Source organism: Amblyomma americanum, chromosome 3, assembly GCF_052857255.1.
Source record: "Amblyomma americanum isolate KBUSLIRL-KWMA chromosome 3, ASM5285725v1, whole genome shotgun sequence".
Lineage (NCBI taxonomy): Eukaryota > Metazoa > Arthropoda > Arachnida > Ixodida > Ixodidae > Amblyomma > Amblyomma americanum.
In genome coordinates this window covers 193364175-193435574 of record NC_135499.1, presented here as the reverse complement: position 1 = coordinate 193435574, position 71400 = coordinate 193364175, and the positions used below count along the sequence as shown (strand labels likewise).

Genomic DNA, 71400 nt, shown 5'->3' with positions numbered 1-71400 from the left:
GATAACGATGTTGTGATAACAGGTTGTTAGGGTTCGGGAGTTTTGCAGCATCAAGCAATTCCTTAGAGAAAAGCATTTTTACCGTTTAGCCGAGCCTGGCGAGAGGAGACGAGCCGATGAAACGGTCGGCACGGGGGGCGCCTATTTATACCCACTCTGCGCTATCACGTGCTTTCGCGGAAAGCGTCGCGCCATGTGGGCGTGTTGGAGAGATGGGAACTCTCCTCCTCCTCCGTGAAAGTGATAAGAGCGACAGCGCGCTAATGAAACACGTCACACATACAGAATGGGTGGAAATTTTTCATTTATTTATTGCATTTTATGCGATTGTAATGAGCAGCCTTACCTATTCTATGTAATAATTCATCATTATCTTCAATGTCGGTGTCTGCGATCTTGCGGCGTTTTGGATGACGCCTTCTTGTGTCAATTGCTTTGGATATTACTGTGTGCGTTAATACCCATTTCTCCACTGGTGGCCTGTGTATTGTTTGGTTAGAAGCTGTCGCTGCTGCGTTTGGATCAGGGGCCATCGGTGGCTCGATTTCTACTAAATTTAAACCTTCCTTATTAAAATCGGCCAAAAACACCGAATGTGGCGTTTCTCTTATATTCTCCGCTTTCAACATCGCTTCTTGTCGTATTACAGCATCTGCGCTGGATAACGATTTCGAATTCATAAAGGACATGCACGTATAAACAAAATCGTAAACATGCTCGTTCGGAGTGCTGTCAAAGTCAATGGGCATGTAGTCGTTACTCACACTTATACAACGGGCAGGATCTTCTCTGTCCCATTCGGGTGGGACCCAAGCACCCGAATCATCGTTTTGGGCGGTCAGAGGTACTTTATAATCGTCCGAACTACCGTCCGAATATTTCATCAGTTGGGGATCCACATTACCAGCCTTTCCGTACATTTGAACGCTCGTCGTTATAAATCCGCGAGGATTTGGGATTTCGTAATCGAGGCACCCTAACAATCGAGCGTCGTTTCCTTCCGATTTCCGATACCCACCGGCAACCGCAAATACGTACGTGGCAATTCCCGTAACGATGTCTTTTATGTCGTACGCAGTCAAACTGCGGAGTTTGTACGCGTCATATAAACTAGGACAGGGTCTCTTCAGTTTAAAAACTGAATACTTTTCGTCCTTCATTTTGCTGGTTTCTGTGAAAATGATCCGGCGATCTTCTATGTTATTAGTATTTGCCATAATCTTTGAATATAAACTGTAACCGGTACGTATGAGTTCGGAATCATGATGAGTACCGACAATATACCGCCATGTTAAATATATTAAAAATCGTGTGGTAACGTATGGAAATTTCATGATTACTTTGTTTGGTATAATATTTATCGACAAATTATTCATTTCAATGCATAACTGGTCAAATCCCTTCAAGCTCCACCCAACCAAACCTTCTACAATCGGATTACCGTGATACATACCACGTATGTTTTCGCGTGTTTTAAATTTCAATTCGGCATCGCCTCCATGCCTGCAACCAGCATATTCGCATATCGTATTGCTCACCTTTTGTCCTTCTAATAAAGATTGATAAAATTCCTCAACAACCGGCAATGCCACGTGCTCCAACCATTCGGTAGTAACGCCTATATGTCCACTTAGAATTGGGTGAGAATGTGGCAAATATGAACATCCAATAATTAACATCTCTTCTTTAACTATTTTGAGCAGTTAAAAAGTTTCCGAAAATAGTTTTTTCGGAAACCACGCTTTGTTTTTCTTGATTATTGGATTGGAGAATATCCCATATGCCTTTAGGAGCAATAGTTTTATCAACATATGACGTTGGTGGCGATGTACACACGTCTGCTTTGGTTGGATCGATGCCATGGCCAAATGGTTTATATAAATGTGCCAATGGTGTCATATACGACCCCGGTCAACCAATGTGCTCTTTTAACGTGTACGATGCCATTATTATCAAGGCCTACCAATACATTTCGATAAAGCGTCTCATCTGACGTCAATGCCCGAAAACCAATTTTCGATATGCTTAATGCATTGGGCGTGAACCACATTAAAGGATCCATTTCCTCTGCGATTCCTATATTATCTATAATACCCGTAAGTGCTTGTTTCGTGCCTGTGGACATAATCACACATCGAGGCTTACATGTGTATGTATAGTGTTCATTTACGTTTTCATCTGTAAAAAACGGAGATTTTTTGCGTTTGCATTAGTTTTGCAAATTCCGGAGTATCTATAGACATTCTAGCAATATTTGGATGTGAGTTGCATGATATTTTCTTTAGTACTTCCAACGCATATGCCGCAAACAAATCTTCGGGATCTGTAAAAGCATTCGCTGCAAACTTGCTACCTTGGGTACTCTTTATTGCGCTCAGTGCAAGCGTGGTTAAGTTAACGCCAAACGCCAATGTACATGTGTTCCACGAGGGGTTGCTGGTTGACATAATTTCACCCGCCTTGGTATGATCCACCCGCACTGATTGTGGTGACGGTACTGGTTCGATTAATTCAGAATTTCCTCTGTTAGTGTATATTGAATTGAACGCGATGTATTCCGCTGTATTTGTGGCATGTGCATCAACCAATTGTTTCAGAGCGGGACCATGTTCAATGCTGATTAAAAACCACACGATATCAAGTAATGCTCGCGACCACTTAGTGTCCACGTTTCGTAAAATTTTATATATTAAGACCATTTCACTCGGATGCCCCTCTAATAAATTTGGAATTTGATTGCTCGTGGTTTATTGTAAAGGTATATCAGATACAGATCCTAAATTTGTAGGTGCTTGGTCTGCTGCTTTAAATGCTCTTGAGGCATTATCGCCACCCGCGCCTTTCTTTGTAGCACCCCCAACTCCTGCTGCTCCTTGATGACAGAAATACATCGCCAATAACCGCTCCGAAAATGTAGCAACACCCGGAATATTTGAATCATCTTTTCTAGCCTGATCGATGGTTTTTAAATCGGCGAAGCCAACTATACCCACGGGTGTAATACCATTGTTCCATAATTGTAGATTGAATGCTATTGTATATTTTTCTTTTAATAGTTCGGTATACAATTGTTGACCTGTTGTTACACCGGTAATTTTTGTGTGATCTACCAGTAACGATTTCGGGTGATTCCATGTGAGAGTTGGGGTTGAGTATAATGTTTTAAAAGCTTCTTGTATCGCCGCCTGTATATTGGCGTGATTTCTAGTGATATATTGTGATTTGGTATTAATTATATCATTTATGTCATTCGGTGCCTGTGCAAATGTACTGAAATGACGCGTTAAGGATGTCAATTCGGCATTCAATTTCACGGCCGTCATTACACGCATATACATTTGATTTACTGTCGCTCTATAAGACTCGTTAGCGGGTACGTCACCAAAATTGAACAGGCGTATACAAATGGCTCTATGCAAGGTTTCATAATATTTCTAATTTGAAGATATCTGTTCGACCGCAAAGCTTTAAATAACCAAATATTTGCTGCGTATTTAATTGCCACCGTTGTGTATAATGGGTGTAGTTTATCACTCGCCTGCCCCAACACAATTAGCATCAGAGTATCATGCATGTCAACCAAATTATATAATCCTTCGTTAGTGATTGCATGTGCATCAATATTGAGATGCGTGCGATGCTTTTGAGGGAGCACGGTTAGGTTAGGCGCCGGCGGGTCGTTTCCCGCTTCCGCCGTGAGCAGCCGTCGCAAATTAAATATCATAACCGCAGTGCGGGGAGTCGCGAGGGGCCAGGACAAGGTCGGCGCGTCGCGCCCGTCGGAGGTTGACCGGGGCTTTGGGGCTAACGGATTGTGATTCCTTGAACGGAGTGGTTGCACGGCGCAGCAGGCGGCGTCGAGGTCTCCTAAGTACGGTTGCAAGGTCCAGGTTATTTATTTTTATTTTTTTTTGCCATAAAAAACGGATGGGTGCTCAAGGGCGCTCGCGTTTAAAGTTGGCGGCTTGAAAGTAAACAAAGCCGACGCACGACGATTAAACGGCTTCCGCGCGTTTCCGGAGGAACGGGGTCCACTGGATCGGGCTCTCTCGACTACTTGCATGTGCCTTCAGATGTGTACTGTGAATGGATTAAATTAGCCGAGAGCTCGAAAAGAACAGCTCCGCCCAACTGCCGAAGCTATTGAATGACGTCACAACGCGCACCTCGCCGCTGAGCCGATATCAGTCTGGCCGGGCCGGCGGCGGCTGGCGCACTCGGCGCGAAATAGAGATGCTCCAAGTCTCCGCCAGTGTGGTCAGAGTGCGCCGAAGCCGCCGAACGCGTCAGCGGTCAAGAGCACTTGGAGTATAGTGGGTCTCGCTTTCGCCGACGTGACGTCGTCGTGCAGCGCGCGCGCGCGCGTTACGCCGTATAGTATAAACGCGCCTTAACAGAGTCTCCGCTTAACCGCTAACCAACGTATTCGGTGGATCTGGGAGCCACTGAAACCCACCGCCCACTCACTGAATAAAAAAAAAAAACCTAGCTGTGCCGAGGCTGGGAATCGAACCAGGGCCTTTAGCGTTTAGGCGGATACGTTATATGCCACTCCGCCGCGACGGCTTTTTTTTTATTGCCTATGACATAGAAACAAAACAATTTTCACATGTTCGCCGATGATTGTGTAATTTACCGCAAGCTTAATAACGCTACTGACCAAACATCTCTTCAACACGACCTTCACCGCATTCAGGAATGGTGTGCCAATTGGTTAATGGAACTTAACCCTCAAAAATGTAAAATCTTGTCCTTCACGCATCACCGCAACCCCTTCATTTCCCAACGTCATGGCTAACGTCCCTGTACACCCGGTTCTATCATACAAGTACGTAGGCATTACCTTGTGTAGCGACTTTTTGTCCTGGAGCACACACGTTACGGACATCATTTCATCCGCTAATAAAACATTTGGATTTTTAAGATGTCATATCGGCCAAGCCCCTAAACATGTGAATTTATTAGCGTTCAAATCCCTTGTCAGACCAAAATTAGAATATGCCTCGCCCATTTGGAACCCGCATCAAGCTTACCTTATACACTCGAATCAGTCCAAAACGAGCACCCAGGTTCATTCATTCATCATATTCTTACGACATCAGTGTGTCAGCGTTGAAAGCTGAATCCGACCTAATGCCCTTACCATCTCGTCGCCGCATTGCCAGCCTTTGCTCGTGATCATAAAATTTTTCCATAGTTCACTCGGCCGCGCACCAGGCCTATGGGCTCCGTGCGCTGGTATGGTGGCGCCAGCAGCGACCACATCGCCAGCGCCGCCTCGTGGCACTCGCCGCGTTAACTGGACGCTCAGAAACGGCCGGTCTCTCTAAAGGAGAGCGCGCCCGCCCCTCTCGAGACTGGCCGTGGTGGCCCTGCGCGTTCCTCCATGCCCGATGCGTTCGCGCCAGCCCGGCCGCATAGCAGACGAGCACTGACCACAATGCCATTCTAAGTCAACGCCTTATTCTCTGCGGATTTCAACGCATTGAAAGCTTTGACGCCACCACTGCTGCATTTCGTTTCAATTGCTTTCAGGTTGGGCAGATCACTCATTCCAAGCAACCATGATTGTGTTGCAGTCCCGACGGCACTGCAATATCTGGCAGCGCAGTTGAGCTTATTGAGATTATTTAAGTACCTTTACAGTTTGAGAAACAAGGCTCTGACCCAAATAATGAAATCAGCTATGTAATTTACATCCACTGTGACATCGACTATGTGAATGGTCGGCTAGAAATGCGAAAAACGCAAACTTACTACACATATATATCAGATGATAGGGCTCTACATCCTGCAGGATCGACACTTCTTTACTTTGTGTATTCCTCTCAGAGAAGCATAGCTCTAAGCATACAAAAAGACGATGGGTTTCTTCCTAAGTATCTTCCACAGGACTTTCATTTCAGGAATTTCATGAAAACACCAATTACATGAATTATCTTGGTCGTATTGCTCTTTTGGTAAATACTTAACTATAGAAAGGCCGCCGCGGTGGCTCAGCGGTTATGGTGCTCAGCTGCTGACCTAAATGACTCGGGTTCGATCCTGGTTGCGGCGGTCGCATTTCGATGAAGGCATAATTCTAGAGGCCCGCGTACTGCGCGATGTCAGTGCAGGTTAAAGAACTCCAAGTAATTGCAATTATCTGGAACCTCCTACTATGGCGCCCCTTATAGTCTTCGTTGCATTGGGACGATAAACCTAATTAAAATCAAAAGATTAATTCCCGAAATTAAGGGTTTAGTGATGTTGTGAAATCCAACAAATATATATATATATATATATATATATATATATGTATATATATATATATATATATATATATATTGTAAGCACTGTGAGTGACCTTCATCTTCATCTCAGCGTAATCATCATCGGTCATCGGGTCGTGCGAAGAAGACGAAGTGTTGCTAAGCTGTGACTAGTCGGTAGCTGCTGCTTCGGCCTACCTGAAGTAAAAAGGTGAATTTGCTGGTGCGTTCTTCTGCCTCACAAGTGGTGGAGGTGACTCCTGATCCCAGCGTCCTCAACGCGGCACCCCCTGGAGCTCCGTTCCGGTCGTGTTCTTGGCGGCACATCAACCGCCATGGCGCAGTCACATCCCCCTGCTCTCACCGTTCCGGCGCCTGTAGCTACCGATGGGCATCCCACGGCTGCCCATGCCACCTCTGCACCACTGACGTCCCAAGGTGCACTTGCTCAGCACCATTTGACCCACCCAACTTGGTCAGTTACCTCACGTCAGCGCGACCCTCCGGTTTTCGCCGGTCTCCGCGGTGACGACGTCGAAGACTGGCTACAGCAGTACGATCGGGTGAGCGCTTTTAACGGTTGGGACGCTTCTATGAAGCTACTCAACGTCTCATTCTACCTGAGTGACGTGGCTAAGACGTGGTTCCTCAACCATGAGGACGCCATTCCTGACTGGCCTCAATTCACGACACAGATCCGCCAGATATTTGGAACTGTTGGTGCTGGTCCGACCTCTTTTCAAAAGAAGCTAGAGACCCGTGTGCAGCTTCCAGGAGAGACATACACATCATACATTGAGGACGTACTCGCCCTTTGCCGGCGAGTTAACAATGGCATGGTCGAGGCTGAACGTGTCGGACATATTTTAAAAGGAATTGGCTCTTTTGCCTACGCAGCTCTAGCTGCCCAAAATCCCGTCACGGTGGCAGACATTCGTGCCACTTGCCAGCGACTTGACTATCTACAGTCGCGCCGCCTCAACAACACCTGGGATCCGAGCCAAATTCCCGAAACTGATCTGCGCACCATCATACGATCTATAATACGGGAAGAGCTCCACAATGATATTTCGTCGGTTCCTGCCTTCTCACGCCCACCTGCTCAATCTACTGGGTTGCGTGGCATTATCAAGGAGGAGCTTACTTCACTCAATCGTCCCATGGCTACAGAACCACCAGCCCCTCCCTACGTTCCGACGTATGCTGAAGTCACTGCGGCTCCTCCTCCTTGCCCTCCTGTCCATCACGCGCCCGTCCCACCCAGCCTCGCCGCCCTGTCCCCGCGACCACCGGTGTATGGTAATTGGCGGCCTCTCCCACCTCGTCCAGTATGTTTCTACTGCGGAATCCGCGGCCATGTAACACGCGTTTGTCGCCGACGACTGCGAGATGAGCGTGCGAGCTATGGGTACGTTCGACGTGACGACGCCTACCAGCTTCCTCCTCGCCAGTACTACACCGATAATGACCTCCGTCCCTCTTCCTCCCCGTCGACTTCTCCTGACCGGTCTAGGACAGCACGGCCATCGCGTCGTCGCTCCCCGTCACCCTTTCGCCGGACTTCGTCGCCCCTTCGCCCTCCATCTTCAGCTTCTGCCCGCCAAACGGAACACTAACCTGTGCAGTTTCCGGAGGTAAAACTGCACCGCCTGTCGTCGCTCCAATTCCTCCTCTGCTCCCATCAAACATGTTGACTGTATTCCTTGAGGGACATGAACTGGAAGCTTTAATTGATACCGGCGCCGCTATTTCTATTATGAAACTTGACTTGTGTTTAAAACTGCGAAAAGTGCGCACACCTTATACCGGTCCTCCTTTACGTGCTGCAAATGGACAGAATATTAACCCTTGTGGAGCGTGTACAGCCCGAGTCACCATTGATGGCATCTTGCACTTCATTGAGTTTGCTGTCCTATCCTCCTGTGTCCATCAACTCATCTTCGGCTGGGATTTCCTCCAAAACGCCTCAGCAGTCATTACGTGTTCCCCTCCCACTATTGAAGTCACTGAATGCAACATTCTTGCCGATAGAGAACCACTTTCTTCCCGTGTAGTTATGCTTGCCGATCACGTCCTCTATCCGGGCAACGAAGATATTCTATCTGTGACTTCTGACGCCGTCACCGATGGCGACGTCCTGATTACACCCAGCCCTCGTCTCCTGTCAAGAGGTATTATCATCATCGTGTCCCTTCTTCGCTTCTCCAGCGGTTCTTCTCTTCTCGCCGCATTCAACACCACATCAGAGCCCATTCTTCTGCGACGCGACTCTACTGTTGCATCAATTGCTTCCGCCCAGCCTGTCACACTTCTTCCCATTTCCACCTCCGATCGCTCTGATTCATCCCCTGCCTCGCTCAGTGCAGCACTTCGCCACACGATCAGCACCGACCTGACAACAGACCAGACAGACGCATTGCTCGCTGTATTGAACAAGCACGCAGACTCGTTCGACGTCAATTCCGGCACACTGGGTCAAACCGCTGCAGCAACGCATCGCATACTCACCGACGGATCAAGCATAGTTAGACGCCGGCCTTATCGTGTTTCTCCAACCGAGCGCAAAGTTATTCAGGAAAATGTTGCTGACATGCTTGCACGCAACATCATACGCCCATCGTCTAGTTCCTGGTCATCGCCTGTTGTGCTAGTGCAAAAAAAAGACGGTTCGGTTCGTTTTTGTGTAGATTACCGTGCTCTAAACAGAATAACTCGTAAGGATGTGTATCCCCTCCCTCGAATTGACGACGCCCTCGATTGTTTGCAAGGTGCCCAATTTTTCTCCAGCCTTGACTTAAGATCAGGCTACTGGCAGATCCCCATGAATGAAGATGATAAAGAGAAGACCGCCTTTGCAACACCGGACGGTTTATACGAATTCAATGTAATGCCTTTTGGACTCTGCAACGCTCCTGCTACATTCGAGCGTATGATTGACACAGTTCTCCGCGGCCTCAAATGGAAAACATGTCTCTGTTACTTAGATGACATCGTCATTTTTTCTTCGTCATTTCCTGATCACCTTACTCGTCTCGATGAAGTTTTGACAGCACTTTCCAGCGCTGGCCTACAGCTAAACACGAAGAAATGCCGTTTTGCATCAAAATCCATTAAAGTTCTTGGCCATCTCGTAAGCAGCGAAGGAATTAAGCCTGACCCTGAAAAAATCGCTGCTGCGCTGCACTTTCCCCGTCCAACTCGGGTCAAAGATCTCCGCAGTTTCCTCGGCTTGGCATCATACTTCCGCAGATTCATCCGCAATTTCGCCTCTATTGCCTCACCTTTACATGCGCTTCTTCACAACGACACGCCTTTCATCTGGTCTCCTGCTTGCGAAGAAGCATTTGAAACTCTGAAGCGTGCTCTGACTTCGGGTCCCGTCCTCTGCCATTTTGATGATAAAGCACCGACAATTTTGCACACCGACGCCAGTAGCCATGGCATTGGCGCTGTCCTTCTGCAACGCCAAAACACCTCTACAGAAAATGTTGTTGCCTATGCGAGCCGAACTCTGACTTCTGCGGAACAAAACTACACTATTACCGAACAAGAATGTCTCGCCGTCGTCTGGGCTGTTCAGAAGTTTCGTCCTTACCTGTACGGCCGTCACTTCACAGTCGTCACTGACCACCACGCCCTATGCTGGTTATCCACTTTGAAAAATCTGTCCGGTCGTCTCGGGCGGTGGATCCTCCGCCTTCAAGAGTACGACTTTACTGTCACTTACAAATCGGGCAAGAAGCACAAGGACGCCGACGCTCTCTCTCGTTGCCCTATTGCTTTGCCGTCGCAACCCATGTCCTCGCATTCCTCTCCTGTCCCAACGGAGTCAAGCCATTTAAACCCTACAGTTATGCAGTCTTTGAGCGCCGCCTCTATTGCTCCCATGCCAGATATACACTGCAATCTTGCTCACCACCAGAGTGCTGACCCTTACTGTCAAAAGCTGATTGATAGTCTCAGCGGTGTTCTTAGACCTCCAAATGCCCGTCTCCGTCGTCGGCTCAAAAATTTCAAGTTACAGGATGGCACATTATTTTGGCACAACTACAGCCCACTGGGCCACACATGGGTTCCCGTAATTCCTTCTTCCCTGCGTCCTCAAGTTCTACAAGCCTTCCACGACGACCCCACCGCAGGTCACCTTGGGTACCACAAAACCTATGACCGCATCAAACGTCGTTTCTTCTGGCCTGGCCTTTCAACCTCAGTATTAAAATACGTAGCGTCTTGCATCCCTTGTCAACGACGCAAGCGGTCTACGTCGCCTCCTGCCGGTCTCTTGCAACCTCTCCCATGTCCTTCCACACCTTTCGAAGTCGTCGGAATCGACTTGTATGGACCCCTGCCCTTGACTCCAGCTGGCAACCGCTGGGTCGTTACTGCCGTTGACCACCTCACCCGATACGCTGAAACCGCAGCACTTCCTTCCGGCTCCGCTTCCGAAATCGCCAACTTCTTCCTCCACACCATACTTCTTCGCCACGGCGCCCCTCGCCTCCTCCTTAGCGATCGTGGCAAGTCGTTCCTCTCCACCGTCCTCGCCGCAGTGCTTCATGCTTCAGGCACGGTGCATAAAACTACATCTCCTTACCACCCTCGGACCAATGGCCTCACAGAACGCTTTCATCGCACCCTTTCTGATATGCTATCCACCTACATTCACCCTCAGCACAACAACTGGGACTCTTTACTCCCCTTTGTAACCTTCGCCTACAACACTGCCGTTCAACGAACCACCACCTACTCTCCGTTTTTTCTTGTTTATGCCCGCCATCCTACCTTCTCCCTCGAAGCATCTTTCTTCACAGCTTCTACTCCTTCTGCCGCGCCTTCCCACGAACAGTTCGTGTCTCGTATCGCCCACTGCCGTGATCGTGCCCGCCTTCAAACTGAAGCCACTCAAGCTTCCAGGAAAAGCACGTATGATGCGACTCATCGCTCAGTGTCTTTCCGCCCTGGAGACGAAGTGCTACTCTGGACACCTACTCGCATCCCCGGCCTGTGTGAAAAGTTTCTGAGCCGTTTTATTGGCCCGTACACGGTTCTGGAACAAACTTCCCCTGTAAACTATCTCATCACACCTGCATCGCCTGTTCGCGATCGTCGGTGTCGCGGCACCGAGATTGTGCACGTGTCGCGCTTGAAACCCTTTAACCGCCGACCTTAAGATTTAATTTGCGACCAGGATGGTCGCTTTCGTTCGGGAGGGGGAATGTTGTAAGCACTGTGAGTGACCTTCATCTTCATCTCAGCGTAATCATCATCGGTCATCGGGTCGTGCGAAGAAGACGAAGTGTTGCTAAGCTGTGACTAGTCGGTAGCTGCTGCTTCGGCCTACCTGAAGTAAAAAGGTGAATTTGCTGGTGCGTTCTTCTGCCTCACAATATATATATATATAGAGAGAGAGAGAGAGAGAGAGAGAGAGAGAAATTTGAACCACTCTATATTTTTCTTTTTATTCGTCGAGAACAGGATTTGAGATCTCATAAATGCAGCAAATAAAGATACAAAATTTTAAACCACTGAAGGAAATAAAATTATGCAAATAAATACAAAAAAGCTTAGGTGAAACAATGTGAAAAACGACATAAGCACTCTCAGAAGTACGACGTCGCTGCCACTGCATACACACACGCACGAAAAAAAAAACTAGAAACAAAATTGGCACGCTGAACCACAGATGAGCATAACAAACGAAGACTTAAACTACAGATGCTAGCTCCAAGAACTTCACCGTAGACCATTTCCTGTAACTGACTGAACGCATTCCTTCGCTCTACATAAAGACATAAAGCAGCTCCTACCAATGATGTCACGTTCGAAACACCCTAGTCAATGTAAACCCTCTCCCAGTTCAATCTCATGAATTTAATTCAACAGTGCACTCATTTCCAGCATATCCTCTGTGCATGAGCGAGCATGCACGATGTCCAAGAAAAGCGTTTAAATATATTCGGTACTTTGACTGAAGTGTTTTTATAGCTGCTATGACTATGAGTAAACACAGCAGTAGGTAGAGCACGCATAATTATCCAAGTTTGTTTTCACCTTCGGACGAAACACCTCACCGCTCGCCTCGCTCACTGCAAACTGAACCAGAGAGCTGCGTTGGCTGCGTCCGCCTTTCGCCACCGCTGTTAACCAGGTGGCGCCACTCGCGCGCGCCAAACTGCAGCGCACGGAGCCCATATCGTCCCTCCAGCCCGCATATCTCATCGCACACGTCATCCTTTTCAAGTTTCCCGACCTCGTGCCCGAACTACAACCTTTGCCGCATCATTTTTTCCCCGTACTGCAGCAGACTGGAACGACTTACCCAACGACATCGCAGCCATCACGTGCTCATCCAACTTTGCCAATAATGTTACCAATCATATGTTTCGTTGTGCTAACACTTGCTTACCAAAATATATGTACCCACCCCTTATGTAATACCCCTTGTGGGTCTTTAAGGTAATAAAATGAAATGAAATTTTCACATAAATGTTAAAACGCGACGGCGACACGTTGGCTATCACGACAGGTATAAAATCTCTTCAAAAACACGTACAGCCGCGGTCAAAAATACGCGGCCCACGGCTCCGGTGCAAGGAGCGGCTGCGGGGCCGCACCGCGGCGCTGCTACCTCCGTCGGGCTACGTCGGTCGCTGGCTGCGAGGGTGCACAGAGTGACGACAAATCTTCGCCCTCACTCTCTCCTGGGAACGCAACACGGCTGATAATTGTCAAGTGCGGCGTTCTGCTGAAGGGGAGTGCGCGCGGTTCGCCGTTGCCGCCTCGATTCTGCTTCGCTCTCGTATGTCCCGCGCGCCCATGCGTGGTGAGCCTTGGTGCAAGGGCATTACGGTGCTCAAGAAATAGCGCAGAACAAGTTATTGTCGCGTCAGGACCCCGGTCTGTGAACTCGGTGAAGGCCTGTTTTGTTTCTGGTGGTGTGTTACTCGTAATTTCGTTGCAGCAGGAACGTGCTTAGATTTTTTCTAGCTTTGAATTAACAATTTTAAAGGAGCGAGCTCCAGCTACTAATTAGAGTTAACCCGACCAAGCACCGGGCGCTGGAGTGCGGCGTACACGAACGCGAGACGCGCGTAAGTATGGAATGCGAACCGAACTCGGACGCGTCGCAGGCAGACGCGTTTAGTCGAACTGCAGAACGCGCGCCTGCCGTAGCCAGTCTGTGCATAGGGAATACGAGATATCCGAGTTGGCGATGAAAGTCACACGCAGCACGCATTGCAGAGCTCTCTTTCGTACGGACCGTCTGCCGCGAAACAGTTGAACGCTGCACTTAACATTCATCAGCCGTGTGGCGTGCTCAGGGAAGAGTGAGGGCGAAGCTTTGTCGTCACTCTCTACACCCTCGCACTGAGCGCCCGACGCAGGTAGCAGCGCCGCGGTGCGGCCCCGCAGCCGCTCCTTGCGCCGGAGCCGTGGGCCGCGTATTTTTGACCGCGGCTGTACATACCTACGTCTAGTGAGGTATTATCCACTCAGGTGGATCGGGTAGTGCCCTGGATGCTTCTCTAAGGAGCACCACACTTTCAATGAAGTTTTCGCGCACAAGACGGGTATTGAGATCTGCATGTCGAACTTGCATCCTCGTTTTCCACAGGCTGTGGAGGCCGAGGAGGCACTTGGAGTTCCTCTGCTGTTCGGCGCTTGTAAATCGGGTACGTCAAAACAAAACCACGAGGCACGCAAAGCTCATAGACGCGAAGCGCCATAATAAATAGAACTCTCCTGGCCGCCTGTGGCGCCGCCAAGCAACGGTTTTCTTTGCTTCCAACATTCAAGTTGTCTTTTTGTCTGTCTTCCTTGTGTGATAAAAGTGCACTATCGGTTTTAAAACAAAACTTTCTTCAATAATGAACCGTGCAACCTTTCTTTGTCAGCCTCAGAGATTCGCGAATTTACATTTAAGAAGGAGAGAGAGAGAGAAAACCTTTATGGCGCCAAAAATTGGTCTATTCAACGGGACCCGGGTGTTGAAGTAACTACATCCGATCCTTCCTCACTAACAGAACAGCAGTGATAACGGTCGGAACAATAGAGTCTGCCCCAATCAAACTAGGAAGTAAAGGAACGCCACAGGGCTCCGTCCTGTCCCCTTTCCTTTTTAACCTCTCCCTCATCAAAATTCCCCCCAAACTGGCACAAATACCAGACCTACATCACACGTTCTATGCAGATGACATCACACTTTGGGTAACCAAAGGATGCGAAGGCTACATAGAAGACACACTCCAAGCAGCAGTGGACATCATCGAGGCATGCGCATGGGATTCTGGCCTCACTTGTTCTGAGCAAAAATCTGAACTCTTCGTGATCCGTCGTAAACAAAGCGGTAGGCGTACCACGACATCCCCCCCGCAAATAAACGTCTATGTTAATGGACGATCTGTCAAAGAGGTACAGACCATGAGAATACTGGGGTTGTATTTACAAACAAATGGAAAAAATACTGACACACTCACTAAGCTAAAACGCACGGTAGAAGCGACGGCGCGATTACTCCGCCGCATAGCTAACCGCAGACAAGGGGTGAGGGAAAGAGATTTATGCCGCCTAGTGCAGGCCTTTGCGCTGAGCAGGATACTCTATGCCACCCCTTATCTGAAATTTTCGAAAGCAGAAAAGGACAAATTGGACAGCATGATACGGCAGGCCTATAAGGCTGCGTTAGGACTCCCACTAAATGCCTCAACCGAAAGGCTTATGAGGTTAGGAATACATAACACCTACAATGAACTGAAAGAAGCCCATTTAATGGCTCAAACAGCGCGATTAGCCAATTCCAGAACTGGCAGGAGTATTCTTACCAGGCTCGGAATTAACTTTCAACCTACGAATAACGATGCTAAAGTAGACTTACCCCGCGCCTATAGGACGGCCCTACTAATCAAACCACTCCCCAAAAACATGCACCCCTTACACCATGAGGGTAGAAGACAAGCACGAGCCAAAGCCTTGTATAAGAAATACAGACAGTGTGCTACAACACTTTATGTAGATGCGGCAGAATACAAAAATACCAATGCCTTTGCAGTTGTGGTTGTGAACGAGAATGGTGACCACATCGTCTCGGCGACAATCAAAACGAAATCCTCTGAAACGGCAGAAGAGGCGGCTATAGCCCTCGCCCTAGCACATACCCAAGGGAGCATCATCCTCAGCGATTCCAAAATGGGTATCAATAATTTCGCTAAAGGGCGAATTACAAACACCTCCCTTAGAATCCTTAACGCAACCAAATTCTCACCAAATTATTCCGAATTGATATGGGTCCCAGCCCATTCGGGGAATCCGGGGAACGAGGCAGCCCACAATAAAGCCCGAGGTTTCGTCGACCGGGCAGTGGATGAGTCTGGCTCCCTGAATTTCACGAAGGACTCAATGATCACATATCATGATCTCACCAATCATTTTAAACTAGAGAGGAGAATTTTCCCCCCTCCAGACAAAAGCCTTACTAAAGAACAAGAGGTTACGTGGCGTCGTCTACAGACGAGATCGATACGCACCCCATCACTCCTCGCGCACATTTATCCAGATCTTTACAACCCAAACTGCCAACACTGTGGCCAACGTGCTACCTACGATCACATCCTGTGGGACTGCAAAATAGAGCCACCTCCGGGTGATCTAGTTACAGCCCCTTCTCTCGAGCGGTGGGAGACCGTGCTGGCTAGCTCTGACCCCAGAACGCAAGTTTTGGCGGTGGAGTGGGCTGACAAAGTCGTCGAGGGCTATGTACTCTCGACCACTTAACGCGACTTCTTGCCAAGCTCTTCCCGGCGAATAAAATGTTTTACAATCAATCAACCGAGTCTTCCAGGGGTGGTGCCCTTATTCCAGGGCCCCACTGAGTCTTGCTACCTCATACGCATGCTGGACCAGTCCTTTTTGGGCCGCCAGCACGCTGCTGGTGAGCATGCTCTCCCACTGTTCCGCATTGGGCTCTTTTAGTTTATGGAATGAATAATTGTTTTTACACTCGCATGTAATATGGTATAAAGTGGGGGTGGCTCCACACCACTTGCATGTGTCCGCGTACTGGTTCGGAAACATTTTGTGAGGTATGTGTAAGTTATGAAAGCTTCCTGTTTGCAGTCACCGCCAACCGACTGCCTCATATTGCGTTAATAGCTGGTGTGGTGGAGGATACGCTATCTTCTGACCTCTGTAGTGATTTAGGATTTCCGCGTACTATGGTTCCACCGTTGTGGTGGGCTCAGGGTCACTTGATGTATCTGCTCGGTTGGTAAGCTCGCGAGCTAGATCGTCGGCCCTCTGATTCCTAGTCACCCCGGTGTGCCCGGCACCCAGAAAATTTTGTGCTGAATTTCTTTGTTCGGGGGTCCCGCCTGGAGGATGATGCGTAGCGCTCCCTTGCTGATCCTACCATTAGTGTAGTGCCTGCATGTTTCTTTGGAGTCAGTGATTATTGTGAGCGATTTATTTCTGCGGTATCCTTCAGCTACTGCTAGTGCAACAGCAGCTTCTTCCCCTCGGAAAATTCCTTCAAGGTGGCGTCTCTTGTCCTATGACGTCATCACGCTTGTACTTGCGAGATTGGCCTGTGGCGGCGATACCTGTATTTTGGTTCTTGCTATTTTCTACCTTACAATTAAGAGCTTTGTTTTCAGTAAGAGTGGCGTTTTTGTGATCAGGAGCTGGTATTCTATCGATACAAGCCAACTTCAATTTCTCCTCAGTGTCCCTTTAACGTACGCTATTCTAAGCACAACATTACCGCGCAAGAACTTATCAGACTTCTTTCTACTCGAATCAAATAATTACGTCTGTCATATTAAGAAACAGTTTCAAGTAAATATTAAATGCCATAAAACGCGCTACCGCTGTGCTATTAACAAAAGAACGCATTCCTTGGGAGCGAGTGAACCTGCCGGCCGGCGCCCCGTGCACACCGGCTCAAAGTGATAAATACGTGTGCAGCTACATATGTGCTTTTTTTCTTTGTGCAGTCATAAGCGCATTATGCTGATGTTCAGGTGAATGGACGCAGTAACTTGCATGCATTGAGTGGCAGTACCGATACCGATCGACTTCCAGACTTCGCGCTTTACTACCGCAGCACTGTTAGACAGTTTCGTAATGCGGTATTTATCTGCGAGAAACCTATCGAGGCTAATTTAAATTTCATTTTATGCTACTACGCGGATCCAACAGTGACGCAGCTGGTCAATACATGCTGCTTCAGCCAGATCTAAAAACGTTGGCTTCAGCAGCGCTCAGGCATGATGCAGCCGCCAGTAGCTGCGGTAGGCACGGGCAGGTGGAACGTTTTGCCTACCATGTGAAAGTCGCTGCTGACATCAGCGCCACAGCATCACACAATAACATATGTGCAGGATGAATTAAATGGTAGGTTAACTCAACCCAACGTTTTTAGATTAGTAATCTAAAAACGTTAGCTCAACCATCGTGCATTGCTTTCAAGGTTTTTCAGGGTGGCGGCGCGTCGATCGCGCACAGTGCTGTCGTTTCATTTTTGTTGTTGGCGACACCTGAGTGATCACGGGATGGCCTGTACTGTCGAAAGACGGGAAGTCGTGCGAGAAATAATGACTATTCAATGTTGTTAGGCCCCCGTTCGCGAACAGTACGTCGAGTTTCCTAGCTGCTAACAGCGATGGCTGATGCTCAGAAACAGTCTCTCCGATTTAAGATCTATTCTGCCGCTCGCGACGGTCTCCCGGTAACTCTGTACGCTTTGCTGGCCAGTGTCCCGAAACGCGACTACCGTGACTATCTTGGCGCGCTGATGGTAGACAGAGAACAGAAATGCACGCCACTTCTCATCGCCGCTCGTAATGGGCATAAGCAAGTGGTACAGAGGTTACTCGACAACTTCGGTTCTGCGGTCGAACTTGAGCAGGAAGGCACAGTCCAGTTCGATGGCTACGTCATTGAAGGCGCGACGCCTCTGTGGTGTGCAGCCGGCGCTGGGCACCTGGACATCGTCCGCATTCTCGTGCTGCGCGGCGCCGACGTTAACCACCCGACGCGCACTGCGTCGACGCCGTTGCGAGCAGCCAGTTTCGACGGACGGCTGGACATCGTTCGCTTCCTGGTCGAGCACGGTGCCGACATCCATTTGGCCAACAAATACAACAACACTTGTCTCATGATTGCCGCCTACAAGGGACATCTGGACGTCGTGCGGTACCTGCTGTCGCAGGGCGCCGACCCCAACGTGCAGGCTCTGTGCGGCGCGACGGCGCTGCAGTTCGCCGCCGAGCATGGACATTTGGACATCGTGCGCCAACTGCTCGGCGCTGATGCCCGCGTTCTGGTCAACGGAATCGGCATGACGCCGCTACTGGCGGCTGCGGAGCGCACCAAGGCCGAGGTGGTCGAGTACCTCGTCGAGCAGCCGTGGTGCACGCGCCGCGAGAAGATTGACGCGCTGGAGCTGCTCGGCGCGTCGTTCGCGAACGACAAGGACAACTACAGCCTGGAACGCGCTTTCCACTTCCTAGAGTCGGCCATGCGCGAGCGGGAGCGCGAGCCGCGGTTGCACAAGGAGCGCGGGCCTGTGGTCGCAGCGTACGACTCGCGCGTGGAGTGCGCCACCCTGGACGAGCTCCTCGGCATCAAGGACGACGCGCACGCTCTCCATATGGAGTCCCTGGTGATCCGTGAGCGCATCCTGGGGCAGCACAACCCGGAGCTGCCGCACCCCGTCGTCTACAGGTGTGGCCTGATTCGATTCACAGGGAACCGTGCGAGTGGATCGCTACTGATGGCACAAGGCATCAAGTGTGTCAGACAGGTCCTTGGCGCCCTGACGGCCTGCTTTCTCATCTTAATTGGTTGCCTAGCTTAAAGACTACCTTTATAGGGGAACCCTGCACTTATAGTTCCACTCGCCTGCACTTTGTGGCCAGTTCTGTCCGCTTCACAAATAGTTTCACGATTGCAGCTGCACATGAGCCTGCGTGATAGCATTTATTTCAGGCATGTGTGTGTACCATGCCAACTGAGCTGCAGCACCTCCTACACTTGTTAAGGGGTGGTGTGTTGAATGGCTTCAACTTGGCCCAAACTAGCAGGAAAAAAGGACGAGAAAAGTGCTTTCACAGGATGCTGTGGTAGACATCAGCTGGTTTTGATGTTTAGCCTGTGTCTTACAAAATTTTCTTTCGTCCTTTGAATTTCTTTCATGCTGGCTGCCATGCCGGCCTCAATCGAAAAACACCAACTAGATCACTCGTTTTCTTTAGTTAGCGTGGTGCATGTGGTGGCTATTGTGTGCACACACCACTTTACTGACCTTTCTGCAAAAAGGAGGAACTGGTTTTAAATTGCAGTAATTCATCTTGGCCTGTGTGAGTGAATCACATTGGCTGATGAATCTGTATAAAGGTGCTACCAAGGATCAAGGTGCGTCAGCACAGCAGTTTGGTGTCGTGGTGTTTGGTTTGGGACACTGTTTACTTTTTTAATGAAGGAACCCTTCAACTGTGCAGAGCTTTCATGAAATTGGTCACCGCTGGGGTGGCTCAGTGGTTATAACGCTCGGCTGCTGACCCAAAAGACACGGGTTCGATCCCAGCCGCGGCGGTCAAATTTCGATGGAGGCGAAATTCTAGAGGCCCGTGTACTGTGCGATGCCAGTCCACATTAAAGAATCCCAGATGGCCGAAATTTCCGAAGCTGTTCACTAAGGTGTCCCTAATAGCTTGAGTCGCTTTGGGACGTTAAACACCCATAAACCAAACCAAATCATAAAATTGGTCATTGCTTGTTTGTATGTTAGGCTTAGCAAGGAACTGCATCATCATCACACTTGTAGATCAAGTGGAAAAGAAAATATTGTTTCACTGGCATGCTTTTCTTCAGAACCACCATTTGTGACCACTGCACAGTGAACCCATACACTTTGAGCTTGTCAGCGAGTCCATAGCAAAGCAAATGAATGAATGATAAATTGACTGCTCAGAAAATTTGTGTCCTTGATTCTTCAGCATTCACAAAAAAAAAAAAAAAATTCTATGTTAACATGTATCAGGAGTGAAATGTGTCTCTTAGTGTATAAACATCAGCTGTGATTTGTCTTAGAGCAGCCCCAAAGATAGAAACCTGCTGTTTCTTTGTGTTATCCTCATGCAGTCTAAACACATACAAAGTGAAGCTCTGCCCCTGATGCCAAAGAAGGCAATAAGAATGCTGGTCATGCTGTCTTATTTTAATGTTGGTGTTTCGCAGATTCCCTTTTCTTCCTGCGCAAATAGGGAGAAGGATGCTAGGCATGCTTAGTTCGAAACAGTGTGGCATAATGTTTCTCAAGATGCTCAGCAACTTTCCAACTGGCCCCTGAGGTTCTTTGGTAGTATCCAAAAAAAGTAATTCAATTCAGTTTATTTTACCAGAAGATTAGAAGGATATCTAGGCTAAAAGCTGTAAATCACAGCTTGACATGGCCCAGAAAACCTTTGCAATACAGTGCCGACAAAGTTACTAACAATAGTTAACAGAAACAATGGAAAGATGGAGAATAGCAGATACTCTACAATAATAACTTTGCGTAGTTTTCAAAAACACAAGCAAGCTTAGTTTTCAATATTCGTCGCTTGTGGATTGCAGCTGTAGCTACTCGATCACGCTACTCATCCTTTGGGGAGACAGCCTTGTCAGACAGCCTTGTCCTTCCGGTAGACGGATCCGTATTTGACCATGTAGTTCTGGATGAACTCCTTTGCCTTGTGCTTCACATTTTCGTTGCACTCCATTGACGTGAAGCTCTTTTCCTCCAGAGTGGTGATGTTGCCTGGCAGTCTAGTGGTCCCTAAAATACTAGGCCTGGCAATGATGATGCTGTGCCGATGACTACTGGCAGCATTTTTGGTGTCCAGCCAGCTTTCGTTCTTCGCTTGTGGATTGCAGCTGTAGCCGCTCGATCACGCCACGCATCCTTTGGAGAAACAGCCTTGTTCTTCTGGTAGACGGGTCCGTATTTGGCCACGTATTTCTGGATGAACTCTTTTGCCTTGTGCTTCACATTTTCGTTGCACTCCAGGTCTTCTACATTCTTGCAATGCTTCAGCTTTTTGGCCACCACGAAGTGGGTCAGCTTGCGGGCAAGATGCTTGAAGTCTTCCGTGCTTTGAATTTGCCCCAGCTTGCAGTCCGGCTTGCGGAAGGGGTTCAGGCAGTGCACTGTGTGTGAAGAAATCTTAGAGCGGAATGTTATATGCTGTCACTATGATAAGTCAAGTTCATTTCAGAACAAAGGCCTCTCACAATGACCTCCAGTATGCCCATGCTGCCCCAACAACTTTCCTAACTCTTTCCTTACCAGACCTATTCAAATCGTTCAATTTGAACAATGGCACGAAATGGCCCATTTTGCGCTGTCTTAGCTGCTTCTGGATAAGCAAAGCCCTACAGTGTCTGAGCCGCTTCCAGACTAGTAAAACCCTACAGTATGCTGTAAAAGAACTGTACTTCAATTTCTGCTTTTTTTTTTTTCGTCAGCCATAAGAGGGACAATTTTTCGACTTCATGCGAAATGTGTCAAAGCAGAAAAGTCATGGCAAGCATGGCTTCCACGGTGGCCTCCTCGTCTCACACTGACCGTGGTCAGCAGCAGTGGTGTTCTTGCAATTCCGTAGCATCGACACTTGACTTAGTGGATTCAAATGACAGCTTTGTGGGAAAAGGTGACATACATTCATTTGATTTTAGTTCGGACTGAGCTGACTGCTCCGTTCAGCTTGGATTATCAACACGTGCCCGTCCTAACTCTTGGTTTTCACCGTTGCCAAGGGGATTCGCTGTTTTCCAAGCTTCTCCAAAGGTACCTGGCATGTTCTAAATGGTTCTGTGCCACCAGCAATGTGGCAATACTTGTTTCTGACAGAGTAATGCTTAAAATGTGTATTTTAGATTTTTTATTATGCTATTTGCTAACTAAACATGTTTAGTGTTTTAGTGTACTTTCGCACGAATATCTCAGATTTTGCCTTTCATTGAATTTTTCTTTATGAGGAATGCATGTCTTGCTTTTTTTTCTTTGTCATTAAAAAGAGAGCTCTATTAACTACACTATAATATGTTGCAATAAAGAGGAATTTTTAATTTATTGGTGAGTAAATTTTTTATGCACACCATCTTGAAATTGCCTGTTTTTCCACAATAAGAAAAGGGTTAGCCTAGTCGTCTATCTGACTCGGTGTCATCTGTGGTTGTATTTTCTTTCCATAGGTATCCACTGCCTCACTGCATAGAATGCAGATTACATCGCTTTACACGTATATAACTACAGCTCCTTTTCTGTGGTTTTTGTGCCAACTTGTGTAGGCCTGTACAAATAAAACAAGTAGCTGCTGCACGCATTTAACAACATGAACTTGGCTCCATTTCGCATCACGATTTCATTCTGCTTTAAGTTTTGCTCATTAGGCAAGACTCTTGTGGAGGGGAAAATCCAGCATAGTTCTTTTTTCTTGTGTACTTATAATTCTGTCATATCAAGATGCAGGTTTAGTGATCATAGGAACTTAGGCTGAGCCATGGTGTTGACTGTCACATTGATGACGCCATGCTATTCCCGTAGCACATGCGCTATGCGGCTGTCTCCCTTTGTTTTTTTCTCGCTGGAAGCGGGGCAGTTAATGTAGCGTTGCCGCTCCAGTGGCAGACTGACGTTGGTAGCTCATGCAAATGAATGACGGGCACGAGCTGCTCATCCAACCATACCATTTCCCTCCTGGTGAATGGGTGCACAAACAGGATGGAAAGTAGTCGTCACGCTGCGATGTAATGAAGGCAGGAAATGGCATTATTTGTACCCATCAGTACATGGGAAAAGTGTACATTCAATATCTTTTTTTTTACTTTTTGCAATTTTTTTTTGTGCTCAGTGCCACTACTCCCTTCATTTGTTTTATGTCCCCTTCACCTCCATTAATGGCACATGCAGTTTTCTTAATGTGCTCTATCGTTCAAGTGAGTGCTTCACGTTGTTAAAAGACTATTTTAGAATTGTTCTTATGCCCATTTTCATTGCATAATTTTACTAGCTTGTCTGTATTTGTATGGGATTGCTGTGTTTCATTGTGCTAGAAATTCTAGAAAACTTGGGTGGTGTGCTATCTGCATTGTATAATTATTCCACATTTTGGAAATGGCATTGTCATCAAGTGAACTGAATATCATTACCAGCATGCCGAAAAGGAAAAAAAAGTAGCGGAAATATTGTGCGTTGGGTTTGTGGTGCATAAGTATCTAAGGCTATCATGTGCCAAGGCAAAAATGCATGCGATACAGTTAATTGTAATTTCCACCTTTCAGTGATTAGGATTATACTTTAGCTTGGGAGTGACTGGTTCTGGGTTTACCATAACCTTCCGCCTTCTGACACTTAGTAGATTCTACTTTTCCTTTCCTTTTTCTTGTCATGACTCGCAGGGGTGCAGTCTTTGCTGATAGTGCAGCCTTTGATCGCTGCCTGCAGCTTTGGCTGCATGCTCTTCGGCTGCGATCAGCTGCCAGGCTCTCCTTGCGTAAGGATCTGTTGCGGTTTGCCCAGGTGAGTATCTTCATTGCTCATACTGGGTGAGTTTTGTTTACTGCCAGGACATTCTGTCACAAGTCAATTGCAGTGGTTTGTACTTCCACGTATTCATCCATTGGTTGACTAGTGCACCTTTTCTTGCTTTGCACTGTTTGTTCTTGACATAGGGTGCTAGTGCGAGCTAATGGTAAGGCCTTTTTTAACCTCCCCAATGGACACATTTTTTATTGAAAATGGTACCAAAATGGTTGTTTAGTACCTGTGTTGCCATTTGTCTGCAAACAAAAAAAAAATGCTTTTGGCGACACCTACTCACCTTGAACTGGACGCAGTTTGCCAGAAAACGCACAAACTGGGGTCATCATGAGCCAGAAGTGACAGGGACGAGACAAGCCAAGTCCACTATGAGGTTAAGCTCCTATATATTGTGGGGTTTTAATAGGGGAGATAAATACGCTTTCCATGTTTAATCGTGGCTGGCATTGTTCAAACCGCCCAGACCCCACCCCGTGATCGCGCACGCTACCGAGCGCATGCTGACCACGGCGGGCCTTGTTCTGAGGGAACAAAGGAACGACACATTGGCTGACACAAACAGGAATTTATTGCTACAGCAACAGTAACGCCAGCTAGCAACAAAATACGCTAATGAATCGAGGTTGTCCGACTCACCAGCAAGGTTATGAGCGAATGTTCACCCACGCTAGGGCAAGGAATACTCCTAAGCCGGACGGGACGAGATATGGGAGCAGGTCTCCCCGCCACTTCCTCGCCTCGCTGGCGAAGAGTGGAGCCGTGTGTGAAACGTTCGCTCGCGCCGACAATCCCAGCCGAAAAGAGTGCACTCTCCTGCGCACGCCGCAGTCACGCTGTCCGTGATGCCCTCCCTAGTTAGTTAAGGTAACTAACCAGGGAAAGTCGCGTGGCGCGCCCCTCCTGAGGCGAAGCCGTGGGAGGGTGCACCGCAGGAAAGCGACCACAAGGGGAGGCTACGGGGCTGAGTCCCCGAGATATGTTCATGGTGCACTATTGTCATTTAACTTTGTGACCAAAGTGGCAAAAAATTTCTTGTTTGGGATAATTGTTGTATCATATCAGTGAGCTCTTTCACGTTTTGGTAAAACCCATTTTTCCGGCTTGCAGCAATTTTAGGAAAATTGTGCTAAACAAAACTGTACCCGAAAAGCAGCCTTCCTGAAGCCGTAGTTTGCCTATGGAAACAGCCGAAACGTTAGGAGGAATCTAGATGTTATCCATTAACCTACACTTGAAAGACCTCTTCATTGTTTTCATTCTGCTGATTTTAGTCTGAACATGCCTGCAATGAAAAAAACAAAACAAAAGAAGTAGTAGCATCTGAGTTTATAAGCATTTTCTGCAGGCAACCTATCATGATCAGGTTTCTTGCAAAAATAAAGCATTGAATGTCTCAGAACCAAGCAGATGTTCATGATAGCTAAAACTCTGGTTGATGTATGCCCAAAAATGTGTATAGCATATATGGACACGTCTATAATGGAAAAGGCCACTAAAACAGCAGCTACTAGCCTGACGTACGCAGTCCTAAACATACATTGTGAATATATATCGGACCACCCGGATTCGCTTCTTTGTCATGAAGTTCTACGCAATCTGCGTTGCTATGTAAGCCATAAATAACGTGATGTCTGTATCAGAAGCCGACATTTACACGAACTCCTCAGTGGCCATAAAACAACTGAAAAGAGTGACAAAGACACTAAGTGTAACTCGGGAGGTACATGCTCTCAATCAGCAAATAAAGAAACTCATCCAGATACACCAGACACAAAAACATTCTGAGAACGCGTACCTGTGAATCGCAGACACCCTCACCCACCAAGTACCAAACACTAATGCATCCCCCACCAGACTCCCTTTTGGTGCCCACTGTGCTCTTCCTATCTTAACAAAAGTACATGTGCCCTCATGCACTCCCTACACCCCCATAACTTAACAAGATTGGAAGGATAAGAACCCTTATCCTTAGAAGGATAAATAAGGGTTCGGGTGGCTTTTGCCCCATCAGTGCGTCACTGATGGGGCAAAAGCCACCCGAACCCTTATTTAAAACCCTTATTTCAAAAATATCAAGACCCAGCACATGCCCGAAGTTTTCCGCGCCGACGGAAAAGGTGGATCACTTGCTGTGGACTTGCACAGGGACAAGTGTTTCAAGTACATGAATCCTACAGGGAGTAATATTCACACAAAGGCCACAAGGGAGCAAATGTGCCACAAAGTAATCGAAGGAGCCTACTCAGGTTCCTGCATGAAAATAGTCTACATAAATTTCTATAGCATACAGCCAGCCCAAGTTATGTCTTATGGCAATTGTTCACTTAAGAAAGGTGACAGATAATTTAACGTGGTTAGGCCAAATTGGAATTTGGTGCGCTCGCACTTCTGTTTTCACTTTGGTTTCGGTTCAAGGCTCGGTTTAAGAGGGCAATGCGATAGTGGTGTGTTCTGGACCCATTGCGCATGGGTGGAAGTTGACAACCTCCAAAGCACAGTGTGAGAGACTGGCAGTTAAACATGTGGGATGTTCTACTGCAGCAATGACGTAGTGGTCTAATGCAGTGGCTAGCAAAGCTGATCTGTTCACGCCACCGCGGGTTCGAAACCCACCCAGCCATAAAGTGTTGGCCGTACGGAGTAGTTGTCCGTAAAGCCTGCTGGCCGGTTGCCTCCTGTCCACCGTGGCAGGTGGGCAACCTGAAAGAGGCTTCAGAAAAACATTGATGGAATCTGAGACTGGGGAAAAGATTATTTCTGTTGATCAGTTGAGATTTCCTTGTATTGATGGAACAAGCCCTGAAAGCTAATATGGTGGAAAACCTGGATTCTGCAGCATTCTGCTAAATAGTTTTTCCATCATTTTGGCTCTCTCGTCTAATAAAAACAACAGTAAGTAAACGGAGGCCCTATAAAGGCATTATGTATGATTTGCAATCTGATGTCAGCCTCTTCCTGAACCTTGCTCCTCTCTTATCCTACTCCGGTAAACTTCCTCTGTCCTTCCTATCCTTGGTAACTGCGCGATTGCTGTGTATTCAGTGGTGTTCAAGTGACTCTTTCCATGTTTTTGCCTGCTCAGGTGTTCAGCCAGATGCTTCATGTGGGAGTGGAAGTGCCTCCAGGTGCTGTGGCCCAGATCCTGTCAGCTGCTATTCATGAGCTGGAGGCGGGTAATGATGAGGATAATGATGCCAACTTGCTGACCTCACTGTACCTGTTGGTGGTCGTGAGCAAGCTCCACTTCAGTTCAGCTAGTCAGGAACATGAGCTTATGCGGCTCATCTACAGGCTTGTCCAGCTGGGCAGGTGAGATGTTGAAATGCAAGAGCTTGCATTGTGCACTGTGCCTGCATTAGAGCAGGAGCTCACTTTTGGTGTTACAGGCTTGCGAAGGCAAAACTACTAAGGGGCTTTTTTGTGTAGCAACTGTAATGTGGCTACGTCTCTGCTAATGGGGCTTGTCAACCCTTGTTTTCCATCCTTTTATGTGTACAACTGAAATCAGAGAGAGTTCTATTGAGTGCACAGCATTCCCAGCATGGCTGTACAATATCCACAGTGCTGCATCACTGCCATGCTTGAATTGTGCCGTTGTGGGTGATGCTCAGCATCTCCTATTAGCCTGCTCACATTTTTGTGATCAGTGTGAGACATTGATGCGCAGCTCGAGAAAATGGGATGGGCCATTGGACAGTTTCATTTGAATGGCATTTCCTGAAGGTTCACAAACTTAGAGGCACACTGTAGCAAAGCTACCCTGGGAAGTCATTGGCCTTCTGGGGCTGTAGCGTGGTGCACAACCTCGCTCAAGGGTCTTAAGGCAACAGAGTATGCTTTCGTGCCTTGTCGTCAGGCACCTATTGCAGCCTCGGTGGTCAAGAATTAGGCGGACACTTGAGCTCCACCTTAGGGGTATGACACAGTAGCGTTAATGATTATTTGATACTTGCTTTCTAAATTAGCATCTTTTGCTAATTACATGCACTCATTAGCTTACATCAGTAGGCATACTAGACCACGTGATACACCACAAGATGCGCATGATCTCTTTTTTTTTTTTTAACCAAGTTGAATGATGACCCTAGGGTCATAGGCAACCCAAGGGTCATGGGTTCGATTCACAGCTAATTACTCCTCTCTTTTTTTTTTCAGGGTAATTAATTTTTTTACAGCATTACATGTCATAATGACATCTCAGTCATGCTACTACCTCATAGTCACAATTTGGCTCGAGTTTTAATCATTTGCATTCCAAAGCCCAACGTGTGAAGTCACAACCCTCCAGGCCAATTCTGAATTAGTGAAACAAAGTAGGCAGCTTCTCCTCCAAGCGTCTGCTCTAACGCTGTCACATTAGTAGACTGGAGGTATAAGCGCAAGAGTCGTTCTCCGCTTTCAGGTGTTTGTTCATTTGGGTGGGCTGAAACTGTGCAACATCACAAAGAACCAAACCGTGTGGCCTGAAGAGTTTTGATGAAGGCTGTACATTCCTCCTTGGCGGGCAGAAAAAGCCCTGATGCAGCAGGAATATTGCTTTAGGTTGAGGTCTCTATGTTGGAGCTGGTCTGCGCATGCTTGCGGCAACTGACGCGAGCAGGCAAAAGCTCGGTGCCCACATCTGTACCTGCCAGGAGTCTGCAACCGCGCTACTCACGGTGTGCACGTGCCATAACCTGCACAGCATCCTGCATCAATAGAGGGATTTAGCATAGCACGACAGAGCAGGAGTGCAAATAGCTGGCCAGCATCTGGCACCTTGTGGTGTCCTCAGGGCGATCTGCACATGCCCAGTGGCTCCCTGCGGAAGTGGATCACCATGGCGGCCGCAGATCGCGCTATGCTAAATTTCTGTAATTAAAGGACGCACGGTTCTCTTGATTTCCGAAGAACAATTTTGAGCCGACTGCACGTGCAGCAACCACTCTTCGCCCACGTGAAATTCACGAAACAAGCGTGATGGTACGTGAACGAGAGGAACGTAGCACGAGGAAAATGGAAACCCCTTTCGGACGTCAGACGCGACGTGGTTCCGGGCACGTGATGCGTAGGTGCATTCGATAGATAGCTCCCAAAAATACGTCTGCCCTGCTTGTAGACCTGTCATTTTGAAAATGCTTATTGTGCCATTCAACCTATTTTGCGTGCTTGAGGTGTTCGAAATTATTCAAAAAAGATTATTATTCGATTTGAATTCGCTTTGAACCAAAAAAAAAAACACTTCCCACATGCCTACTAATGGGTTAATGCCGATATATGCAGAACTGGTCTTTGTTAACAATCTTAGATCCCTGGAAGTCCTCATACCACTCCTGGAGCAGTGGTTATGCGTTGCGCCACTGCCCTGGAATGTTAGGTGCTGCCACCTGAAGGACTTGTGCAATTTATGTTGCTCTTCCCGAGCAACCTCGCGCGACCACATTAATTTAATCACCACCTGCCAGGTTGCATGACGACACCATCTTTTATGGGTCCTATCGAGTGCTCTCTCTCTCTCTCTCATGCACACACACACACATGCACATACACACACACACACACACACACATGCACATACACACACACACACGGACACTCCCATATGTGCATGGACGTACGCGTGCACGCTCACACACAGAGGCAGACAGACTGGTTTTCACTGGAAGAAGCAGAGGAATTTGCGATAGCCATAGCTTCCACATCACGTACTACTATACTTACTGACCTTCAGTCTGCAGTACGTAGCATAAGGCCGGGTTTCCCCCCCTGCTTTTTCCATCCTTTGGACAGTCCCATTCGATAGCCATACCATTTCCACCATCTAGATCCCCGCTCACACTGCGCACACACCGGGAAACGGCCACACACAATGCTGCTCGAGGTCTTACCGACAGAGCAGGGCCATTAGCCGGCTCCCAAGCGATATTTTCTGCGAAGAGCCACTTAGGTCACGTACTGTGCCATCACAATGCATTACAGACTTGAGTAACTTTGGTTTCCACCAGGTGATCTCTTACAAAATCTGAAATGGTCCCTTGGCGACAGCTTCAAATGCTGTCTCTGCCTACGCCGGCCCAATATGCTGCCATGTTTCCTGGTAGTTATAGCCTCGACTGAACCCTCTGCGGTTAACGTGCCGATAGAGCCCACATCCTATGGGCTTGCCCTGCCGATGTTCCCAAACCAGAGCTGCAACTCCGTACTTTTGAGCAGTGTGAGGTGGCGCTGCTCAGCTCGGACCTGGCTGTTCAACGCTGGGCTCTCGAGTGACTGACTGAGGTCATCACAAAGCAACGTCTTTTGATCACCTAGCATCAATCTCAAGTCCCGTTTTTCTTTTTTGGAACTAATGAAGTTTTTCGTCCTTCTCACTCACATGGCACTGCAACTTAGGCCACCTCAGCAGTATTTATAGAATGATGTATAGGCAGTTTAGGGTTATTACGTTGTTCTTTGTGTTTCATTCACACTGGGTACAATTGTGACACTTTTTGCAGGGTTACCCGAGATGGTTGCACACTTCTTCATCTGTGTGTGAGTGCAGACACACCTGTAGACGACTTTCACACCAAGAACATCTGCCACTTCCCTTGCGCCGACACTACGAGGCTGCTGCTGCGTTGTGGCGCTGATCCAAACGCTGTCGATGCCAGGCGCAACACACCGCTGCATGCCATTGTCGCCTACCAGAAGCCAATCAGTGACTTTCTGACCTTGCACTCCATCATTGTGGCCCTCATTGAGGCGGGCGTGCACGCAGATGCAACTAATGCACGTGGGGAGACAGCGGCAGAAGCATCGACAACAGGTGTTGCGGAGGTGATCCTCCGCACTCAAACCCAGGTGACCCTGCGCTGTCTTGCTGCACGTGCTGTGGCCAAGTATGGACTGAGTTATCGGGCAGGCGAGGTTCCACGGTCCCTCATTCAGTTTGTGGAAATGCACGGTGGCCGCACACGGCCTTTGCCACGGCCAGGAGCAGATTGAGCGCTGCAGGAAGAGACTGATTTAAAGGCAGAGCACATTTCTGTGGACATTTCTAGCCTTGCACTGTGCTTTTAAGAGGGCTTGAAATAAAGGCGTTTGCAGTATAGGGGACAACAACAGTGCTTCAAATGCTGCTTATTGTGTGTGAATGAATTCTGCTGTCACCGAGTGAAGTTCTATAGTCAAGGGCGGTTCTATTAGACAGTGAAGTGGTTGTATTTTTCACACGTACCCGGTGCTGTATATAGCGTATGAAAAAACTGCGAGACCATTGTCGAAGAAGGTGGTGTCATAATATAAAAGCTATGCACACATGCACCAGAATTCTACCTGACCATTAGATGGTGCAAGGGTTGCATGGTGCATTTGGTTTGTAATCTGTGCACCACATCAATTTTGACACTGATAGGAGTGTTAAAGTTGTTTCTGAGCTAAACTGCCTATTTAGAGTGGGTATGGGAGCTGTAAATGTATCTTAGTATCCAGAGTTCCAACATAAGTAAAAATCCTGTGATGCTTATATTGAAGGTAACCATTCAGAGGCAGTTTTTTATTCTCATACAGTATATGTTAAAGTATATTTTCCTGTGACTGTTGGACGATATTTACTGTTCACTAAGTGAAGCTAGACGCATAAAAACAAAAGCGCCTGGGCATGTGTATTTGTGCATGAAATAAGTGGCACGATGTGTGTTACTCTCCATTGTCACTAAACATGCATTTACGCATTTTGCAGTGCTTCTATATATTTATTTGTTCATTTTTACTCCAGGTTGAAAGATATTATCCACCCAAGGTGTTATTTATTTCCCCCATAGTATCATTTAACCATGGACTGCTGGCTAGTGCCTATGAAAGTGTACTGTGTTTCTTTTCGTTTTTTTATCTAGCAAGAAGACCTTTAACAGTCGTTTGAAGAAGCATTGGTGTTCTGTTTGAAATCTCTTGAAAATTTTTGTGCCCATTGTTGAGTGCCTGTACTGCAATTGGGGTGCTTGGTTCATATTTGTGAAGTTCTAGGAAATTGTACTAGTACTCACTGTAGGGGCAGATTTATGGGCAACTCTTGGTAGCGGTGGATGGGAGGGTTGGAAGAATATTTGCACAGCTGATTACTTGAGATTTATTTCATCCGAAAAATGAAGACAGTGCAGTCGTACCCCCCCCCCCCCCCCCCCCCCCCCCCCCCCCCCCAAAAGAAAAGAAACATCTCACGCTGAGGGAAAAGCAATTTTTTTCCACTTTTGCCCCCCCCCCCCCCCCCCTCTTCTTCCCACCCTCATCCTAAAACCGCCTTTGACAAGATGTGACGTGTGGTGATTAAAAGCTGAATGTTTGCACTTTTTTACTTTGGTTTTGCAATAAATATCTTTGGCGCAAAAATGATGCCAGCTGAGTGTTCAATGTTGCTAAAAAGGTATCATGCTCAGATTAGAAGCATCTCATCTGCAGCCTTTTTGCATGTCTCTGCCTATGCACGTTTGCCCTTTTTATGTGATATGGGGCCTGTATATATCTGAATTAAATTGTGTATTTACTTTTTTTCAGCTTTTTTTCCAAATGCACAATTTTTTTTTGGAGCCATGGATCAATGAAGATATTTTTGTTCAGTTTTTATTAGGTCACTTTTTGTAGATTCACATGTTGTGCAGGTCTTGCACATGCTGGTTGAGGCTAAATATTGTGACTTGCTTTTTGTGTAGAAGTTTTTAAAAGTCTGAGGTGTTGTAGCTCTGCAGTGAAAAGCTATACGAAGCTTCTCCAGCCACATAGCAATGTAGTAGAGTTGAGAATAATTCGTTGCATGGCCATGGATTTGGCACTGAAAATGTTTTTCAAAGGAGGAACAGCTTTCGATGGAGCCTGGGGAATTGGTTTTGTATGGAGTCAATGGCACACTGGCACACCTCACCTGTTTTAAGCCAGTAGAAATCGTATTGTCATGGGCAGCAATATTAACCTACATATTACTACAGTAGTCTCCTTTTATGACGAACTCGGCTGAGCTAATTTCTCTGATAAATGCAAATGTTTGGTGCAGTTTCTTGGTTTCTTAGAGTCGGCACACAAACTATTCAACAACCTGCACATCGATTAATGCATACACTTGCTTTACCACAACAGCATAACTAAATGAGTTTTTACTTGCAGATGTACTTCTGTCCTGCCAGAGCTGTTGTGAATTTAGGGTGCCATTGAATGTGACATATAATTAAGTACAGTAATGATTTTTCCAAGAGCATCAAGTGGTGAACTGTCTTCTGCAAGCATTGGGCAGATAACCTCTTATATGATAAAAGAGCTGTTGTAGAAGGAAAGGTTAAAATCCAAAATATGTGTGTAGTTGACTTCAGGTGCTTCCGGGGTGCCAGTTAAATGCCTTCTTGCAAGTTGTGCTCAGTAATACTTGTCTCATTCCTGGTTTACTATCAGTGCCTGTATGCTCTCACGTTCTTATGTTTTAGGAACTTCCAGTGAGCTAAGCAATTTCACTAGGTTTTGCAATGGGCGCATCAAAGGAAGCCTATTCTACTTGCAACAGGGAAAATAAAATGTGATTTCATTGCACTAGGTTCCGCCTGGACATGCATTTTCCAACATCAAAAGTACTTGAGCATATTTTTTTACGTTGAAAAGTTTATGTACGGCTGATTTGAACAAAGTGTAAACCTATGAATGAGACAAGGTTGTTCAGAAAATGTGCTCGCCTGTTAGCTTTTCATGAATACTACACATGAACAATGTGACTGATAATTTTTCACTTGATCTTTTCTGAGTCTGTGCTGAGTAAAGTGTTTTTGTCAGGTGTAACATTTGAGTTGGCACTTGCATTTACATAATCCATCCACCAGAAGAATGAAGTTGGCTGGGAAGGATCATTTTGTCTTTACAGTTACCTGTAGCAAAGACTGGTTATCAATTTTGTTTGAACAGAATTAAAAATAGTTGTGTTTACCAAGTTGTTGTTTGTACAAGGAGTGGTCTGAGTAGTATCTCAAATATACCACTGGTGTCGGAACCTTCCAGAGATCCAGTATTGCTGTAGAATAAATTTGCAGGGCAGAAGAAATTACCCTTTTCCTCGTCAAAAAGCTTGTTAAATAAAAAAAACTAACATCTTCCGTGAGGCAAGCATTCAGCAAAGTTGCCGTGTTCAGGCCTGAGTGAAGATGTGCTGACATGGAGTGCTTTATTGATAGCACTTGTCAGAAAAAAAAGGCAAGTTAGCTAAGTTAAGTTATGGAAATACACAACGATTCAAGATGGGTAGGTCTACATGCTCACCGATGCTGCGATGGCTTGGAAAAGCTTTGTCTGAGAGCACAAACCAACATATCTCATGCTGCAATGCTGAGAAAGTCTCCTGAGTCCCTGAATGTTAGATGTCCCAAATGTCACTTGTGCCAACCCATTGTATCCCAGTTGCACAAGTTTCCAAGTCCCGTATCTGACGCAAAGCTCCTGAACTACAGCCAAACATTCGCATCACATGGACATTTCATAAAAACCTCCCTACATGGCATCGAGTGCCGAGACAGCAGCAGCAGCAGCAGAGCATAAAACATGGCAATCTCCAGAAGTTGCCATACAAGGTATATGCCTTCTTTCTTTTAGAGATTGTTTTCGTAGTCTACCATTCAGTTGTTCATTTTTTCTGTTTTAAGGAGCATTAGCTGCCCTTGCTCTTATTTATTTCAAAATACAGCAGGCCAGCATTGGCCCAAGCAGGAGGGGCATGAAAAAACGAATCACAACACCATGTGAAAACATTTCATGTGACACACAGCAAAAATGAAACTTGAAAGGTAAAGACAAATAGAAATACGTGCTGAAAATTGAATATAGGAAAGTCACTTCCTTTTTAGTGAAGCAAAAATGTTTTTAGCACCTGTTCCACGTTAGATCTAAATTTTGTTGCAATATCTGCAGCAAAAGTTTTGTTAATAGAGTGATAGTCTGTGCTTCCACGTGCATTGCCACCAGGACTGTGAGGTTACCGCTGTATCTGATGTTGGCACATCATTCTCTCGTACAGGGTTCAGAAAGGGTATGAAAATCAGATTGTGAAGACGAGGCAAGGCGAATCTCCGCCTTTACTTTGTTCAACAGAGTGCCAGGCATTCCGGATGCAATAAGGTACTATGGTGTGAACCACGTTTCAGCAAAAGTGCCTCGAAACAATGCTCCCTGTTGCAAGGTGCCAACATGTATTTGGCGAACAAGGTTGCACTGCAGGAAATGCAGAGTGTAACATAGTATTCATGAAGGTCGACCCGAAAATTGCTTTTATCAGTTTCGCAGGGAGTAAACGGTACTCCTGGTGTACACACATGTGCGCTTATTTTTTGGAGAAATGAAGTCCAGCCAAGCTAGTTTCTTGTGCTTTTGTTTTGGCCTAACGACTGCATATAAATAGTAAAAATTTCATTTGCGCAAGCAGATCCCGCATGGGAAACAAAGGGCGAAGGGTTGATCACTAAGCACAGGTGGGCATCTGTTTTTCATGTATTTTCAAAGCTGAACATTAACAAAGCTTCATTGGGACATTTAAATGGTAGAAATGCTTATTCTGTGACTGGACAGCATATTTTCATTGTGCATTTTTACATGGCACGTTGCGCAAAAGCCACTGTGCCAAGTAACAACCTTCTTATCTGGTGATGCTATCTTGCAGGTAATTAGGATAGGTCTTAGCTTTTTCTTATCACGAGATAGGTATGCAAATGCATAATACTGACTCTATATTCCCGAGTATGCGTCATTTGCAAGTGAGTGAGCAAAACCGTTTTACACTGCACCTATTTCATCTGGTGTTAACCTGGTCAGGCTGCTGTTTTAAACGAAGTGGTTCAACGTGTTTTCTTCCAAAACACCTGCCCTGTGTATCCTTACACCTGCCGATACTGTTCGCTTTATGGATATTGCAGTTCATGTATGTATCCTGCATATCGTACCTTTTCAATATATGAAAATATTGACCAGTTGAACTACAGGGTTTATGGATATATCAGGTACATGATTGCCAAAAAGAGTAAAAATAAGGTGCTGAACGGTCTTCTAGTTCGCCCTCCGCCGAAACGCAACTGCCTTAAGTTTCGTGCTCGGCTGCAGAAATACTCGGCAGAAGCTTTGCACGCGTGCAGCGCACGGGCCTGTGATTGGATTTGGATTGGTACGACACGCACACATCAAGCACGTTGCCTGCTCAATGTCTCAATGTAGTAGTTTAGTCTCTCGCTTTCGCAGTTTTTTTTATATCACTGCATCGGTACAGATAACGTATGCTGCTTAACTGCGTAGATTCAAATACGATGCCACGCGCGGTTCTTACAGCCAGAGAAATCGAAAGTGTACACAGAAATGACAGAGAGCCCGAATTGCCGGAACAAAACAGACAACTGCAACATACAATACAAAGCAAACGCAGCAAAACTCCAGTTTACTTGCCCCAACCTCCCCGTCGCCGATACTGGCGATGCACCGCCTCTGCCCATTCCCATTTTGCTCTTCACGCGGTCAGTGAGGAAACTGGGTTTGAGAGTGCGTTGCTATGCGCAGGCGCATATATTCTTTTAGTGTCCGCCATATTGTGTTAGTGAGGGGTAGAATGTGTCAAAAGTCAGGCCCGTGAGTTCCCCCTTTTCAAATTCGTGATCCAGCTACAGACATTGACATGTTCTTGAGGTGATATAATGGCCTGTCTAAACAGTCTCAAGCAAGATATCCGGGCGTTGGAAGCATCGTTCCCAAAGAACCACGAACGATTCCAAGTGGTAGCTGCGTCAGTGGATGAACTCACTTGCAGATTTATCGGCCGCAATGGGAAGAAAATTGAAATACACGCCAACATTACAGTAAGTACTGCTGTGCGCTATATTTCATGTTGCTGTTATGTGTAGTTTGAGGGCTTTTTGTGTGACGTAACCGGTCGCTTTGGCTAACAGCTGAGTGCTTTTTTTTTCTAACTAGGCCAAGACCTTGAACAGGAGTATTGTTTACGAGCGAAATCATGCGTTCAGCAATGCGCATTCTTTGACGTGTTCGTCACACATAGGAACAGCGTTCGTATGTTGTTGTGCGTTTCGAAAAACGGTCTCGAGCTCATCTCCGGCTGTGACAGACTGTGCGCTCGGGTTACGGAAACGCTCAAATGGGTATTGTTGCTGTCGTTGGCTGGAACGCTACAAAGCAGCGTCTCGTCGGCTCACAGTTCTAATACGTTGATGCCTCGTGAAACCGGCGTTCTATCGCGAGCAAATGCACTTCAGCTGATCAAGGCCTAGGTGAAGCGACGATTTCGCTAAGGGCTATGGTCGCTAAGCTCAGCCCCTGGAAACCTATGCCTTCGCGCGAACCATGGCTACGGCACTCGCAACATCACAGCCTGCTGGAAACGCGAACTCGCGGGCGTATCCCACAGTTCGGGGAACGTCAGCGGGACTGGCAGAAGCTGAGATGTCGCGTGGGCCGGTTTCGCTTGGCTTTTCTCCGCTGTATATGAGGGTATTTGAGGGCTGGGGGAAAAAAAAAAATCTGGAAATAGTGCACAAATAACCAAACAACAAAAACAAGGCCAGCCAGCCGATGCCTGACGCTTCCGTGCGTGGAGAGCGTTGTCGCCCTGAACGACGACTTTCACGGAACGTCGCAGTAGGAGTGTTGACCCTCTTGGACTTTCTTTGTTCCTCGCTCCTATCGCTGTTTGGGTTGCGCGGACCTTTGTACGAGCTGTCGTGCTTGTTCGTCCTGGGATTTGTGATGAGTAGGTCGGATATACAAGAAGTCGGCGTTGTCCGGGCGAAAAATTTAACCGCGCGATCTGATGACCGCCTGTGTCAACAGATACCGCTCAGCGGAGCGTTCACGAACGCTCACGAACGCTCAGCGCTCACGAACGCTGCTCGTGTGCGACGCGTAAACGCACTGAAGGATAATTTAGGAAAGGGATACATCGTGACTCGTAACGTGAGGCTTTCGTTGAGCAATAAGCGATTAACTGTTTCAGGAAACATACCCCTCGACACCTCCAGTCTGGTTCTCTGACACCGAGGACCCAAGCATTACCAACATCGTTGAACTTCTTACCAACACCGCTGGCCGAGACAACCATGTGAGTGTTTCGGTTCGGCGAATGCGTGGTTTCTTACGGCTGTCTAGAATGTGTAAGCAGATTTTCACCCGCCATTGCCTGCTTCCCTGAACAGCAGTGTTGTGTGCAGGTGGGTTTAGGATTGCCTACATTTGTAATTGCTATCAATTTACAATAAAATAACCCCACCTCGCTTCTTCCTGCACAAGGGAGGGAATCCTCCTTGGCAGGAAAGCAGAGCAAAACACATTAATTAGTGGAACCCAAAATTTTTAGTACTCATAATCAGCCTTAATGTGTGCGTGCGCTGAAGCTGTTAGCAACTCTAATTTTAGTTCTTTCTTGCATACCAGGTGACTTAGTATTTACCTAATGTCATGCAACACTTGTTTAGGCTAGCTAAGCTAAAGTGACTGACACGAATAATCTTTGTCGGTTTTGGAAAGTTAGCTAGAGTAAAGCCACAATTATGGTTTGTTTACTTCTAATAGTTTGTCAACTAGTGGCATTCTGCAGATTTCTTGTGCACAGGCACAGTAAAAGTGCTCATTTTTTTAAAGGAGAAGCAAGAATGTAGTGTAGCCTCATATTGGAGGGCTGGAGAAGTTTGACTATCACAGTGCAAGTTGCATTCTGCTGTGAAGGTTATGACCCTTTGCAAACCTGGAGGTTTACTAACTTTGTCGTCATTGGGGTCAGTCATCAGCTACATGTTGCCCGTCTGCCTTCACATAGTGGAATTTATCAGCCATCTTCGTACTTCGCTGTCGATACAATGAAAGTGAAACCTTTTAAATATGTATGATCAAAGAAGCCTCAAAAATGGTAGTGCATGTCCAGCAAGAAAGAGGTTGCAGTTCAGTGGTTTTCACGGACACCGAACGTCTTATGGGTACTGCTCAGCATATGATTCAAATGGCAGTCTTCTGATGTTAGTTGAAACCCAAATAATGACTGCAAGTGCAGCTCATTAAGGCATGTTGCTGGACTAGTTGGTTTAGCATTTTGAAACCTGGAAAATACACCATGGCACAAATAAATTCACACAGACAAAAGAAACAGGGAGACAGCGGACAGGCGCCAACATCCAACTCAGTGGGAAGTTGGAAGCTGGCGCCTGTGCGTTGTCTCCTTTGTCTGTGTGAATTTATTTACGCCAAGGTATATTATACAAGTTTCAAAAAAAAGGCAGCTCATGCAGACATACACATACAAAATGTTCGAGTGCTTAAGAACTTTTACCGCTGCTAGACATGCACTGCTCCTACTGTATCAACTCAGTGCCTCTATTTCAGTGCTTCACAGAATGGTAAAAGAATCCAGAGTATATTTTATTCCATTCAATAGATTAAAACACGTAATCGGTGGCAATGAACTATCGTCACTCATCGCGAAAAACTCTTGCTCCCTAATTATTTCGTTTCTTTCATGTACAAAAAAGAGGTGCCTTCTACACCAAGTTGGAAGAGTCTCTTGCTGTAATATAGGAGATGAATGCATTGTATCAGTTCTAGTTAACCACTTAATACGCATCTTGACCAGCACCATCACTGGAGCTGTTTGTACCAGACACAATAATTGCTGCTTAATGCTGCATTCCACTGAAGGCATTTGTGTGTAGAGCAATCTTAAACAAATGCAGTGTTGGTGACTTTATTTTGTAATTGTAACAAACTTGTCAACCAGAGCTTTTTAAATGGAACTTGTCACGTGCTAGTCAGTACATGTAAGAAGGAAGCAAAGCTCGAGTACTTCGGTTTGGAAAGAAGCCCTGAATATTGCAACTTTTTATGAATAACTCTCTTAGTACCATAATGATGAATTTGAAAATAATAACAAAAAACATGGGCCGTGCATATATTGCAATTATTCATGTCGGTCACTACTTGTGTGTTCTGGGTAGTATCGGTGCTGGTAGCTTTGCTCTGGGCCATTGATGAACTTTCACTATGGAAAGAAACTCGAACTACGTGGCGCCTACGCGCTCCGCTGTTTGAGTTTCTTTTGATCGCGCTTTTACCTGTATGGTAAGAAAAAAACGGCAGAGTTGGCCTAGAATGCATCGCGGACGACTCTAGCATCTTTTTGCTTCCACCAAAGTAAAAGCGTAATGAACAGAAATGCGAACAGCAGAGTGCCTAGGCTCTGTTCTGTTCGCATTTCTTTCCTTTGCCCCTGTACACTTGCCATCAAAAGTTTTGGAAGGTGACTGTGTTGAAAAAGTAATTTTTCTGCATCCAAAGCGTATTGATTGATTTTTATTGATGTGCTATGGGATGTGCAAAATAAAAATTAGGCTGTATATATCTTTTCCAGAAGACACAAAAAGTCAGCAGTGAAGTAAATTTGTAAATTTTTTTTGTTGCTAATATAGACTTCCCAAACTTGTCTCTGCAGGTGTGCTTCCCCACAGAGCATTATTCCAACCTTTAGGAGGCGTTCACATTGAAAGCGTACAACATTGAAAGCAGTTTTGCTGCAACTGTGCATGCAAAAAAAAAAAAAACAGCTTGTAGGATATTTCTTGTCTCGACCTTTTTTGTGTTTATTTAGTGTCTGCATTGAGCAGGTTCTTGCACCAGTGCATTTAAAGCTCTTTTTCTGGGTGACTGCATTACTTTAATGCTGTAAAATCCTGAGTCATCACTAAATCTTTAAATGCCTGGTATCCATCAAAACTGTGAGATAGGTAATGTCTTGGGAAGAAGGTGATAGTAGATAGTAATATAGTCACCGTCGAACCACTGCCTACCATCCTCAAGCAAATGGACTGACTGAGCGGCTCAATAAGACCATTGCCGACATACTTTCCTTGTACGTCGACACCGACCATAAGAACTGGGACCAGATCTTGCCTTACGTCATGTTCGCCTATAACACTGCTTCTCAAGAGACAACGCGCTTCACGCCGTTTCGTTTGGTGCACGGTCACGAAGCCACGACTATGCTGGACGCAATGTTACTGCCAGATGTTGCACGTCCCTCCGTCGCTGGCGCTAAAGAGTTCGGCACGCGGACGCCGCCCACCAGCTAGCTAGACAGTGAACCCGTACCCAGCAGGAAAGCGATGCTCAACGTTACAACCTTCATCACCAGGTGGTGCTTTACCGCCCTGGAGATCGAGTATGGGTTTGGACCCCAATCCGTCTGCGGGGTCACTCCGGAAAACTTCTGCGCCACACCTTTCGGTGGCAATATATTAGGTTAAATAAAGAGTAAGATAAGCAGTGTCTTAAGAAGGAGGCCACATTTAGAAAAAATGTAGAGAGAAATGGGGCCTGAAGAAATTTATGCCTTTTAACACTTGGCCCATTGTTGGCTGCTTTGAAGCTGTCAAATGTGCCTCCATTATTTCAGTTGCAATTGATAGCAACACTTGGCCCTGCAGTCTAGGTGTGTGGTCCAGGCACCAAAAAATTCTAAGACAAAAGCTAAGTGAATGACATGGCAAGACTCTAAAGTTAAAACGTGGCCAATATCCTCAGCCACGATTCAGTGGTTGGCTCCAAAAACAAGGCCGCAGCCATGCACAGGTAGTACTTTTACTTTAAATTGGTAGAAGTGGGCCCTAGAAAAAAAACTCTCAGAAGGAAAGGTCACTGTTTTGTGTGATCTGCTAGGGATGTGTCAGGGGATATTGAAACATTTGCCACTGTTCAATGCTTCTTCTCTAGGTGGGAAAGGATATAATTTCAAAAGGGAACTTCTGCCTCATCTTTTTTTCTTTTTTGCATGTGTGCTTGCAGCTTCTCCAGCAGGTGAAGATATTAGTCACAGAGTTGTGCAAGGTGCACAGCTTGCCTGAACCAGCAGAGTTGGAGACGATAGATTACTTCCAGGTGAGGGAAATGATGCATCTATGTGCAGTCTTGCTTGTGTGTGGGTTTTGTTTTGTAGGCCATTTGTGCAAGGTGCAGGGATATGACGTCCAGAGCTTTGATGTTTTACTGTCCGGTTTTGCTGGTTTGTCATGTGGTTGATTGTGGCTGCTCATTGATGTGACTAAAACTGGTATGATCAAAACTGCCCATTTATTTACTAAAAGAAGATGCTAGTAACTTAATATAAAATCAATCAGCTGTAGTGTACATTGTGTTGTGCTCGCATGCTCTTCTTTCTCTTTGATTATGGACATCACATGCGCCTGACCTGTACATACCTTATAGTGTAAATAGAATACTTGTATATTGTACCTCTCTCCCCCCTATACTTTCTGCCTGTCCCCTCACCTCTTTCATTTCATTTCTCCAGTCTGTCTGCTCTCTTTATTTCTGCTGCCCCAGCTCGGGTGCTTCCCATAGCGATGGCAGATGCCAGGGCTAGCAAAAATCTTTCCCTTTTTTTTAAAATAATTATTTTAAATAAACCACTACTACTACTACCAGAAACAGATAAAACAATACTGACTTCCCTATTAGAAAATTATCGCAAATAATGTGGGATTTTATTCATGAGCAGCTCAAAATTTATTTTTATATCGTTTGCTCCAGTTAATCCAGGCTGCTGCGGGTGTGGGAAACGGTTTCAGCTTGAATCATCAGAGCTTTATGTTATCTGAAGGTGAATGCTATGCATTCATAGACATGATTGCAGTTTCGATGGAGGTGAAATGAAAAAACGTTCATGTGCTGTGCAGTTGCAGTGCACATTGAAAGATGCCCAGGTGTCCAAAATTAATCCTGAGCCTCCACTGAGCTCTCTCTTATAGTCCATGTGCAGGTTTAGGACATTAAACCCCACATCCAATACCAAGCAGAACTGCGGTTTATTGCATGTGTGGGCCACATGTTTTACAGCTTTAGTGCTTCACGAGCTTTTTTTAGCCTGGTACTGTGCACATGGAAATGTATTTCAGTGCTGCTGTGCCCGTTTTCTGTTTCACTCAGTTCCGTTTGTGATTGGCTACTCAATAAAGTGTACATTGTTTTCTATTGAGAGGTGTGTTGAACGGTAGCTCTGGGGGTTTTCGAGGTTGCCATATTCTAATGAAAATTGTACTAGTAAAACCTCGTTAATTCAGTCTGCAGGGGATCGGGATAAATATCTGAATTATCCGAAGGTTTGAATTAAGGAATTAAATGCCGAATTAATGCAAAAGGCAGCCGTGTTCTGTGGGATATCAGCGCATATTGGAGAGCCCCAGGTGGTCGAAATTAAACCGGAGCCCTCCCTCCACTGCAGCTGCCTATGTGCTGCTTCGGGACATCAAATGCCATAGTTTACAATTTACAACTGAGGGAAATGCTTCAGCACCAGAACTGCGATGCTTCTTCCAGTGAGGAAACTAAAAGGCCAGTGAGACATCAGTGTCGAAAACTGTGCAACGCTGTATTCGGGTGGCTGTCTGGTGTGCTTCAGAGCCGCCATCGCTGTGACCTGGAGGGAAACTCAGAAAAGGGAAACAATTGCACTGGGGAGGGCTGCACCGGTGCCCTCCGAACGTCCTCACACCTGCCATTGGCTGACATAAGGGGTTTGCGGACACCTCTCTGATGCGATATTTGTCGTGACATGGGATATTAGCACTATTTTAACGAATTAACGAGCATCTGATGCAATAGAGTTACACGGGCATTGGGTGGGGTCGCATGCGGGAGGTGGGGGTTCGATCCCCTGTGCTGCTGGGTACCCACCGGTAATACAATGAGTGCAAGCTTTCCCCTTGTGCTCGGCTTATCTGGGGTGAAATGCTTGGAAAAATGGGTCTTTGACTCCACCTTGAGTAGTCAAAAATACCTTGTGCTATGTCGCTCTTTGGCCATAGATGGCCCTGCGCCATAAAAATCCATAACATCATCATTGGGCAGGACCAGGTCAAGAGCCCGAACTAGCGAGGCTTCATTGCAAGCTACCCGCCGCGGTGGCTCGGTGGTTAAAGCGCTCTGCTACTGATCCGGAGTACCCGGGTTCGAACCTGACCGCGGCGGCTGCATTTCGATGCAGGCGAAACACTAAGGCGCCCCTGTGCTGTGCAATGTTGGTGTGTGTAAGATCGCCAGGTGGTGGAAATTACGGCACCTCTTCCTTCCTTTCTTCTCTTAGTCCCTCCTTTATCCCTTCCCTTTAGGCGTGGTTCAGGTGTCTGCTGATTATGCCAGACAGATACTGCATCATTTCGTTTCCCCAGAAACCAATTATTGTTATTATTATTCATTGTAAGTTATTCTGTCTATCCTGATTACTTCCACCAAATTTAGCACCCATGTGACATCTCATCACAGTGCAAATTGATTTTTAAGTTCACCATTTCTGCGGCATAAGTTTCGATAATTTCTGTGTGCAACACTGCATTTTTGTCATCACGAATATTCCCCACGCATTAATTTAATAACATGTTCAGTAACAAAATTTTGAAGTTTGTATAAGGTTGTCTCGGGCATTTCATAGTTTTCAGTTGCTACTCATCACTGCACCACGTGACGCATCGTCCCTGGCCATGGACTCTGTTTTGGTTTCAGTTTGCTGTTATTGCTGTTTTAAAATGATTGTACCAGGTGTTTTGCAAAATGGTTTGTTGTAGTGGAGAGAGGGAAGTCTTAAGGAATGTGGTGTGGCTTTCTTAAAACGTTCAATAGCCCCCTTTAAAAATTGAACAAATGAGGAGGCTAAATTAGACTGGATGATGTGATGGCCTTGCTTTGTGATGTTTGCGGGGTGTCTTTCAGTGCTTCTTGTTGTTGTACACGTATGTCTCTCTGAAGTTAAAACACGTTGTGTGCAGTAATCTGTGGCACCTTTCTTATGCGTAGCAAGCAGATGTTGGCAACCTTCCTGACCTGCTACAGGCACCTCAACAGCACTCTGAGGAAGAGGACGAGACAGACGTGGATGATGACATGCAAATGGAGATAGATGATGATACAGGGTGAGCAAGATTAAATATTCGAACCTTGCTGCACACAGTAAAGTGTCCACTTCATAACATGATGTATCTTGGTTTGATTTGGAGTAAGGGTTTTGCAATGGTGTCTGTGTAAAATTCTGGAGAGTTACAGTGAAGTAGGCAGAACGAGTGTATGCAAAATCGAATTGTATTGCAGCAGAACTGTGGGTTAGGGGTAGTAAATTTGGGTGGGGGTGTTCAATTGACATGGCACCACAATTCGTGTTATTGCTGTGTAGAGATGGTCAGATATCACTGCATGGGCACTGCCTGTGGTGAACAGAAAGGCACGTGATGCACCTGCTCATAGAGTTAATAACAGCTACACTGCGGAAGGAGCAAGATAAGAGATGTACAGCTACCCAGCTTGGAACCTCTGTGTATTCATATTCTCAAAAATCAAATCAGGAGCAAAGCAAACAAATCGCAGTGGCTACGGAAGAGAGCAATAAAGAGATGGTGAAAAGAAAACTAGTCTAACGCTGTTTTCAAGTGGTATGCTATGACTTCGTTTTATGCCTTCAATGTTCAACTCGCTTCATGCGTAGTGCAATATATGTTCAATTGCAAATGTCCTGTCAATGCAAGGTCATTTGATTGTTTTCATATAACACATATTTGGACATGCGTAATGTACGTACAAATCTTTTTTTGGGGGGTGGGGGCACTTCTGTTAAGACAAACTTCTGACAAGATCAACAGATTTTCTGGTCCCTTCAAGTGCGTCTTAAAGGGCCACTACAGTATTTGAAAATTGGTGTTTGAGAAAAGGAAATGGTGCAGTAACTGTCTTGCATAGACACGCTGCCTTAAGGGAAGGGATAAAAGAGGGAGTGAAAGAAGAAAGGATATCTCGTTTCTAAGTAATGTCATTTTCTTGCAACGGGATATAATGGACCTCCAATGAACTTCACTGGCCATTTTGGGCTGCGTATGTCAATTTGTAATGGAGCCCAGCACTTCCGTACTGATTTGATGTGGCAGTTACCCTGTTTTCCAACCTCTTCACTGCACACAGCTTTCCGTGAGTGTGCTATGCTTCTCTGGCTTCATGCACAGCTTAGTTTGTTTTTGCAGTGTGGTCACGTTTAGTTTAAAATCGTTTGGCAAAGCACTTGGTGTGCTTGACAGTAGCGAGGTTCCCGTGGTTCCACAAGGCCAAGTGGCGGGGAACGGAAGCTTAAAACAATTTCCATTGGCAAGAAGGCAGCCATCATTAAAGCCTTCAGTCTGGCATACGCATTCTGCACAATGCGTTCCTCTCACACGAAGTGTTGTGGTCGGTGTGCTCTTGAGCTGTGCGGTGACGCCAACCAAAACAGGTGCTGGCGACAAATTGCTTCTGCACATCCTTTTTTACAGTCTCTCTTATTGGCTTCAGCACCTACCCCCATATTCACAAACGAACCACATACTCATCTTTTCCCTTCCGGGACTTAACAGCGCCTTGACATGTTTGAGAAACCAACTGCATACTTTAGGGGAGACCCTGCTCTTTAAAAAAAAAAAAATTATTAATGATGTCACAATTCTGAAATCTTCAGGGAACATGTAATTTAATTTTATGTAAAACAAGTCCTTGTGCACTTTCGCAATATGTTATGTAATTTTTTGGAGAGATATTTTAAGAAAGTTCACTGCAAAGAACTTGCGGAAATATATGTCGTTGGTTTGTCTTGACATGAAGGAGTGCTGTAAGGGGAAAACTATCATCCTGCCTGTTATATAACTTGAGGTATGGGGTTTTTTAAGCTTTCACTCCAGAAACAGCGACTTCAAAACTTCATAACTCAACTTCTATGACAGGCAGAATGATAATTTTTCCCTTATTGCACACTCCTTGATGTCAAGACAAACCAATGGCATGCATTTTAGAAAGTTCCCTGCAGAGAAATTTCTATAATGCTTTCTTGTATAACATATTGCATAAGTGCACAAGGACTTCTTTTATGTGAAATTAGATGACATATTTAGAATCAGCACACAAAAATACATGTTCCCTGATTTCATAATTGTGGCTTCATTAATAAAAAAAACTTTCTCAAAGACGAGGGTCTCCCCTTAAAGGGGCTGTGAAAGGGGGTCTCAAAAAAGATGCGTTGTGCCTGGGATGTTAAAGGATGCCGCTTCACAAATATCCTCCAGCAAGAATTTTTTAGATGCATTTTGTGGAAGCTGAGTTGTCTGTAGTCAAAATTTGAATTTCTGCGTCTTCGTGCCTTTCCCTTACCTCTCGTCACCGTTTGCACGTTGAATTGTCGGCGCTCCTCTGCCGGCCTCTCGCACTCGCCCCCTCCGCCGGCTGCCGACGCGTGCGAACCAATGCTAGCAGTCCGCTGCTGACATAACGAGCACGGATTCGGGCGAAAGCCCAGCACCCCAGGTCGCCGCTAGGTGCGGAAGCGGGAGTTTTAAAAATTGTATTGTAATTATCGCCTTGCTTCTGAGGTCTTGTACATGGCATGAACGCTCATTGGTCCGTACTCTACATAATGCAAGCATTTCGTAGACAACCTCAAACACCCTTTTCAGGGACCCTTTAAATGAGACCTTTTCTTGCTCTTCATTGCCTTGGAAAGGAAAGATTTCTAAGGTAGCTCTGCATGTACCTTCAGTGCTTACTTATCATATATAATATGGCCGACTGTGGATGTGGAGATTGTTGATTTCGCAGCTAGCGATGAGGCTTGACAAGAGTGTGGATGGACAAAGTGCTGTGACTGTTGAGGGATCCTGAAAACTACTGTACTGCATAGCGACACTGTGCTAAATAACAGGCAAATACTGGACCAGTTAGCTGCTTTTTGGCCTGTGAGCCCTGTTGTGTTTGCTTATCGCCGCTGAGTGACGCACAGAGTGAGCCTTCGGAGATAAGGAAATTGTGTGCACCACAACCATGGTGCCACACGTATACCGTGCTACGACAGTGGCTAACGGAGCCACATACTTATGTTTGAGGGTTGACCAGTGTTATTTTTGCGCCCTCACACTGTGTGACATAGTATGGAGGTTGCTTCATTACACAGTGTGTCTAGCTTCCAACTGCTCCTGCTTCAGGCTGCAAAGGGCAAATTTGTCCCGTGAATGTTGTTTTCACAAATGTGTGCATGTGTAACTCAGTGAAATGATGATCGATGTTGTGGTGTGTGGAAAAGAACTAGGATTTTTTATTAGGGCTCATGCTAGTGATCAGTTTACTAGCAGGTGGTAAATAAAAGAAACGTGCATTTTAAAAATGTTATCACTAATCAATACTGCGTACTTGTGGACTTTGTTTGATATAGACCTACACTGGCTTACGTTATAAGTACTCTTCAACTACAATGAAACACTCAAGCAAAGCAGCGACTACAAGAAATCGCAGGGCCCATTTAAATTTGTTATGAGGTTCACCCGTACTAAGCTAGCCACTTTTCTCGTCAAACTGTGGCCTCCAAAGCACAAGCAGACACCCTTATGTTTGAACACTGGGAAGCAAAAAGGCATCTGTACTCTGAAAAAGACATTTGTGAACCAGGGTAATGCATGATAGTCTTTCTTTATGTTTTTAATACGTTAGCATTAAGGCTTCCACTCAATTGAAAAGCCGTTATCTGTCAGTTTGTGCGCTCCCCAGTCTGGCCTTGATGTGCCAATACTATAATGCACATTGGGCAATCTGCCCACCTGATTGTGAGCAAACTGCTCATCATGGCAGGTGGCAGTTCAATTAAGGATCGGTCACGAGAGGTTGCTAGGGAAGAGCAATCTGGGTCTCTCAAGCCACTTGCCATCTCGGGGCAGTGGTGCATCGCTTAACCTTAGCACCGCTGCGCCAGGAGGGGTATGAGGACTCGCAAGGATCTGCGTATGTAGAGCATGACCAATTCCGTATATATGGGCATTAACTGATCGCTATCCAAGCAACTTCCATCTGTGAATAGTGGATCCGAACACACAAACCGAAGTGCTAGCTCACCTAATTTGCATTTGGCCTAACTATGCAAATTGACAGTAATTTTTTGGCCGTTTTATTCTATTGTTGGCAGATGGACGGGGTCACTGCCCAGAAATGCCCGCATTCTTCATTGCAGCTGAGTTCACTATGGGCAAGGTGGTTTATATTGCTCCATGTCATTGCGCATTGCCTAATATTGGTGCAGGTCCTCGGAAAAAAGCAAGGAGGATGACCTCAGTGTGGAGAACCACGCAACGCTAGAGCGGCTGCGGCAGAACCAGCGGCAGGATTATCTGCGAGGTTCAGTCTCTGGCTCGGTGCAGGCCACCGACCGGCTCATGAAAGAACTTCGAGAGGTAGGCAGCTCTCCTCATTTAAAATATCTCAAGGGCTTCTTGATGGTGTCACCACTTTTACTGTTAGTCGTTGCTTTCAAGGAAAGGCTGATTGTGTTCAGCCCTTCATTTGAAAGCCACTGCTGGCTTCACATTTGTAGAACTGTACACGGGATTTGATAAGTGTAGTTCAGTAAAGTGGAAGTTTGGGCCAGCTGGTGCATGACAATAAGTAAGGAGTGAAGGAGTGCAAAGACAAGATGCAGAAGAAAAAGACAGGTGAAGCTCTGTGAGAAAATCCTTCCTTGTTTCATCCCTTTACTGTTTCATTCCTGACTTGATAAATGCATGCTTACATACGTAAGTATTGAAACTGTTCATTTGTATGCATGGTTTTATGCAGCTATAGGCAAGTTTAGCTGTCCTGATGCCAATGTAATAATAAGTAAGCTCAAATTGAGACAGTCCCCACGATGTGCTTGCGACCCAGGTGTACCGGTCGGAGAGCTACCGGCGTGGTGTCTTCTGCGTTGAACTGGTGAACGACAGCCTGTATGAGTGGAATGTGATGCTGCGCATTGTGGACTCTGACTCGCCACTGCACAGCGACCTGACCCTTTTGAAGGAGAAAGAGGGCAAGGACCACATCCTGCTCAACATCCTTTTCAAGGAGAACTACCCATTTGAGCCACCCTTCATCCGCGTCGTCAATCCCATGATCTCTGGCGGATACGTCCTAGGTGGTGGCGCCATCTGCATGGAACTGCTGACACGGCAGGGATGGAGCAGCGCATACACTGTTGAAGCCATCATCCTTCAGATCGCTGCCACACTGGTCAAAGGCAAAGCCCGCATCCAGTTCAGTGGTAACAAGGTGAGCAGTGCGGATGCTTCGTAATACTGACTGTCTTTGTTCTGATTTTGCTCATTGCTGCTTATGCGCACAATTTACCATTTTGCACAACTGGCGCAGCAGTTCCATTGCTGCCTATGCTCAGCAATGGAACTGCTGGGCCAGTTGCACCAAGTGGCAAGTCGTGCTACATACTGCTTCAAAATGACTTTTTGCTCACTTTTGTGCCATGCTTGCGCCAAAAGACTGTTGAGAATTGTTAGCAAGAACGAAACTGAAAAAGCAGATTCCTTCTACAGCAGTATCACAGAAAGTAGGGGTATGGGATATTCAAAATTTCAAAATAGGTGTGAATAAAATCTGCTGTTCAGTTTGGGTAGCATCACATGCTTTGCGTTCGAATTATCGAACGAATATCCTAAGATCGCGTATTTTTCTGCTTTTCTAAACTCTTTGGCAAAAATTACGGCATTTCTAAACAACGGTTAGTGCTGTGAAATATAATTAATTTGGATAATATCAGTATGCTGAAATGTGCTGTTCGCAGTCCATGCGGTGAAGCATCCTCAAAGTTCAACGGGGCCGTTTGTGAAAAGGCACCACTGCTACTGCGTTGCTCTGCGAAAACTTCCACGGAGACCTTTACTATATTGAAGCATTTATTTTACATTTCCGGCTGTGTGCGGAAAGCAAAGCACTTGACGAAACCATGAAAAAATCGTTTTTGCATGGTTTTCATCTCAAATGTAGACAGCAGTCGTCCAGGCGTTCATTAGATAAAATTACTGCAGTGTAAACGGTGTTTGTCAGGTTTTAAGGGCCGTTCGGTTATTCGGACTTTTGGATAATTTGAACACTTTTTGTAGTTCCTTGAAGGCTGAATTAACGAGATTTTACTGTAGATGGCATGTATGATTTTGGTACTTGTCACATAAATGAATTCGCACTTTCCTAGTGGGGTCAATAGCCAGCGTGCAGCAAAACGCACGCGTGGCAGCACAAGGCTCTGGATGATGATGATGAATGGTGGGCTATCAAGAGCCACCACGGCTCTGCTCTGCAGAAAACAAAAGTGCTGCTCCATGTGACGTGTCATCGCGTCATGTCCCAACGCAGCCGACAGTTTGCCGTGAATGCGCTTATGAAGAATGTGAACTGTCCCCTCCACTGCTACTGTTGTTGATCTCTGCAGTGCACGCGTGCATGCCAGCAATGAATTTGTGATGGCCACTTTCGCTCTGCACAGTTTTCACCTATTAGAGGGGTCTTTTATGCCAAATGGAATAAGAAGATGCACAAGGTGAAAAAAAAAGCTTCAGAACCAGCCTGCACATGCGCATCTTGTATAGCGCTGCTAATTCTCTTTTGCGGTATAGTTTTGTTTTCCCATGTTCGGTTGTATGTGCTCACCTCACTGCAGCGATGGAACTGCATTGGTATCAGCAATAAAATTCAAGCCGCGCATAAACACGCAGAGCATCAGTTGAGAAATTTCCTGAAAGTATCTCAAACTCAAGCTGTCTGGTGCTTTTGTGAAAGCATGCTTTGAATGTCTGCGGATGTGACCGTCACTGTTATGAATGGTTTACTTTTTCGTAGGTTTCAGTAATTCTTTTTTCCTGTAAAAACTAATGCACTTAAAATTTTATGCAACGTACGAAAACGAAGCTACATAATTGTGCTTTTTAGGCATATAAGTTTTGAAGTTGAGTAATGAATTGTGTGTTGCAATACAAACATTTATTTGCTAAAAACAAGATTTTAGGAAAGAATTGAAAACACTTGTAAATGTACGCTTGTATCCAAAAAGAAATAGTGTAAAATTTTCTGAAATATGCGAAATGTTTGGTATTCCATTGGCCACTCTGTGAAAAATTCAAAGTTCTATATTGAGTACTATTCTTGCTACAAAATAACTGAAAACTATAGTTGGGCACCGGAGCGCCTGCGTTTCAGACAGGTTTCCATCGTCGTCTCTGTCAGAACTGAATAGACTGATTTCACCAGCAGTTGCACTACTCCATTGCCGCTGCGATGCACTCTGGGAGTTGTGGTACTCCGGCTGGTAACCACGTCGAAGCGGTGCTTGGGGAACGCATGAAAAGCGTTTGTTTGTGTCGCCGCACTGTGTTTATCGCATGAATGCTGGCATCTTTGGATATGTGGGTTCACCTGGGGGGTGTTGTGTTCCGACAGCTGCACGAAGCAGAGGGCCCTGCATTTTTCATATTCTCGAAGAGAAGAAAAAAAATCCCTAAAATAGAGCACAGAAGCTGGTCATGAGAGGCAGCTGAAGAAGTCCTGTTCGGCATATTTAGCCGTTGTGTCCCTGTTAATCAGTTTACACTGGAAAATGGTGAATTTTTAAGGTCTGAAGCTCTGTGAAGCCTTTTCAACTGCCACTCAACTTTGAGAGACGCCTTTAAACTTCAAATAAAAGGAGGTGGTCAGATTCACCTTTGTGGAGCTTCGTTAAGCAGTCTTTATGGCGGTTTCCGCCCGGTGTAAGGTTGCGGGTGAAGAACTGTGCGAAATCTTATTAATATTAGGAGTCCACAGTGCACATTTTTATCACCTGCTCGAGTAGCAAGCAGCATTGCCGCTGTGGTCACCTCACTCCATGCAGCAACTTCATGCCCTCTCAGCACTGCACCAGCTGTGATTATTGGCACTGCTCTCCTTTAAACCGTAAAGGTGCGTCTGTTTTCTTCAGCTGGCCCCAATAAATGACATGGCAGAAAGCTGCTGTGACCTGGTCTAATGCCAGTCAAAGTGCCAGGCGGGTTGTCTTGCAGACGCCGTCGCGAATAACTACAACCAAGGTGGCGCTTGACTCCTCCCGGTACACGCGCAAACATGCAGTGGGTTTTGTGAAATTGGTCTATCCTGACGGAAAGGCAGCATCTTCAGTCTTGCTGCTGCTTGGGTGTTTGATAAAATTGATCACAAAGTGGAGTCCTTAGATCTGCGGTGTTTTTGGAGCACGCATCTTGCATCCGGAGGCTACCAAAAAGATCTAGAAACGTGGGAAAAAGATCTAGAAGAGTGCGATGGGGGGCTATTTGATATGACACTATAAAAAAAAAGTATTCTACAAAAAAGGACGAGACGAGAGAAGCGCACCGGACATGCGTAGACTATCAACTGGTTTATTGCGTCAACTCCTTCTTCCTTCAACAAAAAAGCGCATGCACACCAACCACACTAAGCAGGAAGAAAATAAGGAAAAAAGCGTAATCATCTCATCAACCTGAGAAATTCCAACTCTTTGCCGTGCAAGTGAATGGATGCCTTGCTGACACGTTTGTCAGACCTTAATATCGTGATTTCCAAGGCTTCAAGAATTTCACTTTCTTTTCCCTCGCACGTCCGATAACCTTAGTTCAACTGTAAAGCGGAGTACATTCCTGGTCATCATGCTTGCAGGACTTGCAGTGCTTTAGTAGATGCTGCCCCCATGTATCATCTAAGAAATTTACATGCTCTAGAAGATAACTACACCAAAAAAATTAGCTGTGGTTCAACCCGGTTGAACCTAGCAAGACGAGTGAAAGCTCTGTTAAGCATGGTTATCCAGTCGGATGCCTTTCCTTATAGTAAATATCATCAGATTCCGCTTGACGGCGATTATATATCGTTGAAGCACTAGTTCTGGCATGTTGCTCATCCATGGAGTGTGAAGTTGTGCTTACCTTCACACGCCACACTCTTTTATATAGCGCGCAGCGTGCCACGCGATTTCCGGCAGTTGCGGGAGCGCCGTCGGCTTTGCATGCACCTCCGCTCCTCTAGGTTTGAAGGTCAAATTTCAATGACCTTCAGCTTTGTACGGGAGGAGTAGAGCTTTTGCTTTAATGCAACGAAACTTCTGTTATCTAACTACAACCCAGACGGGTAGTGTGCCAGTAAGCAGTGCAGACTGTTCAGAGATCGGTGCACAAAGTCATTGTTAGGGACCTAACGATGCTCAATGAGCATGGTGGGGAAAGAGTTAAAACATTTCGTTGCACCATTTCTATCTTGTTAATGCTAGTTTTAGTGAAAGGGTCCCAAATAACACATGCATAATCTAGTATCGGTAGAATTAGTTTTGTGTGCGAGTAGGTGGACAGGAGTGGGAAGTCTCAAAGCTCTCCTCTGAAAGAACACCTTGCGTTTGGCGTTCGCTATTACATAGTCAGTGTGCTTAGTGAGTTCATGAGTGATCAAAAGTTCGAAATACTTACATTATGTTACTTCGGAAAGAAATATGTCATTAGTAACATACAGAAACTTCAGTTTGTTTTTTGTGTGTAACGGACATAAAAACAGTTTTGTGAAAGTTAATAGACATTTGCCAAGCCTTTTACCGGGCTGCAATTTGTCTCAAAGCAGCATTCAGCAACTTATGATCACTGGTGTTCTCTATTTCGGAGTATAATACATAGTCGTCAGCATAGGCTTAACCTTAATGGGAATATCATTCAGCGCATCATTAATAAACAAAAGGAAGCGAAGAGGTCCAAGTACTGAGCTCTGGGGAACGCCAGAGTCTACTGAAAGTTGGTCTGAATGGTGATCTTTAGAAGCAGCAAATTGTTCCCGGGCCTCAAGCCAGGCTGTAAGCCAGTTAATTAGGCGGGAAGTTTAGGTATCTTGATTAATTTGTGAAAGTAGTTTTAGTTTTTTTGTGAGATACCTTGTCGAAAGCCTTTGAAACGTCCATAAAAATAGTATCTGTTTGTTTCCCATTGTTAATTGGTTTGGCAAATTCATGCACTGTTAGAACCAGTTTGGCACACATAGAGTACAGTAGCCTTTTCGAAAACCATGCGGATGCTTTGTTAGAATAGTATATTTGTCCAGGAATTCTGAGATTGATTATGGATTAAGGGGTCCCAAAGTTTTCGTATGGTAGGTGTTAAACAAATTGGGCGTTAGTTTTGAATGGAGTTCTTTTTTCATGTTTTATGTAGCAGTTTCATTCTGGCAGTACTCCAGCCTCTCGGCACCTGTCCCTTGCACAAATATCTTGTGAACAGGACGCGCAGGTACTTTGTTGTCCATTCCGCATGCCATCTCAAAAATGTGTTTGGAATGTTGTCTGGTCCAGAAGACTTTTTTAATGTCCAAATTTAAAAACGTTTTAATATACCTGGTTCACTTAAGTGAACATCAGGTATAAGCAGCATAAACAGTTTGAAAGGTGGGATTATGCCGTCATCATTAGTGAAGACGGACTTAGTGTTAATCAAACGAATTTGCAATTTTTCTGCCATCGTGAACTGTCTTACCATCAACATTAAATACAGTAAAACCTCGCTAATTCGGACTTCAAGGGAGTGGAAAATATATGTGAATTATCCAAGTGTCAAATTGTAGAATGGACCGCCAAAACTGCCAAAAACCATTCGCGTGAAAGCGGAATTTATTTTGTGGGAATCTGGACAATTGTCCCCTTTCAAGATGAAAACTGTGTGACAACAGCTATTTCTCACAGTTCGATCGATTGTGTTAATTCGTGCAAGCTATCAGGAGCGACGGAAGCAGAACTGCTCCACAGAACTGCTCCGCGGCTTCTTTCAGTGTCCAAAACGGTAGCACTGGACCTTCTTCGCATGTGGCGTCGCATGTGAGGAGGTTTCACCGCCCAAACGGCGAACAGCATGTGATGAGCGCGGAGTTTCGGCACGCTGGAAGAATGGAAATACCACGCGGATGGAAGCGAGGGAAGTGCGCATTGGCTCGGGAATGGCAAAATGCCTTAAAAAAACAAACAGAAAAGTTCAGCAACAAGGGAATCGTACCAAATGATGTGCGGCTTGGCTGGCTCGCTTATATGCGCTGCCGATAGCCGCCGTTGCTGCGGGCTGGCGCCGAAGCTCCAAAAATGAAACTACGTGGCCGGACTCTCTCTCGGCCTATTGATGGGAACGTACTGACTGTCAACACGCCTGCCTTTGCGCGTAGGTCAGAGGGTCGTGGGAGAAAATGTGATATGCAATTTAGACCTGTAGACAAATATCTGGACGGAACATTGCATTCTAAGGAGCCCTTTCTAAATGGCGACACACCATTTTTGCCTATGTTCAGAAAGCATAATAGTTAAAACTCGTTGAGCTAACCCATGTGAATAATCTTCGCTTGCCACTTGCTGTCAAGATTACACTAGTAAAGATGACAGTTTACCGTTCTGCATGTTGAGCACAGCGCCCCTTCAGGGGCCTTGTCCAAATTGACTGACACAGCAGCCAAATAAATCTGCTTCCGACACCAGGCTTGCATGGGCGTTTGGCGCGACTTCGGCGGTAGTCCGGATTTCTGAATTATTGGGGGCCGAATAAACGAGGTTTTACTTAGCAGCGCTGCGCCTCCCAAGTTCTCGGTTTTGGAATGGAGGGTGGTTTCCGGTTGATGACAGTAACGATGTGTGTCTCGAAGACTGGCATCAGCGCCGTTCCTGGCATGTCTTCATTCCGAATCAACTGGTGTGCGCGTTATTTCACTCCGAATTAACGAGTGTGTGGTGCCATTGACTTCTGTAGATTTTTTATGGGAGGGAGCAGGGAGGCTAAATTATCAGAGTTTCTGATTTAACAGGGGCCGATTTAAGTAGGTTTAACTGTACATCACATTTCCTGGAGACAGGGCCAGATTAAAAGTGATTGGGGCCAGGTTCAAAAAGTCTGAGGGGTGCCTCTGTTTCCTTCCCTCCAACCCGCTTTCTGCGTCACTCTTGAGACTTGACGTGTTTTAGCATTCGTTACATAGAAAAGGTGCCATATTGACTCGAAATATCTGCAGGCTATTTATAAACATCGCCTGTGCATCTGCTTTCCCGTGGAACACGCGGACAGACTGTCGTAATAGAAACATCCTAGGAGATGATGGGATGTGGAAAGATGGTAGAGCACAAAGGTTTCACTGGTCGCGCACACCGACGATACGGCGTCAACCTTCGGACCAAATGCGAACTTCGTTTCGGCGTTGTTCTGTCTATGCGCCACAGTCCACACAGAGCCTTCTGGAAGGTTCGGTGCATTGTTGTTTTGTTCTCTTAGCTGACAATGGGCAGTGCGTCAGTTTGGCAGGCATCCGTTGCTCTCTGCGCTTTTTAGTCCATTTACATTAACCGGTGTGAGTATCACAAGAGCTGCGTTGCCACGAGGAACGGGGGACAGGTGTTACACGCTTTCGGACGAACCGTGCGCATCTGGCCAACTGGGAGAAGTATGTCACGTTCGGCTCGATGGTCCGTGGTTGCATGTGCTATGCAGGGGCTTGCATAATCCTCTGGCAAAAAGTGTATGAGGGAATATGAAAACCCCTCACATTACTACTGATGAATAGAGAAGCTGAAAAGCGATGTAAGGGTGAAGGTGCAGTGTATGTATTTTTTTTTAGGTGGCAAGGGGTGTGAATGGCACGGAATTTTAACGCCATTGCAGCACCCGTAAGGAACTCGTTCTGGAGCTAGGTGGGCAAACCTCATGCTCAAGTTGCTGTGGAGAGGGTCCATGAGGCTGCCACACAGCGCACTGCAAAATTCTAAATACTTACTAAGCAGAAACCTTGTACCAAATTATTCACTATCAATTTTTTGTGAAACCTGCAAGTCTGAAGAGGCGACGATGAGAGTGAAGAACCAAACCACTGCTCCTTCTGTACTGGGAAAATTGTATGCGTGTATTATTTCACTAAGAGTTGTTCACGCTATCATGAAAATACAGCATAATTTTAGAAACCTCTGCATCAACTTATTGCCGTTGACTTTTTTGTTGTTGCTGTCAGCGCACCAAACGAGATTTCAAACTGGAACCGCTTGCTATGTGCCTGCGCAATGCTCGGTCCGAAACTGTTGGACCGTTCCTGCTCGGGCACCAGGCCAGCTGCTCTGTGCATCGATCAGCTGGATCAGTTTTGTCCGCTCCATGGCTCTGTGCGATGCTTGGGCTTTTTGGGAGACTGTACAATTTGGTACTGGTGAACTGTTAGCTGAATTTAGGTTTAAGCATATGGTGTGATGAGCAGCTTTTTGGAAGCATTCATTATTGCAATAAATACCTCTGTTTCAAGCGCGGGGAATCAGCAGGAGTCTGTAATAATTTCCAGCCCTCTGGGGGCCTCGTAAGTCTGGAGGGCCCGTTTTGTTTGTACCCTGGACAATCTAGCCCTGCCTGGAGGTCGGGGAAATAGAACGCCACAATTTTTCTTGATCTGTGGTAATAAAACATGGTAGTGATTCACCATAATAGCGTTCATTATTGGCACATACTTGATTTCTAAGTAGTGAGGAAATGCCAAATTTTTTTATGGACAGACTGCGTGCCTTGGATTTTCTATATATTCTTTAGCCGCTTCAATTGCCTTTGCAGCGGGTATGTCCCCTGGTATATCCACGGGTTCTTGCTTTTTTCTTTTTCGTTATCAGCAGGACAGAACTGTCAGTGCACTCTCACAAATTTTTTACACCTGCACCATAGTGAATGCACGTCATCTACGCTACTTGAAGAGGCATCGAAATTAAGCAAAACAGTTTCCATAATGTACACATCATCAGCTTGAGAAAAGTTTCTGTACGATGAATATTTAGGCTTGTTTTTCATCACTCATGTAGCAATTTGCAGATTTGGAATCACTAACCCGAATCGCAAAGCTAAAAGGATTGCTTAACATGTTGCCTTGTATGCACGAGAAGAGAACTTGCCGGGAGGCTAGTACAGAAGTGCATAAGAACTCATGGAGTATGAAGCCAAATCAAGTGCCAAAGTGCAGGTGGCGCTAGTTGCACTGACGAATTGAGTGCGAGAGTGCTGCACCTCCTGATCTGGTGTAGAAAGTGCAGCCAAGTTGAGGAAACCTACAGTGTCTCCTTTTTTTCTCACCAAGTTTAATGTTTTTGTGCTATTCATGGGTGCAGCACATAGCTTTACTCTAATTTTTGTTATTATTATTATTTTTACTTTTTAAGCAGTGTTGGCGGTAACGCGTTACAAGAAACGGCGTTACTGGTAATGTGTTACTTTTTTCGGTAACTTAGTAATGTACTTGCTACCATTTCGGAACTGTAATGGGTAACAAACTTACGTTAACTTTTTTCAGTAACGTGAAGTGTGATGTTACTAGTTACTTTTTATTCCAATTGTCCCCCCCCATGTGCCCCTTTTTCAGAAAAAAAAAAAGTGCAGAGCGCCTAAAGTGACGTTGCAAATAAACAAAATGTAGGTGGTGCTCTAGATGACCCTTGTTGCATGCCAGAAAACACCTGCCCTTTACAACACGCCCAACTAAAAAAAAAAGAATACTTATAAAGCACGAAACACGTGCATAAACACACATTCGCACACTTGTCTTCACCTCCTTCCCTTCCCAGACCACTCGCACACACACAACTCTCTAAAGAGTGGAAGCATGCCGAGCGTTTCGAAACATCACATTTTTCAGAATTTCTGTAAATTTGTTGAGAGTTCAGTCATGTTTTCTTTGCGAAGTTAGAATTGGTGATGAATTGTCATTTTGGGTTTAATGCGACATTGAGAAAATGGGTTCACCATGCACCACAGGGTAGCAGGCAACTTTAGGCTGCTGTAACATTGCTAAGCTCCTGCACATTTGTGCAAAGTATTCTCGTTAATTCAAGACTTCGGGTAAAATCGTTGTTTAGGCTAGAAGTTTTATGTGGAATATGAGTTTTATAAAATTGCTATCATTAGTTGCAGCAAAGACGCAATAATTAAAATTTATCGCATGCAATAACGGCAAAGTAATGTGTGGTACTTTTTTCCGGTTACTGTAATGGTGACTCGTTAGATTTTTTTGTAGGTAACGTAGGGTGGTAACACGTTCCTTTTTTTTTATTGTAACGAGTAACGTTCTTAGTTACTTTTTTTCGGTAATGCCTACAACACTTTTTTAAGCAGTATCTCTTGTGAACTAGCCCTACAATTGTAGCTCAAATTGTGGCTGTGTCATCTGTGTTTTTATTAGCAGTCTTGCTTTCTCTTGCAGGCTCAGTACAGTCTGTCCCGTGCCCAAGCATCGTTCAAGTCCCTGGTTCAGATCCACGAGAAAAATGGTATGCCATTTTATAGAAAAATGGTGTACATTTCCGGCATTGCATTGCCTGCTTGCTGATCTTTTCTGCTCACAATGTTGATCACCGTGTGGCCACAGTGGGCTCATTTTGGTGCTAGCCCAATTCGAGAACGCCCATTAACTGAGGCTGCAGTGAACTTCACAAATTCCAAGGGCCGCTGCGGTGGCTGAGTGGTTATGGCGCTCGACTGCTGGCCTGAAAGACGCGGGTTCGTTCCCGGCCGCGGCGGTCGAATTTCGATGGTGGCTAAATTCTAGAGGCCTGTGTACTGTGCGATTGGTAGTGCACGTTAAAGAACCCCAGGTGGCCGAAATTTCCGGAGTCCTTCGCTATGGCGTCCCTCATAGCCTGAGTCGCTTTGGGACGTTAAAACCCCCATAAACCAAATAAAAACAAATTCCAAGGTGATCAGAATTAGTGCAAAGCTCTTTGCAAAGCACACCTCAGTAGCCATACTTTGGTATGATTTTTTTTTTAATTTGTTGAGCAAGCAAGCTTGTGAGAACTGCCAAACTACAAATAGAAATGAAAAACCACTGTCCGTCCTCAGTAGCACATTTTTGTGCCTGCATGTGTGTTGAAATTGCCCCTTAATGCATAATTAGGATTGATAACACTGGAGGAATATTGGTAGGAAATTCTTTGCAAATTTCCTGTCTTGTTATTTTTTTTTGCAACAAAGCTGCTTCAGTTAGTACAGATCTATCATGGCATGGTCTAACTACGCATGCCACGTCACTGAACTTAATTGCATTGCATGTGGCCCTGACATGAGGGTAGTCAAGTCCTTTTCACTATTGTTTAAATTGCACATGCAGTGAGTGGTGCACAGGGCTCGCACGGACCCATGAAATCATTGAATACTCTCGAAATTTTTTTGCACTCCATTACACTCCATGATTTTAAGCTGGCCTGTCTCTCAGAAACAAAGCCATACAGTGACTAAGAGCTGAGAAACAGGCATGTGGAGTTGCCAGTGCCAGAATACTATGGTCTCTGTAAGGTGCACCTGACGGATCTTGACGCGTGCACCGAAGCTCACACCGTCGTGCTAGCTATTATGTCATCCAGCAACTGGTGCTGAGTTGGTGCTAAGCTACATAAACTTGCAATGATATAGTCTAATGCAAAACCAGCGCAGCGTCATCATTTGTGTAATCATCATTTGTATCATTGTGTATTATTAACACGGTGCTAGGTGGAAAGTGCAAGTTGCAGCCTGCCTGGCTCGAATTGTGTGCATGGATCAAGACATATAATACCAGTAGATGATCAGTATCACAGTAATGGTTAAGGGGAGATGCGCGTCGAAAAAGCGAGTTTTCCGAGTAATTTTTCAGTTTTGAGTTTTTGCCTGTAAAATTATCTTTGGGCATTCAGCTACAACTCCCGAAAAGATCAAGGCAAAATTCGATCGCGAAATTAGTAAAAAGTCTATTTTATTCAACCACGGTGGCTCGAGAAAGTGCTGCTTTTCGCGCAAATCGTCTACTTTCGAACGCCTGCATCTCGAAAACGGCGCGTTGCCCGCCATTGCTGTTTGCTGGGAGAGGTTGAGTAAGCCTTTTTCTCGTAGACAGTGCCTCCTGCAGTTTCGTATCTGGCTGAAAATAATAAGAAAAACACGTTTTTCGCGCACGCTTCAAGCGTCGCTACTGGTCACGTGGGGCTCTAGCGAAGCCGCCATTGGCCCGGACTGATGCGATGCTGTGGCGAAGCCTACCTCCTGGCCTTTCCTGCTCTTGCTTTGTACACGGCTAGTCCGGCGTTTCAATCGATCTCTGCGGCCTTTTAGCATTTGTTCATTCGCGATGAACGACTCGCAAAAGCGCGATTTCCGAGTTCAAAAGGCTCGTACGAACAAACCGTACCGAGGACGCCGTCGCAAACTTCACCGGAAAACGGCAACGAAAAGAAGTCACCCGACGCCAGCTAGCCCTAGCCAGGCAAACGGGCACTCGGACGAGATCGACGCCGCGGGTGAATTTGTGAGCGCCTCGGAGGTGAAGATTGGACTCTTCAAAGAAGATAAAGCAGCGTGCGGTCGACATTCTGCGAGTGCTGCGATATGCGAAATAGGCGCGCTTACGGCGCTGGTAAGCGGCGCTGCGTGCCCTACGTGCCGTGCCTGTACCCTTGCGGTACGCGAACCGGCGGAAAAGCGAAAGGGGCTTTCAGCGTTTCTTGAGCTGCACTGTGAAAATAGTGAGTGCCCAGCATCGGTTCTTTCTGCTGCGCACACCTCGAGCCGCGTTGTGCCCAGTGAATCTGCGGATGGTGCCAGCGGAAATCGGGACTATGTGAGTGGGAGCTCTCGTGACAGCTTCGCCGTGAATGTGAAACTGGTGGTGGCTGCGCGCGCGATTGGCATCGGGCATGAACAGTTATCGCGATTTTGTGCTATTCTTGGCCTGCCAAACCCATTGCACCACAAGAACTTTACTGCGATCGGCAAGAAAGTTCATCTTGCGGCCATGAAAGCCGTGGCAGAAAACATGGAGAAGGCGAGGGCTTTCACGAGAGAGATGGTGGATGACTCAGATATTGCCGTCATGTTTGATGGCACATGGCAAAAACGGGGTCACAAGAGCCATAATGGAGTTGGCACCGCTTTGTCAGTCGACAGTGGTTTGTGCCTCGATTTTGAGGTCCTGTCGAACTTCTGCCTTGCTTGCAGTCGGCACCAAGACCTTGGAAGTGAGGAGGAGGAAATCTGGAAGGCGTTCCATGGCCCTGTTTGTGAGAACACTGAATGCTCCTCCCACGCCATGGAAACAGAGGCAGCAGTGCATATATGGCAGCGGACCTCCTCGCAGAAAACCCCACTGCGCTTTACCAAATTTCTTAGTGATGGGGACAGTAAAGCTTTTAGTGCTGTGTGTCAGGCTAAAGTGTACGGCGAAACCTCCATCGTGAAGGAGGATTGCACAAACCATGTGGCCAAGCGCCTAGGCACTGCTCTTAGGAAGTTGGCGACACCTCTTCCATGCGGTGAGAAGTTGAAAGATACACAGATACAAAAGTTGCAGAACTACTACAGGATAGCAATCACAAGCAACCGGGGTAATGTACAAAAAATGTATCGTGCCATTTGGGCATCATATTTTCACTCATGTTCGACTAATAACGCTGGTAGCCACAAGTTCTGCCCGGAAGGAGTGGAATCATGGTGCAAGCACCGACGGGCCGAAGCGCTGGAACAGCCTGCACCGGACCACACCCCGCTTCTGACAAAGGCACAGGGGCTAGCTCTGCTGCTCATATATAAGCGCCTCACTGAGGAAAAGCTGCTCACCCGCTGCTTACAGGGGAAGACCCAAAATGCAGCAGAGTCCCTGAATAGTAAAATCTGGCTGCTCTGCCCAAAAACCAGGTTCGCTTCCAGGACTGCTGTGGAAACAGCAACTGCCATTGCTGTTCTATGGTATAACAGCAGACATACAAGCTTTGAGAAAGTGCTTCAGGAGCTTGGTGTGCTGCCACCAGAAGAGCTTGTTGTCTTAGGTAATTCCCGGGACCAGAGAAGAGTAAAAAAAATGTCACTCCGCCAAACTGCAGAAGCTCGAGCGCATCGCCGTAATATGGTGAAGAGAGCACGCCTTACAGACTCTGTTAGAGAAAATTTTGAGGGGTCAACTTATGGGCCAGGGGAGTTCTGATGAACATTGCAGTGTTCTCTGCATATTTCTCTATTTTCTGATGAAGTTTCATGTGCTTTTGTGAAGTTTATGAAAAATACAGATGTTTGAAACTTTCAAATGCAGTTTTCTCCATTTGCAGTTTTCAGCATTTTCTACGTTTCGTGCAACAAATTTCAAGTACTTCCAATAGTCAGATTTGGATGAAATTTTGCACACAGCCTCTTCAAAGTGTATAGAATGTTATTATTTATCTGGTTATAAAATATCTGTTCAACATTTTTTTAAAAAAAATCAGAATGTTGACTCATGGTGCCCAAAATATACACTTTGGTGTTTCTGAATTTTTTTTACAATTATGGGCTAAAATGAATAACTTTGAAGTAGATTTGAACATACTAAATTACTAAAGCAACACAATGAGCTATTGCAAGCTGCTCAGAACATAAATTTAATTATCAAAAAAGTGTGCACAAAAGACCCTATATTATGCTTGTGTGAACCCATTTACATAAAAACTAAAAAATGTATGCTGAAACTAAATACATATTTGGAATCAGCATTAAAAATTCTATCAGTGGCCAAAGTTTCATAACCTTGGGTTCATTATTTAAAAAAAAGTGTTTTCGAGGAGCATCTCCCCTTAAGTCACCCCAAAGAGTCTCATGAAACATTCCTTGCATGTAGGAGTAGCTGCACTATTAGTTTATATATGCTGGAAAACACTTGTCAGAAATGCTTCCATATCAATGTGAAGAATGTCCAACAGGATAGTTGCTGTTGATAATATGGCAAGGTGTCATGTTTCTCAGGGAACCATCTTCAGTGTAGTCAAAAGCCATTGTGGCCACCTCAGTGTACCAGTATCAAAGGAGTTCAAGCCTTGCGTTTTTTAAAGCAGCTGTATGGCCTGTGCTTTCAAAGTCGCAAAAGAAGCGGCAAGGGAGCATGTTAATAGAAAAGAAAGGCTCTCGAACTGGTGTTTAAATTTTAGTGGCATGTTTTCTTCTTTGCAGTGATGTCTAAAACATATACTATACATAGATCACCCCGTGGTATTCGCCTACAGCCGGTATGTAATTTATAATCTAACCTTTCTCTCATGCTGTTTCGGTTTCGTCAGCTGTGTGACGTCAGAGTTCCATATAGGTCACTTAAGGCATAAAAAAAAGACAGCAATATAATTGCTGCTTCTTTATTTGCTTTGGTTCCGGCTCTTGAGGCAGGCTGGCTTTGGCCTTAAAAGAGAGCTAAAAAGACGAAGCAGCGATTATACCGTTTTTTTTTTTTTCGTGCCTCGCATGACCTTTACACAACTTTGACTTCACAGCCATCGTTTGGCTGTTGAAACCGAAACAGCCTGAATTTAAAGAGAAATTCAATTATAAATTATATAAATCATTTTGCAGTCATAGGCGAGTACCACATGGTAATTTGTGTATACTAATGCCTTACACATCTAATGACTCTGATGAAAAAAAATTCAATTATAAATTATTTAGCACCCATGGGCAAATAACACATGGTAATTCATGTATACTAATGCCTTGCATATCTAATGAGCCTGATCCACGCTGTGCCCACTACAGTGCAGTGGAAACTAAGTGCCACATCTTCGTAGGGTGCCCTGTTTTCAGTGGTAAACAAGCCACTCTGTGCCGAGGGTTTTACAACCTCGAAAACTGCATGCGGCTCTTTCAGAGAGCATCTATTCCCACCTGGTCCAGTTGCAAGAGTTCGCCGTGCCCTCAAGCTGCTTCTCGCTTGCTCTGAGGCAGTGAATGTGTACACGTTGCTTTGGCTGTGTACTCTTCACAAAGAAAACACGCAAAATTAGTTGTGTATACTCCTTTAATAACTGCAGGAAATGATCATGTCATTCTAGAAGTCTGCAGATAGCCTTTCTGAGGATGCTGAGGTTAAGAATAATATTGACCGCCAAATTCATAAACACGCCTCGACTCGAACTTCAGCTCCAAGTTGCTCTCGGGGCCTGTTTCGCGCTTCAGAAACCAACTTCCACTCGAATCGCTCCTCGAGGTAGTAGTACCGATGCTATGCCCCTCGGCCGCCAGTTTGCCTATAAATGTTGTGGACGTTGCATCGTTTGCTGGCTGTTTGGATTTCGTTCGACCTGTGAATGAAATTTCTCATGAACATGGGTATGATGCGGACGCAGGGAACTTTGTGCTGAAGCGCCGGCGGAGTGGCGGCCTTAGTCTGTTTGACCAGGATTTTCTGGCAAGTTATCAAGTTATTGTTCTGCGAAAACGACTGTGGCTAGCCTCTTGATGTGCGTGCTTGTCGCTGACGCTGAGCACGAATAATCATGCTCCAGTGTGTAGCTGTTCATCCCACCACGCTTCTACGGCATGGGAAAATTACAAGTCGTCACCGGCAACGCAGCAATGTTGCACAGCCCACTGTGGGCCAGTTCGCAGAGCGTGCCGCTGTTCACTGCATTGGGAAGTTCCTGCAGATGGCGATGCACTTGTAGGGAACAGCATATTGCATAACAGGAGCTGAAGGCCCTGGAGGCATGGTTGTGACTTGCAAACATCTGTGCTGTACACATAAACATCTTACCCTGTGCCTCAGGGCACGTGCGGTGCGCCTTCAAATGTGACCCAGCATTGCCGAGGAAGCAGATGGTTTTTCATCACTTGCCTGCATTGGCGAGAGAAATGTCACACAAATTCCCAATGGCAGTTTTTCACACCATTTCCAAATACCCTACGTAAATGCCATGTCACTGGCACCTATGGTTGCCAGACACACAAGTGTTCTGGCCATTTTTCACTGCTGCTTTTTTCACTGGCTGTTTTTCACTGCTCCAGCAACCAGTGGGGCTGGAGGAGGAGAGGCACGCATGTGTAGAGTGGCTATGTGAAAAAGGTGGATTGACATTGACATGCCGTTTTATGGCCCCCCAACTTTGCACTTTAATCTCGTCCCTGTGTGCAATTCCTTAGGGGGGGGGGGGGGGGGGTTGGAAGAAGGTTTCTCGAGGAGTGCCTCGTTGGAGGAGACACCAAGCACGGCTCTGAAGTCCCAATCGTCCCTCGAGAGTAGAGAGTGGCTGTTTCCTAGACTTCACAGAGTAAATGCGGAGCGTTGAATCAAGGCATGGCTGTGAATTTGGCGGTGACTCTCTTTGTCAAGGACAATGATGCAGAGGTTGGTGATCATATAGTGTGAGGGGTCAAAAGGTTCATATAAAGAAAGATATTTTGCGCTCCTTTATTATTGCTGGTTTGCATCCTTGAAATCCTGAATTCTTGAACTTTAGATCAGCTGTTCTGTACAAATTCTGGGTGCAATAGTGTTATGATTGTATCTATAGCAGCTGGTTAGTTTCTCTAGCTGAGATTGCATGCAATGCTGTTGTTGTGGCACCTCCCATGCTCATTCGGAAGCTGTTCCCTGCCTGCCCCGATACAATGCCCCCACCTATTACGCACTCTGAAGAGCATTATTTGTATACTTTACACACATATGAAGAGGCTGTGTTATCGGGTCGAAATCAAACTCAAAACTGCCTATGAAGAGGCCACAATCTTGCTGTGTCCTTGCCTTGCACGTTTCTTTGAAGATGAACGATCTTTTGCCTTGCAGTCGGCTATAATGGGCAACTGGCATGACTGGCATTTCTACTCACTTGAGATAGTATGCAAGGCTGTGTTCACATTTGAATTTGGTCTGAAATCCATAATCCTGCATTGCTGTCAAGTTGTGTGCACCTCTGCATGTTTTGCAAAATGCAAGAGAGCAGTACTTGAGGACTCATCCCTCACTCATCGCATTTAATCTTCACTGCTTAGCCCATTCGCATTGCTGATGTTACTGAAACCCTTGGTGTTGTTTTATTCTTTCAGGCTGGTTCACTCCTCCAAAAGAAGATGGATGAAGCGTACAGGAGCTGTCAGCTGTATATACTGAAGTAATGGCGTCTTCGTGGTCGCTGTTCCTTGCTTTTTTTTTCTTGTCAGTCTCATTATTTGGAACTGAGAGGGTTAAAAGAGAACCTGTCATCAGGACCAGGTCTGTGTGGTAGTGCCTGCTCCATACAAACACGACAGAAGCGCAATTTGCGATCAAGACTGCCGCTAGCCCTCCTTTTTTTTAAAATTGTTTCGTGTAGAGTTGATAAAAGTTCCTGTTTGTTGCGCACGTAACAGACACACATACACACACACAAGCGTTGCTCCCTTTTTCCTCCTGTGTCCATCCCAGGGACTGCTTTTTGACACACACCTCACTACGTGAAAAACCTTTCTTGCCAAGTGTCGTCTTTTTTTTTTTAATATGCATTGGGGTCTTTTTGCAGATGACTTTTTTTTTTAGTGTGATAATAAAACGAGAAGGGAGAACCAAGAAAATGCACTGCAATGTGAAATATATTAATGCATATCTCATATGGTCAGTCTGTCGTCAAGTCATCAGTTTTGTTAAACCAGTTAAGTACATGTGCTTATGTTGAAATTCTACTTCTAGGTTCTTGTCCTCCTCAAATATTTAATTCAGCTTATTACAGAGTTCACGTGTTCTCAGACATGGGAGTAAATATGATTCTTGTTATTCTCTAGACAAAATGTTGTCAAAGCACTTGGTCTCGCTGAATAGAGTAGACTTATGGGACTTTGGTGGGAGTAATATGATTCTCTTGTTATTCTCTAGACAAAATCTCCAGCTTCTTGAATTTTGGCTAGCAATATATATAAGGGCTACTAGAGAAATTTTTTAGGTGGGCTGTGTTACAAATCGGTGTTTCAGAAGAGGCAGATCTTAGTGGAGCTTGAGTGGAGCGAGTTCCTAATGTGGAAAAAATTTCAGACGAAAACAGTTGAATGATGCGTAAGGACATTGACGAAGCACTAGTTCGCATGAGCATGTTTGAGTTGGGAATCATTTGTTCTTGCTTTGCACTTTAGCAGATGAGGAAAGGCACATCTGCTGTGTTGAATGCACATCTACTTTGTTGAATGGCGTGACAAAATGCTGGTCGGATTCAACGAAAGCAACTCTGTGTCTAGTCTGGCATCACTGCAGGTGAAACCCATGTTCAGAAATTAGGTCCAGGGAGAGGTGTTTTCAACAGTGTTTATTTTCCTGATGGAGGCCACGCCACTAAAGTAATCCTTAACTAAAAAAAAAATGACTTCCTCTGTCAAAAGCAGTCGCACCTCAGCTGTTTCTCTGGAAATATGAAATGACTGTTGCGAGTCGCCTTGGTGGCTCTGTGGTTAGGTTAATCGGCTGTTGACCCGAAAGCCACGGGTTCGGTCTCTGCCGCGATAGTCGCATTTCAGTGGACGTGAAATGCTAAAGGCTCGTGTACTGTGCAATGTGTGCACGTTAAAAGATCCCCAGGTGGTCGAAATTATCTGTACACCTCCACTATGGCGTGCCTCACAGCATTGGCCGCTTCGAGATTAAACCCCATAAAACAAAAATGACTGTTGCTGCTCTGTGCTGCATAGCATTATATCTAGGAAAAGGTATGCGAGCTGCAACGATTGGGACAGGGATTCACCTTGCGCCATGACAATGCATCCATACAGCATAACCGTTATGCCCCTGGGAACCAAGGAGGTTAAAATTGGTCACTATTTTGTAGTTGTGACATGTCCACCCAAGCGATTTGTTTCCAGTTTCGCACACCTAAAGGTCACCTGCAGGTGAAGTTTTCCTCTAGCTCTGTAGGTGTTGCGGCTTGCAGTACATGTAGAAAGCAAATGGAAAGTGAATTTTCAAAATTAGTGCTGAAAAAGCATTGAATATTTTGGAGTTATTAGAATGATCAAAGATAGTTCAATTTTTTATCAATATTTTTGGTGCCCCTCTTACTTAGTGTAGTGTAGGAATGGCAGTGCACAAATAGTTTCAATCTAAAATTTGAAGATGTTTTATGCTGTGCTGAAACCACGGAGTAAGATAGACCTTGGCTAAAACTAATGACAGCTAATGCAGGGAGAGGATGCGCCTGCACGCCCGGATTGGAGAGGCGGCAGCGCGCATGCATAGTAGGTTCCGAAGCGAAAGCTTCGCTGGGTTAGCAGCGGCGCGTTTCGCGTTCGCCGGAGTTTGACTTTCAGCGGACCTTCTGCCCAACCACGTTTATCCCTTGGACGGTTCGGGTGTAGACAGGTTTATGTGAGTCAGTTATTGCGCAATTTCCATTCCTCAAAGCCGGTGCGGGTGTCCACCGGTATATGCGAGACGGTTACTGCGTCATTTCCTTCCCTCGAAACATTTTAAAAACCAATCCAATTTCTTCTAAAGCAAAGGCGCTTAACTGGGCCCCTGGGACAGTGGACACCTCAGTCGCGCTTTAGGGCTTATTCACACTTGAGAGTCGCCGAGGTCGCGCGACTGTCGATTTTCTAGCCTCGCGACTGCGAGTCGCAAACCGCTGAACCAATCGGCGAGCGAGCCGAGCTTTCGGCAACGACGCCACTCGCGGTTGCTCCGAGCGACGAACTGCGCTATCTGCTGCTTAGCTGCCGTAGTCGTCGCTAAGCCTAGCCGGTTTCACATCGATGCCGCAGCTGAGGGCGTTTCAGAACTGACCAGCGCTGTAACCAAGATGCTGCTTTCGTCGCGGCTTTATTGTGAACCCCGTCTCGTGATAATATAAAAATATGCTAGATTTCCGCGACGCCTTCAGCAGCGGAGAAAGCAGACGCCAGGCGATCGAGCCGCTATGGGCAAAGCGGCTATGATTAGCTTGTATCCAGCAGCACGGTATTGACCAACGACCCTCAAAATTGATTCATTTTTGAATTTCGACTTCCAAGAGCATGGTATGAACGCGAACAAAACATACTACCGCATTTTCTGACGCTAGCGGCCGGCATCCAGGCTGGCTGACGGGCCGCTTGTACGGCCGCGGTGCACATTGCCGCTACGCTCAGGTCGTCGCAGTACATTGCTAATAGCGAGGGACCAGAGCACTTTAGAGGGCCAAGCGCGAGCGCAGGAGAAGCGGCCAAAGCAGACGAAACTCTCGAAAGGGCGTGAACGGCGTCATTCCCAAGAGTTCTGAGTTCAAACGAGGATCTAACGAGAAAGCGAGGTAGCCCTTGGGAAGTGTGAACATCGGTGTTGAACTGCGGTCACTGCAGTGTAGTCGCAGGCGACTGCTGGTCGCGCGACCTCTGCGACTCTCAAGTGTGAATGAGCCCTTAAGCTACGTGGCGGTAGTGACAGATGGGCGCTGCATGCGTTGGCATTCACAAGGTTGTAGCAGAAACGTGGCACTGAAGCGTCGGTGTTTTTTTTTATGCGAAATTTATTGCCCCAGGGCATCAATGATGGGTGAAGGTGTGATGAATGACGTAGTAGAGATTCAATGAATGGAAAAATGTTAGCTTATTTGATGAAGTCCAGCAGAGAGCGATGGTACGGTCCCTGCGTCCAGGCAATGTGTGAAGCAGTGTTGCTTGGTGAAAGACCTGCTACCATCAGGTGCCGGATCCTTGTAGGCTTGAGAGCTGGGCAGTCCCACAGTAAGTGATGAATGTCGGCCTCAATGTTCTCGTGTTTACATGTCGGACACCCTGGCCGAGGAAACAATTCTCGGTACTGAGGCCACTTCCGAGTGATGGTTGGTGTGAGGGCAACCCCGACCCGGATCCTCCTAAGCGCAACCTCCTCTGCACGGGTAAGACCGCGGGGGAAGGTTACCGCGCACGGAGGGATGAGAGCACGTGTGCGGCGCCGGAGGAGTTCCTTTCTTGATGAAAGGAGGGTAAAATTGTCCAATTGAAGGAGCCGAGGTGGCGGTGAGTT

General features: G+C 46.0%; 3 protein-coding genes and 1 pseudogene across 5 annotated transcripts in view; 3 read left to right on the top strand and 1 right to left on the bottom strand.

Annotated features, from left to right (window-relative positions):
* Positions 1-2050, bottom strand: part of LOC144125754 (uncharacterized) — a 3662-nt gene extending 1612 nt beyond the window's left edge. For 2 of the 3 annotated variants that reach the window (XM_077659422.1, XM_077659423.1), the window contains exon 1: positions 1-2049. This exon is cut by the window's left edge and continues 329 nt beyond it. In XM_077659422.1, coding sequence (XP_077515548.1) covers positions 1-76 — 76 coding nt within the window. In that variant the 5' untranslated portion in view covers positions 77-2049. The other variant, XM_077659421.1, reaches the window with a different exon arrangement.
* Positions 2051-17595: 15545 nt separating this feature from the next.
* Fem-1 (protein fem-1 homolog B) lies at positions 17596-31978 on the top strand. Its single transcript, XM_077659419.1, has 4 exons — positions 17596-18971; positions 23691-23811; positions 26915-27141; positions 30309-31978. Exons 1-4 carry the CDS (start codon positions 17908-17910, stop codon positions 30796-30798), a joined length of 1902 nt encoding a protein of 633 aa, XP_077515545.1. The 5' UTR covers positions 17596-17907; the 3' UTR covers positions 30799-31978.
* Positions 31979-36361: 4383 nt separating this feature from the next.
* Positions 36362-67992, top strand: LOC144125753 (ubiquitin-conjugating enzyme E2 Q2). The gene is made up of 8 exons (XM_077659420.1): positions 36362-36653; positions 37805-37909; positions 41635-41727; positions 44638-44753; positions 48914-49064; positions 49534-49917; positions 59884-59950; positions 67485-67992. The coding sequence occupies exons 1-8, from the start codon at positions 36492-36494 to the stop codon at positions 67514-67516; spliced, it is 1110 nt and encodes a 369-aa protein (XP_077515546.1). The 5' UTR covers positions 36362-36491; the 3' UTR covers positions 67517-67992.
* Positions 61655-63442, top strand: LOC144125751 (uncharacterized; annotated as a pseudogene).
* Positions 67993-71400: the final 3408 nt, after the last annotated feature.

Excerpts from the sequence above, each read along its gene's own strand:
- Fem-1 (XM_077659419.1), top strand. The coding sequence starts at position 17,908 with ATGGCTGATGCTCAGAAACAGTCTCTCCGATTTAAGATCTATTCTGCC. Across the intron at positions 18,972-23,690 it reads CCGCACCCCGTCGTCTACAG|GGGTGCAGTCTTTGCTGATA; the intron begins GTGTGGCCTGAT and ends CATGACTCGCAG. Across the intron at positions 23,812-26,914 it reads ATCTGTTGCGGTTTGCCCAG|GTGTTCAGCCAGATGCTTCA; the intron begins GTGAGTATCTTC and ends TTGCCTGCTCAG.
- LOC144125753 (XM_077659420.1), top strand. The coding sequence starts at position 36,492 with ATGGCCTGTCTAAACAGTCTCAAGCAAGATATCCGGGCGTTGGAAGCA. Across the intron at positions 41,728-44,637 it reads AGACGATAGATTACTTCCAG|CAAGCAGATGTTGGCAACCT; the intron begins GTGAGGGAAATG and ends TCTTATGCGTAG. Across the intron at positions 49,065-49,533 it reads TCATGAAAGAACTTCGAGAG|GTGTACCGGTCGGAGAGCTA; the intron begins GTAGGCAGCTCT and ends CTTGCGACCCAG.